This window comes from Pongo abelii, chromosome 11 (assembly GCF_028885655.2).
Source record: "Pongo abelii isolate AG06213 chromosome 11, NHGRI_mPonAbe1-v2.0_pri, whole genome shotgun sequence".
NCBI lineage: Eukaryota > Metazoa > Chordata > Mammalia > Primates > Hominidae > Pongo > Pongo abelii.
Window position 1 is genome coordinate 86,773,101 of NC_071996.2, and position 72,089 is coordinate 86,845,189.

Here is a 72,089-nt window from a genome sequence, read left to right on the forward strand (position 1 = left end):
GGACAATCATTTTTTGCTGCAGGCGGAAAAGTTTAAAGAACAAAACAGCTCTCTTCTCTTTGAAACAGATATCTGATCTGAGGCAAAATCTTCTGAATCTCCTTCTGAATCTATAGCTGATACTGTTGTGGCAATATTTGAACATTGCATAATAGCATTTGGAACATAGCTGATGACTTTCCTTTAGCCTCTTTGTGCTCTGAAATTTCTACCTCATTGCTTATCTTAAAACAAAATCAAGCCAAGTTTACTGAAGCTACTCCTGACTTTCAGCCAGAACCTAGTATACTGAATTTCTGCCTATACTTTATTGTTAGAGTTCTGAAAATATTGAGTACCTTTTTTTTTAGTTACTTAACTTCTATCTCCTTATGATACACACTTTCGCATATTTGGTCCTATTCTTCTCTCTGGAGCAACAGAAGAAATGAATACAATGTTTTTCACATAAGTCTATTTCGGGGAAACTATATATGTCCTGGCTATCTCCAAGTCCTTTCCTTTGCTATATTGCTATTCCCTTGTTCTTTAATCAGTCCTCACCATTTTTTAGTACTATGTTGTTGAAACACCAGGAAATACCCTAAATGTAGATTAACATATAGACATCAAGTTAAATCTGTCCTTTAAATGCAAATAAAACATTCAAAACATGGGAGCATTTTTATCTTTTCTATTAGAAAGGCTTTCACTTTTTTCTATCTATATCAAAGGGAAAAATGCACCTGAATGTCTTTGCACCTGTATGAGTGATCGATTGCCACAATAATGCTGAGTGACAAGCCACTACAAAACCTTATCATAATAGAACAATAAGCATTGATTGCTTACACTTCTGGACTCAGCTGGGGATTGGTAAGTTGCTTCAGTTGATGAAGCTTAAATTTAATCAAAATTTTAGAGGTTGGCTGGCTATTGGCTAATCTAAGTTGCCTTTGGCTGGAGTGACTGGATGGTGAGCTTTACTCCCTAATTTAGTTTCTTTTGAAATAAGCCAGGACTTGCTTTGGCTGTTTATGCATGTGCACAAAAGTGTGGCAAACACTGAAGAGCATAAAAGGTAGAGTGCAAATGTGTAAGCATCTTCAAGCCTCTGCTTGCACATTTAGCATCCCATTGCCTAAAGAAGTTCATATAGATAAGCCCAGAATCAATATGGCAGAGTACTACAAAGTTACCTAGCAAAATGAGAGGATGAAAGGAAGGATGAAAATTTGGGGCCAGTTTTACAATCTACCTAGAAATGCTTAATTGAGCAAGTATTTAAAAAGAGTCTGTGAATTCAACTCTGTGCCAGGAGGTCTGAAGGTTTTAAAAGAATAAACATGTTTTCTAATTCTATGGTAAATTAGCTCACATTTATTGTTTACAGTGATGATAACATTTTGAAAATGATTATCGACTTTGCATAAGCTGACACACTACAAGCCTGTTAATAGTTGAGCTAAATTACAGCTTGTTAAAATTGTGCAATAAATCATCATGGGGAAAAAAAGGAGAATCCAAAACTACCAGTTGATCAGTTATTTAGAAATAAAAAACTGAACTTATACCTGAAAAGCTTTACCCCAGATTTAATGAACCTGAAATTATCTTCCATATCTTTAAAGTGGTTCTGAATCTGTTCCTGGTTTTTTAGGCTAAATGTGTAAGGATCTTCCTGAGATTTGAATAAATATAGAATCATGACAAACTGTCCTCCTTTCTTCCCTCTTCCACTCCACTGTTCCCCTCCCTCCCTCCCCTCTCTTCTCTTCCTTTCTCTCTTTCTCCCTCTTTTTCCTCCCTCTTACTTCCTTTTTTATACTAAATAAAGTCTGATTTTAAAAGTTTTAAGTGATGAAAATGTCTGAATATGGTTTATCACAAGCAATAAATAATCCAAAACTCTTTAAAAGAAGTACATATAATGATTTTCTTTAGGTGATAAAAATGACATTTGATAGTAATGATCCATTTCACTTCATTTCCAGCATGCAACAGAATCATCATAATGCTTCATGTGATAATTGAACCGTTAACATTTATGTGACAGACATGAAAATACTAGAAAATATAAAATATATTAATCCTTTTGCCATGTATTTTGTATAACATATTTTCTACCAGATTAGGTTTCATTATGAGATTATACAATTCCAGCCTCACTTTTGACTACCCTTTTTTTTATATTTTACTTCAACCCTGGTATATTTCTTTCCATTCCTCAAATATACTTTCTCTGAATACAGATTGTCTTTTTCTTATAAGCTTGTTTTTTTGAACTCTTAAATCAAGAGAGACCTTAACCTCCATGAGATCATGGTTAATGTCTGAGTCACTCATTATTTTGTCCCTGGGTGTCTAGTAGAAGATTCAATGTAAAATAGGCTACAATAAATATTATTAAGAGAATAAATAATGTTTATTTTATACATGAATAAATTCTGTTTCTCTGCCTCATTGTTTCCATTTGATTCCTTGAATAAACTCCTTTTTGATTCTCATTTTGTCCCTAGGTGATAATTCCAAACAGAGTTAGCTCTGCTGATTAAAACCCATAAAACCCGTAGGAATTTCTGCCCCACTCCCATGCTCAGTTCAGACCCTCCAGGATTGTTCAGCACTTACAGTTCCTGCTTGTCTAGAGTATGCCTTACTGCTAAGAATGTGGATGAGCATATGGGCTCTACAATATTGAAGTAAGGATAATGCTTGTTATTAATCAAGAAATTTTTATTTTTAAATCAAAAAGTATGACAAATTATGCATTATATGTTTGAGTATATTATTTATTGAAAAATTTCTTAAATATTTTAATGTTATTATTTGTGAACCCTTAAGAAAGATTTACTGTTTGATGATCATCTCAGACTTACTTTATTATTGAACCTTGTGTGTTTATGAATCATCCACAATATTATCTGTGCTATACTTTGAAAGCACTACAGGCAAATTAAGAATATAATCATAAGATTAATTCAAATTTTTGCAATGTGACATTTGAGACCATTATGTTAAGTGAAGTAAGCCAGGCACAGAAAGATAAACATCACATTTTCTTACTTATTTGTAGAATCTAAAAATCAAAACAATTGAGCTCGTGAACATAGAGAGTAAAAGAATACTTACCAGAGGCTGGGAAGGGTAGTGAGGACCTGGGGGAGAGGTGGGGATGGTTAATTGGTACAAAAATAATAGAAAGAATGAATAAGACCTATTATCTGATAGCACAACAGGGTAACTATAGTCAATAATAATTGTACATTTTAAAATGTACAATTGGATTGTTTGTAACTCAAAGAATAAATGCTTGAAGGGATGGATAACCCATTCTCCATGATGTGCTTATTTCACATGCCATGCTGGTATCAAAATACCTCATGCACCCCACAAATATATACACCTATTGTGTACTCACAAAATTAAAACAGTGATTTTAAAGAAAAAAAGCTAAAATTGAAATGAAATAGCTAGGTTTCACCAAATGCAAATGGAAGACATTATTGGTATTTTCATCAGATGCCAAAGAGTGTAACTTTTATATAGAAATAAACAAACGCTGTCTCATTAGGACATTGAATCTCTGCAATCTATAAATTATTTGTCATGACTTATATGACCTTTATTAATTGATATCGGGGATACCTTAGTCAAATGATCTGGCAGCATTTGGATAACCCTACACTCTACTTTATGAACAATGTCCTCATTCATTAACTCATTTTTTAATTAAAAATTTATTAAATGGTAGATACTGAGTTGGGCACTAGCACAACAAGGATAAGTAAAATATATGCAGACATCTTAAACTCCACAAGAGAAGAACCACTCCTTTAACTTAAAATGTAGTCACCCTTAGAAGGCAGCACTTTAGTTTTACCAATAATTAATACATACATCAGTAGATTTAAATTCTTGTTTACAAGCCTGAGAACCTCAGAGTACAAAAAGTTAAAGGGTAGGAAGTTGGGACACAACAGAGCAGGAAAAAGCAGTGGGTGAAAAATGAAGAAAACTAATATTAATTTACTCCCTTCTATATGTGCTAAGTTCTCTACTAAAAGGAATCTAACACAAACTCTCTACATATTTTCAGACATAAATGTTATGTGCTAAAATTTGCAATGATTTTGATGAGTACACTTAATTAGTACAAAATAATTTTGAATAAGCAAAGAATGGGTATTATTATATAAGCAACCAAATGACTAGTTCACATATAGTAGTAGTTAATAAATTAATACTTGTTACACTGAGTTGAATTAAAGCTTTTGGTTTCAATAAACAACAGTGCTTTATATATTGAAAACTTTTAGAATTACAGCCTTGTTTTAAAGCAGAGGAAATAGAAGAGTTTCTTTGTTTGTTTGCTATATTAAAAATCTTGTATTTGCTAGAGGCAGATTTTAACTCCTCAAAAACATAATATAATTACCCATTCTATTCCAACAGCAGTACCATCTGATGATTTATGGTATCAGAGTTATAGGCACATCGAACTTGTAGAATAAACATGACTGAGTTTTCCTTGTGGACCGGGGAGGAAGAATCAGTAACTATTCAGCAAAGGCAATGGAAAAATTGGTCCCTAAGCCAAAATACACGTTGTACTCCAGGGTTCTAGGAACTTTGGTGATAACTGTTTTCAGTGGAATCTCCGAAGGCTGAGGTACTCATATAATGTTCATTATTAGTCTCAAATTAAAAGTAAACCATACCTCATTTTTGTTTTCACATTAATGCCAAACAATACATAATGTTTCAAATGTTTAATTGGAAAGGGAATTATATCTATGTAAAGCTAGAACCAATTTTAGTTGTCTCCCCAGAGGACTATATTTTCCTAAAGAATGTGAGAGACGTATACATTCTTAAACTCATTTGACCATAACCTCAAAATACGGAAAATATAAAAATGTACTTTGAAAACGGTAGTTTAAAGAGGGTAGATCTAAGAAAAATGTCAATAGTTGTCAAATATTAAAATATAGTTATAAATTAAAGTCCTTTGAAATAATGTCTTTGGATGATTTTTTAAAATATATCATTTTTATTTGGTTTGAACTTTAATTTTGTCTTATCTCTCACAGATGATTTGAAAATGCCCTGCTCTTGATATCTACTTATAATATATGATGGATAAGAGTTTAAAAAAAAACTATTTCCAGCTTTTTAAAGTACTATATTTGTTGATTAATATGCTGACCACTCCAGATCAATTTGGTTTAAGTTTTATATAACAAACTTGAGAGTTGGTTTTCATTGCCATGGATCCTAAGGTAATGAGCATACCCAGATGAATTAAGTGTGCAACTGCATGGAGAACCTAAGTGCTTGGACTGAATTAAGAAGTAGATACTGCATGGCAGGATCCAGGACCCTGGCATAGCCCCATGAAAGGATCCAGTCAGATCATGCCTCCTGGCATCACCTCATTGCAAGATCCAATCACATCACACTTCACTACCCTATGCTTACAAAGCCCAATTCAAATGTCAGCTCATGGAGACAGATCTGAGTGTTTTCTCCTGTCTCCTTGTCAATTAACTCACCATAAAGCCTTTCTTTTCTCAAAAGATCGTGCCATGGCATTGGCCTCTATGCACATTGGGCAGCAAGCTCACTAATTACTTGGTAAAAATTTGTTTTAAATAATAAAATTAAGTAAAAACCAAATAATAAATATCAACAATAGTGGTCACTAGAGCAGATCCAAATTTACAGTCAAAACTTTTTACCTAAATATTTTATATTTATATATAATTTGGATATAAGAATGTGCTCAAATTTTAAGTGTATAGATTGAGAAACTTTTACAAATATAGGCATTCATAAAACTGTCACCTAAATCAGGCTATAAGATATTGACATGACCCCAGAAAGTTTATTCATGCCCACTTACAATTCCCCACCCTAAGAAACAACTGATTTCTATTACAAAAGCTTAGAAATTTGATATATGTATGCATTCTTTTGTGTTTTGCTTCTTTCAATCAATATAATGTTTTTGAGATTAATTTAGCTTTTTTCTTATATCAGTAGTTCTTTGTATTATGGAGTAATATTCCCAAGTATAAATATATCAGAATTTGTTAACATTCATATTATAACATGGATTTTTCCAGTTACAGATAAAACTGCTATTAACATTATTGTACTAGTTTTATGTGTACATATGTTTTCACTTCTCTTGGCTGAATAAAAAGGAGAGAGAGGAAATTGCATGTCTGAGTTATAAGAAATTGTCAAATAATTTTCTAATTTGATTATATACTTTCATATCTCCAACAGGAAAATGTGTTTGTTCTAATGTTTTAGTCAATTTGGGCTGCTATAACAAAGTACCATTGACTGCATGGCTTATAAACAACAAAAGTGTATTTATCCTCATTCTGGAGGCTGGAAGGTTTAGATTAGGGTGCCAGTGTTCTCCAAGTCAGGGGAGAGCCCTCTTCTAGCTTGCAGACTTCTGACTTCTCATTATAACCCCCCACATGGAGAAAAGAAGATGAGCTAGCCATCTGGCTTTTTGTAATAAGGACACTAATTCCATACATGAGGGCTCTACCATCATGATCTAATACCTCCTAAAGGCCCCATTTCCAAATATCTTCACATTGAGGATTAGATATCAACAAATTAATTTTGGGAAAAAAATACATTCAGTTCACAACATCCTATTATTACACATCTTCTCCAAACCTTGGCTTCGTCAATTTAAAAAAACTAGTGGATACAAAGTGGTATATCATTATGATTTTATTATGATTTTAATTTGAATTTTTGTGATAACTAAAGAGATATTTGTATATTTTTGGTGCAACTACTTTTCCAGATATATGCATTGTGACTATTTTACTCTAGACTATTTTGCCTTTTTATTTTCTTAACAATGGCTTTTGAAAAATAGATATTTTTCATTTTGAAGAAGATAAAGATGTCCATTTTTTTTCATTTAATAGTTAATTATTTTTGAGTCTTAAAGACTCAAAGAGTCTTTTTACTTACCATTACTTTTCAAATATTACTTTTCTGGTTTTTTTCCTAGAAATTTTATTATTTTTATCTTTTATGTTTTGGTCTATCTCTTTGAGATAGTTTTTGCGTTTTTATGTTTGGTGAGAATTAAATGTTAAAGTTCCTTTTTTTTTTAACATTTTTTACATGGAAATCTAGTAGCTCTAGCACTTTTATGAAAACACATCTTTTTTCCTGGTTAACTTACCTTGGTTCTTTGTCAAAAATTAATTGGCCAAATACGTGTGAGTCTATATTTGGATAATCTATTCTGTTCTACTATTTATTTGTCTTTATGGAAATAATAGTCTTGACTCATGTTGTTTTAAAGTAAATCTTAAAAAAATGTAATATAAACCTTTCAAATATGTTCTTTACTGAAAGTTTTGGCTATTTTAGTTCCTTTGCATTTTTATATAAATTTAAAACTCAGTTTATCAACATTTCCATAATAAATGATTAGGATTTACCCTTCCAGAGTACAGGTAATAGCAGGCCACAGTTTCATTCTCCTAAATGAGATGACCAAAGAATGAACAAAGTATATGAAATGATAATTAGGCAAACTCTGGCTATAAGAGAATGAAGAATAGTGATCCTGAAGAGATGAGAAACAGATAAGGGTGCACCAGGTTGTGGCCTTGAAAAATTTTCTAGGCCATGATACAGGGAGGTGAACACAGGTGGAAACCAGTGAGGTCCCTGAATTGAGGATGTAGAGCTAAGATTTTGTGAAGAATACAATGACTAGAGTTCACAGGACAGAATATCAGAGAAGAGAGATCTATGTTGAGAGAAAATTCTGGAAATCTGCAGATAGATAGTCCTCCTTGAGTACTAAGCTCAGTACTGATTAGGGAGTGCATTTGTATGAGAAAACTACCTACCCCTGGGGAAAGTACTATTGAAAAGGATTAGAGATTACAGTACTCAGCATTCACATAGGACAGAGAATGGTGCTTCTTCCCACCAGACAGACTGGAAAACAAGTCTGGTGAGGATTTGGGTAGAGTACACAAAAGGCTAACCTCAATAGTGGAGAATAATTAGCTCTAGACTAAGTGCTATTTCACTCCCACCTACAAAAGGTAAAGGAAATGCATACAATAAACAAACAGTTTCTAACTAAATTAATTCTGTGCGAGAACAACACTCAAGACTATTTTTTTTTTGGAAACCAAAATTTCCAGTACTCTGTATGGTAAAATTGACAACATCTGACATCTGATCAACATTGACTAAGCACATAAAGAAACAGGAAAAATGTGCTCCATAATGGGAGCACGCGTAGAACTGATACCTGTTTTAAAGTAATAAATAAAATCATTTTTATGAATAGATTCTGTTAAAAAATATGTTGAGATAAATAAGATATAAAGAAGGACCAAATCAAACTTCCAGAGATAAAATCTTCAAGTGTGTGATGAAAAGTACACTGGATGATATTTAAGACAGATTAGACATTACGGAAAAATATTACTGAATTTGAAGTCATAGAAACAGAAATTATCTACAATGATAAAGTTTAAAAAATATTTTTAAAAGGTAACACACAATGAATGACATATCAGTGAACAAGGGGAGAACTTCAGGCAGCCTAATATATGTGCAAATGAAGTATCTTAAAGAAAAAAAGCGAGGAAGAAACAGAAAGAAATATGTATAAAATTATGGTGAAAATTTGCCAAATTTGATGAAGCATGAAAAAATTATACCAAGGCATATCCTAATTAAATTGCTTAATACCAGTGATAAAAAGGGAGTTATAAAATTAACCAGAAGAAAAGGCATGTTGTAAACCAAGGAGCAAAGACAAATATAACAGTTGATAAAAACAAACAGACAAACAAACAAAAAAACTGCAAGTGGGAAGTGTATGGTATTTAACATATTCAAAGTACTAAAACATGGTGTCAACCTATAATTTTATAGAAAACACAGACGTCTTTTCAAGAAGAAGGCAAAATACTCATTTGGACAAACAGAAGCTAAAAATATCACAGCATACCCACACTTTAAGAATATTTAAAGAAATATTGTTAAAGGATGATTGGCAATTTAAACAAAAATAATAATAAATTTGGGATTTATAATGTGTAAAAATACAATGAACGAAAATAGGACACAAATTAGGAATGGAAAATATGAACTGTACTGTTTTAATGTTCTTGTACATGAAGTTGCATAATATCACTTGACGGTAGACTGTGATACATTAGAGATATAAAATATTGGCTCTAAAGCAATGAATACAATAACATACACAGAAACACCTCATAAACCTAAGTTAATTATGGAGATAAATAAAAACGAAAACATCAAAATTTATGTAAAAGAAACCAGGAAGAAAAGGAAAAATGGAACAAAAACAGGTGAGATAAATAAATATATAGCAAATTGTTAGATATAGACCTAGCTGTATCAATAATTAAATTAAATGGAAATGGTCTAAATATAAAAATAAAAAAGTAGAGATTGCCAGATTGAATATACAATATAGGCTGCCTAATAGAAATAAATTTCAAATTAAAATATACAAATGGGTTAATAGTAAAAGGATAGAAAATAACATAGCATATTAAAACACTTAAAAATATATTTATATTAGTATCAGAGAAAGTAGATTACAGAGAAAAGCATATTAACAGGAATAATTTCATTTCATAAGGATGCAGGAGTCAAGTCATCAAATGGACATAAGAATCCTAAACATTTACTCACCTAACAAGAGAGATTCAAAATACATGACACACAAATTGTTAGAATTGCAGGAAAATATAGAAAAATCCACGAATATATGTTCAAATTTCAATACTACTCTTTCAATGGTTGACAGAACAAGTAGGTGGAAAATTAGTTAAATATAAAAATAATTTGAACATTAGCAGCCAAATTTACACAGTTAGCAAATTAACCAAATAACCAAATTAACTTAATAGTACTTGCCACCCAATAGTAGCAAAATATACATTTAAAAATGTACCTATGAAACACTTCTCAAATGAGACAATGCTTGGGTCCATAGAACAAATGTTAACTTATAAAGATTCAAGTCATGCAAAGTATTTTTCTGATCACAATGGATTAAAATAGAAATCAATAACGGTAAGTAAATCTTTGGAAAACCTTCAAATATTAGGAAATTAAACAACACTCTTCTAGGTAACCAAGAAGCCAAAGGTAAAATGAAAAAGAAAATCATTATTTTGAAGTAAAAGAAAGTAAAAACACAATATATCAATATTTGTTTGACAGCATTAAAACAGTATTTAGGGATAGATTTGTACCAATAAATATTTATACTAGGAAATATGAAAGGGTTAAAATCAATTACCTCAGCTTCTACATTAATAAATTAAAAAGAAGAGCAAATTAAATCCAACAAAATCAGAATAAATAAATAATAAATGAACATGTAAATAAATTTCTGAGTAGAAGTCAATTAAAAAAAGGAGAAAAATAATTGAGAAAATTAATTAAATCTAAAGCTTTACAAAGAAATCATTGTCTCCAGCTTTGCAAACTATGATTCTGACAAAGGTCTTATATCGAGCATCTATAAGGAGCTCAAATACATAAAAAAGCAAAGAACAACCCTATTAAAAAATGGACAAAGAAGCCAGATGTTGTGGCTCATGCTTGTAATCCCAGCACTTTGGAGGCTGAGACAGTCGGATCACTTGAGGTCAGGAGTTGGAGACCAGCCTGGCCAACATGGTGAAAGCACCTCTTTACTAAATATACAAAAATTAGCCACGCATGGCAGTGCACGTCTGTAATCCCTGCTCCTCAGGAGGCTGAGGCAAGAGAATCGCTTGAACTCAGGAGGTGGCGGTTGCAGTAAGTCGAAATCATGCCACTGCTCTCCAGCCTGAGTGACAGAGTAAGACTCTGTCTCAAAAAAAAAAAAAAAAGGCAAAAGACATGAACAGGCACTTCTCAAAAGAAGACATACATGCATACACGCAGCTATGCAGCTAAACAAATAACAAGCATATAAAAAAATGCTCAATATATATTTCCCTAATAAATAGGGAAATGCAAATCAAAACTACAATGAGATACCATCCCACGGCAGTCAGAATGGCTATTATTAAAAAGCCAAAAAAAAAAAAAATACAGATCCTGGTGGGGTTGCAGAAAGAAAAGGGAATGTTTATAAACTGCTTGGAGGAATTTAAATTAGTTCAGCAACTGTGGAAGGCAATCTGGAGATTTCTCAAATAACTTAAAATACAACTACCATTCCACCCAGCAATTCCGTTACTGGGTGTCTACTCAAAAGAATATAAGTTATTTTACTATAAAGACACATGTAGTCATATGTTCATGGCAGTACTATTGACAACAGCAAAGACACGGAATCATCCTAAAGGCCCCTCATCAAATTAAAAAAAAGTGGTACATACACACCATGGAACATTATGCAGCCATAAAAAAAGAATAAGGTCTTGTCCTTTGCCACAAGGTAGGTGGAGCTGGAGGCCACCAATCTAAGTGTACTAACACAGAAACAGAAAACTAAATACCACATATTCTTGCTTATAAGTGGGAGCTAAACACTGAGTACATATGGAGACAAAGAAGGAAACGAGAGATACTGGGGCCTACTTGAAGATGGAGGGTGGGAGGAGGGTGCGGATGGAAAAACTACCATTGGGTCCTATGCTGATTACCTGAATGATAAAATAATCCATACACCAAATCCTCATGACATAAAATCTATCTATATAACAAACCTGCACATGTACCCCTCAACCTAAAATAAAGTTTTAAAAAAAATTGAAATTGATGGATGTCTAAAAATGCTGATTAGAGAAAAATATAATGAAATTATAAATTACCAATATTGATCCTGAGCAAAATGACAGCAGTAAAAATTCTACAGATATTAAAAGTTTAATAAATAAATTAGACATTGTGTGGCAATACATTCGACAACTCAGATAAAATGGACAAATTCCTTGAAATAAATAAACTGTTAAAGCTGGCTAAAGAACAAATAGATTACTTGACTAACACTGTATGTATTGATATAAACACATATCCACAAATTAAGAGTAGAAGAGAATTTCCTCAAAGCGATTGATAAAGGGCATCTATGTAAAATCTAGTATAAATCAAATACACAGGAGAAAATCTTTGTGACCTTGGGTTAGGCAAAGATTTCTTAGACACAATACCAAAGATAAAATGGATAAATAGGACACTATCAAAATTTAACATTTCTATTTTTCGTAAAGTATTATAAGGAGAATGAAAAGACAAATCAAAGACTGGGAGAAAATATTTGCAAATCCTGTATCTTATAAAGGACTGTAATTACTAGTTTTCTGAGGTGTTTTTTTTTTTTTTTTTGCTTTTAATTATGAATGTGCATTAAATTTTTTAAAAAATATTTTTCCTGCATATATTGAGATGACTACTTTGTTTTGTTAATGTCATGAATTAATTAGATTCATTCTTGAGTGTTGAACTAACCTTGCATTATTTTTATTAATATCACCTCATCATTATATAATAACCTTTTATAGCTTGCTTGATTCAATTTGCTAATGTTTTCTTGAGAATTTTTGGATCTTAGTTCATGAGGGATTTTGGTGTTTTCTGGTAACATCCCTGTCAGGTTTTGCTCTTTCTTCTTTGATCTGTGGGTTACTTGGAAATGGTTTGTTGTTTTTTTTTTTTTTACCAGATAATTGGGATTTTTCTATGTATTTTAATGTTATTGATTTCCAATCTGTTGTAAAGAGAATGTACTTTGTATGACTTCTTTCCTTTGGAATTTGTCAAAACCTTGTTTTATGGTCCCAGCATAAAGTCTCTCTTAGGGTTGGCAAAGTATGCTCTGTAGACTGGCAGTTATTGTGTGTGTGTGTGCATGTGTGTGTGTTACTGAATGTACTATGCACATTTCAAGAGATGTATACAGTTAGCCCTCCATATCTGCAGGTTATACATTTGTGAATTCAACCACTGTGGATTGAAAAAATGTTTTAAATACAACAGTGTAAGTAAGCAAATAAAAATACAGTATAACAACTGTTTATATAGCATTTACACTGTATTTGGTATTATAAGTAATCTAGAGATGATTTAACATAAATGGGAGGATGTACATAGGTTATATGCAAATACCACACCATTTTATGTAAAGGACTAGAGCATCCATAGATTTGGAATTTGCAGGGATTCCTGGAAACAATCTCCTGCAGATACTCAAAGGAGACTTAATTTTCTTTCATAGGTGTTGTATTTATAGCTACCAGTTACCATGAATTGGTTTATAGTGTTATTTGATCTTCTGTATCTTTATTGACTGATGGCCATTTTTTATCAATTATTGAAAGGGGAGTGTTAAAATATCCAACTAGGATTGTGGGGTTTTTATTTTTCCTTCAATTCTGTGAATTTTAAAATATTTTAAAAGAGTTAATTCATTTATGATTTTGAAATAAGTTTTTGTATTTTTGTATCACTCTTGAAATATAGCATATCAACATCTTTGTTATTTGTTTTTCATGATATATCTTTTCCTATATTTTACTTTTAATTTGTGTATCTTTTATATGTTAAATATCTCTCTTGAAACTAGACAGCATGTAGTTGGTGATTTCTGTTTTATCCAATCTGACAATCTTTGACTCTTTGATTTTTAATTGGAGTTTTGGTTTATTAGCAACAAATATATTAATAATTATAATCTAGTTATTAATAGGGTGGACTCTATCTGCACTAACATGCTATTAGTTTTTTCTTTGTTTCCTCTGTTCTTTGTTCCTTATGTCCCTCCTTCTGTGTTTTCCACAGGAAAATTGTGTAATTTTGATATTTTTTCATCTATATTTATTTGCTTTTAATTAGCAGTACCTATTTGATTTGTAGTTGTCTTATATATGTTATATACAATTTATTCACATTATACCTTGATTTTGTATTATACTACTTCCCATATAAGGTAACACCTTAAAACAATATAATTTCACTTACATTTCTTCTGTTACAAACACCCCAATCCCTTGTTATATTTTGCTTTAAATAGCTAATAGACATATACTTTTAAAGAAAAGAAGGAAAGTTTTATATGTACTCCATATTTTCCATTTGTAATGTTCATTTTCCCCTGTGGACCCAAATTTCCATCTTATACTATTTCTTGTTGGACGTAAAGAAGTTTTCCTTGCAGTTTTTGTAGAGCATGTTAGTTTTTGTTTGCCAGTAAATATCATTTCTCTAATTTTAAAGGATTCACTGTGCATAGAATTCTAGGTTGACAGTTTTCTTCTTTTAGCATTCTAAAAATGATCGAGACCATCCTGGCTAACACGGTGAAACCCCGTCTCCACTAAAAAATACAAAAATATTAGCCGGGCCTGGTGGCCGGGGCCTGTAGTCCCAGCTACTCAGGAGGCTGAGGCAGGAGAATGGCGTGAACCCGGGAGGCGGAGCTTGCAGTGAGCCGAGATCGTGCCACTGCACTTTAGCCTGGGCGACAGAGCGAGACTTCGTCTCAAAAAAAAAAAAAAAAAAGTTTTATCGTCTTCTGGCCTCTATTGTTTCTGAGAAGTCAGCTTTCATTTCATTCTTATTCCTTGTATGTAGTATCTCCCTTTCCCGCACGCCCCCATAAACTCCCATTTCCACTCTCACATTCCAAGCAAAAGCTATCTTTCTTTGGCAGGCTTGCCCTTTGGACATTTTGTCCCCTAGTCGCAGCAACTGGCACAGATTTAAAAGTATCTTCTGTTTCTTGCTCACTTAAGGAATACTTGTCTTACAGGAGTTTGTTAGATTCTTTTATGCTCACAGTTCTTTGATGGATTTAAGGCAAAGAATAACATTTTTGTGTATCATTAACTTCTTGTTTCAGTGGTTGTGACAGAATTTTATGTTTTTCTACATCCTAACTAAAAGTAGATCATTATACATATAAATTTTAAAGGCAATAAAATGATAGAGATTGATGTTTTTGTCTTTTAAAAAATTTATGCATATTTACTTATTTAATACGTGGGTGTGGGTGTAACAAACTCCTGTAAGACAAGTATGTGTGCTGTCTCTCTCTCTATATATATACACATTTATCTGTAAATAAATAAATGTGCATATATAGATATCTTTATTTACCTTTTCCAAGGTATATACCTTTATTTATATATATACCTTTATTTACTTTTTCCAAGGAATAAATTTACCTTTTTCCAAGGAATAAACAACTTTAAGAGAGATTTGATGACAAGATTTGGTCATAATTTAGAGTTTCGTATTGACATGCATAAACTACTTATTAATTTGATATGGACTTACTATTTATTAATTTGATATGTACTTACTAAATGTCTACTAGGTCTTAAAATTATGCTAAGTGTTGTAGAGACATTGTATTTGGAGATATAGTTATGTTATCTCAGAAGAAACCACATCTTAACACACATCATTTGATTGTTAAAGAACAAAATGATTGCTAAAGCCATTTTTATTTTAGAAGTTTACAGAAAGAATACCAATTAATCTTGGCTGGAATGAACAGAGACGAATTTTTATTCAAACTGTTGGGACTGATAGGAGAAAAAGTGGAGAGTATCAGATAAACAGCCATTTTGAAGAGAGCATAAAAAAATGCTGGTGAATATACGACTTATTTAAAGGAAAGAACAAGGATTACAACAACCTATTAAAAATGAGAGCAGTTTTAATCACCTGTTCATATTTATTTGAATATTAATAAAGTGAAGGGCATATAATTTTACATGTGAGGGTCAATTAACTTATACAAATACACTCATCCATGCCACCACCATACAAATTAAGATATAAAAGACTAGTAGAGTCCTAGAAGACTTCCTCACATCCCCTCCCAGCTATTCTCTCTCCTGAGGGTAACCATTATTGTGACTTTCAGTTTCAAAGAATAAAGCTTCCTGTTTTTGAATTTTTCACAAATGGAGTCATATCATATATGACACTCTGCTATGTCTGGCTCCTTTCAGTCAATGTCAAAACAATTGTTCTCTATTACAAGGAATTCCTTAGAAGAATAGAAATAAAAGAAGGAAAAAATGTAATAATTATAGCCACTAGGCTGAGCCTGAAACAAAGGTCAGTATGACATGGACAATATTCCTCAAATCTGAGACGTAAGGTACATTTTGAGTTCTTTGTATGAAGTCAGGTAATTTAATCATGTTCAATAAATTACTTGATTATTGATCTCAATGGTTTTTGATGTAAGAGATACAAACTCATAAGACAGAAGTAACATAATTATTTCATGTGTTTCTAATGATACAAAGTCTTTGAGGGGTGACAAGTTTGCAGAAGTTGGTAGGGTAAAGTGTGAATTAAATGAGAAAAAATAGTAAATAAAGGGTTAGAGGAAACTGAAATAATAAAAAAAGATTACAGAAAAGCTATTTTTTTACTTTTAAAGACATTATTACATTACTATACAATACTTAATTTTATATAAAATTTAGCGATGTAAAATAGTCAATTTGAATTTAAATAAGTCAATTTAAATGAGTATTTAATTTTATATAAATTTTTATATAAAACATTTTATATAAAAAATTTTATATAAAATTTAGCAATGTAAAATAGTCAATTTGAATTTAAATAAGTCAATTTGAATAGGTATCTTTGAAGAAAACTGAGTTTCATAGCTGTCTTCTTTAGATCTTTCAAAGAAAAAAGAAAGGTTGAAAGTATACATGTTTTACTCTCTTTGCTCATTAATTTTTAAAGTCTCATCTTTGAAATGTCTGTCGTACAATGATGTTTCACCTGATTGGTTATGGCATACACATTACTGTCATGTCACAAAACATGCTGCTTTAGAGAGTTGATTAATTTTGAATACTTGGTTAGAGATGAGAAAACATTGGTAGGTTGATTTTAGAATAAAGAATCTATGTGGAATTAATAATGCAATCTACAAGTTCAGGTAAAAATTGCCTATGTGCAGCATTTATGTTAATCATAGAATCACTGAGGTGATTTGCCCAAAAGGCATATTGATAAGGTAGCTAAATTTTTTCAGACATCAGGGACATAATAATTATTGTTTCATTTATTTTCATCATGCTGAAAAATGTACTTGTAAGCCAATATTTGGACATTATAGAAAACTTATTACTTTAGATATAGGTGTTTCATAATTTTAGTTTAAACAATAATCTCTTTTTCAACAAAGATGATAAAAAATGTAATAATGATTTATAACTTTCAATATCCTTACAAGTACACAGTTTGCCTGCATAATAATGATATCACCTCATGACCTTTACTCCATTTGTGTCTTAAAATAGGGCTTTCTTTTGTTAAATATATGTTAAATATATGTTATGATAGAACACCAAATTTATTAGCAGAAACTAGAAAGTTGCTTTAGATCACAATATTAAAACTCCATATTGTCTGAAAAAGAAAAGTGAGAAAGGAAAAGGGAATGGAGGTAAGAGTAAACATAAGCATTAAATTTAAAGTGAACAGGAGATGAAGGGGGAAAAAGTATGATTTGTTGTGTTAGTCTTTTCTACTCCAAAGTTTTCTTTTCTTTCTTTCTTTTTTCTCCATTCATGACTACTCTCTATATTAATCTTCATTTTACAGACTTCAGAGGCTAGTATTCTGAGCTGCATCTCTCCAGTCAGTGTACTAGATGTAGAAATCCTTTGGCTCCAGCTTTAAGGTTTAAACACACTTCTATTGGGTCAAATTCCCCTAAACTTCGGACAGAAAAGATTAGCTCTATTCACTGGGACATTTGCCTTCGTTGACAATAAGCAAATAGAAAATGCACTTTTTTTTTTTTTTTTTTTTACTTTGCAATTTAACAAAAGGTAATAGGTCTTTACTGAGAATAATATACTAAGTTAGCCTATGAAGCCTTAACCCAATAAGGGCTATTACCGAACATCAGTGAGATAGGCTTCATGAAATAGTGCAAATATATGCCAAAACCTGTGTCACGTGTTCTTAAAAACGACGATTTGAAAGAAGACAGCTAGCTTGGACAGTATGTCCAATCCAGAAGCTCTACCAAGCTGAAACATGGTTTCCATATGCCCACAATATCATCTTCTATTTGTTGTCAATGCTTTCCAGCCAAAGACTATAAGAAATACATCTGTAGGTGAGCAAGTTGGATTTATTAATCATTGCAGTGAGAAAAAATGCACATGGGGGGCACCTATGAGGTGTCTCAGTAAGAGGGTGTTAGAAAGGACTTAGAGAACTTACGCTTTCGTTGGGTGATTTGGGGCACAGTCCAGTGAAGCAGGGGTTCACTCTGAATTAAGAGCTTTCAGAAAGCAGAACCAAGTTTATGGTGGTACATCTCAGTAAATCTTATCCATAGAGTGGGGACACTAGAGCAAAACTAAAACTGTAATTGATAAGTAGTTAGCAGTCACTCAATTAGCCTGAGATGAGGATGTTAGAAACTTTTTGAGATTTGGATAATGTTTTGTATGTGTTCAGACATGATTATGGAGTGGTTTTGTTTTTGTCTTGATACCCCGTGATCACAGAATGGCCTTATCTGTGGATAATCTTTTCTGAAGTTGTTCATCTTCAGCAGAACACCAATACCTTATGGTGATGCTGTTAGAGCCTGGATACCAGGTCTGTTTTTTGTTACGCAGTGGTCCAGGATGTAGGGTACAATTACTTCTCCTCCCTAACAATGACAAAGACATGTTTTATTTCTTATCTCTTCTTTATCATAACGTAAAATTCAGCTGCATGATAGCCACTAAATAAATAATAGGTGAATGAGACTGAATAAATGAATAAGTATTGAAATAGGCACATACACCAGAGGTTAGGCTAAAAAATGAGCTGAGCAGGCAAAATGATCACTTAACCAGATATCCATTGGCACTGACTTAAGCAAATTTTATTGAAACCAGGATGATTATAATAACAATAATAATGATAAATATTTGTTAATCTATGATAGTCTAGTCACTCTGCTGCATAATCGGTTCAATTCTCAAATGAGTCTTTAAGAATCATTTTAACTTTAAAACTACAGTCTGGAGAGGATCAGTTATTATCTCAAGGTCATTCAGATGGTAAGGGTGGAGTTGATACTCAAACCTCAAATCTCAGGTGTCCCACTCTCAAACTGCCACTTCCTCTTTATCCTTGAAACTATTATATTTTTATCCTGTTCCCTGCAACCAAAGCTGAATATACTGCAAATAGCCACCCAATTGCCATATTCAATAGCCTCTTTTCAAAGATAGTATTACTTAACTCCTCTATAGGTTTCAAACAGTACTGGATTCTTTTTTATATATTAATACATGGTTTATTGATCATTATTTTTAAGAGGTAATATTTTGTTTGACAAAAATTATTGTCATTTCCCATTTTGTGTTATTTATAGTTCTAATGATTGAATTTTTAGATCAGATTTTAAAAGATCAATTACAAGAAGATTGAGGTAGTTTGGGGCATTTCACATTTTAAAAAATCTCTAAAGATTTAAAGGTAGTACAGTTTTGCACCACGTAATGACATTTTGCCCAATAACAGACCGCACATACAATGATGGTCCCATAAGATTATAATGGAGCTGAAAAATTGCTATTGCCTAGTGATGTTGCAGTTGTCCTAACGTCATAGCGCAACACATTCTTCACTTGTTTGTTGTGATGCTGGTTTGAACAAACCTACTGTGCTGTCTGTCAATTAAAGGTACAGCACATACAATTATGTACATAAAACTTGATAATGGTAATAAATGGCTGTTACTGGTATATGTATTATCTATACTATATTTTAATAGTTATTTTATTTTTTAAAAATTTCAATAGGTTTTGGGGGAACAGGTGGTATTTGTTTACATGAATAACATTTTTAGGGGTGATTTCAGAGTTTTGGTGCACCCATCATCCAACCAGTGTACACCAGTGTACACTATAACCTGTGTGTAGTGTTTTTTTTTTTTTTTTTTGAGATGGAGTCTTGCTCTGTCACCCAGGCTGGAGTGCAGTGACACGATCTTGGCTCACTACAACCTCTGCCACCTGGGTTCAAGTGATTTTTCTTCCTCAGCATCCTGAGGAGATGGGATTACAGGCACGTGCCACCACGCCTGGCAAATTTTTGTATTTTTAGTAGACATGCGGTTTCATCATGTTGGTCTCGAACTCTTGAACTCAAGTGATCCGCCTGCCTCGGCTTCCCAAAGTGCTGGAGTTACAGGCGTGAGCCACCACACCCGGACCACTGTGTGTAGTCTTTTATCCATCAACCCCCAAACCCTTTCCCCAGAGTTCCCAAAGTCCATTGTATAATTCTTATGCCTTTGCATCCTCATAACTTGGCTCCCATTTATGAGTGAGAAAATAAGAGGTTTGGTTTTCCATTCCTGAGCTACTTCACTTAGAATAACGGTCTCTAATTCTATCCAGGTTGCTACAAATGCAATTATTTTGTTCCTTTTTATGGCTTAGTATGCCATAGTATACATAAATACACACATACATATATATATATCACGTAGTATATATATACACATACACGTATACGTGTATGTATACATATATATACACATACACGTGTATGTATACATATATATACACATACACGTATACGTGTATGTATACATATATACACATACACGTATACGTGTATGTATACATATATACACATACACGTATACGTGTATGTATACATATATACACATACACGTATACGTGTATGTATACATATATACACATACACGTGTATGTATACATATATACACATACACGTGTATGTATACATATATACACATACACGTATACGTGTATGTATATATATATACTATGTGATATATACACATATGTATATGTGTATATGTGTGTATATATATGTATATATCACATTTCTTTATCCACTCATTAATTGATGGGCATTTGGGCTGGTTCCATATTTTTGCAATGGCAAATTGTCCTGCTAGAAACGTGTGTGCAAGTATATTTTTCGTATAATGACTTCTTTTCCTCTGGGTAGATACCCAGGACTGGGATTGCTGGATCAAATAGTAGATCTGCTTTTAGTTCTTTAAGGAATCTCCACACTGTTTTCCATAGTGTTTGTACTAATTTACATTCCCACCCACAGTGTAAAATATTCCCTTTTCACCACATCCTTGCCAACATCCATTATTTTTTGATTATGGCCATTCTTGCAGGAGTAGAGGTGGTATCGCATTAAGATTTTGCTTTGCATTTCCTGATTATTAATGATGTTGAGCATTTTTCATATATTTGTTGGTCATTTGTATATCTTCCTTACAAAATACTCTATTCATGTCTTTAGCCCACTTTTTGATGAGATTGTAAGTTTTGTTCTTGCTGATGGTTTGACCTTATAAATTCCAGATATTAGCCCTTTGTCAGATGTATGGATTGTGAAGATTTTCTCCCACTCTGTGGGTTGTCTGTTTGCTCTGCTTATTATTTCTTTTGATGTGCATAAGCTTTTTAGCATAATTGAGTCCCATTTATTAAATTTTGTTTTTGTTGCATTTGCTTTTGGGTTCTTGGTCATGAAGCCTTTGCCTAACCCATTGTCTACAGAGGTTTTTCTAATGTTGTGTTCTAGAATGTTTATTGTTTTAGGTCTGAGATTTAAGTCTTTGATCCATCTTGAGTTGATTTTTGTATAAGGTGAGAGGTGAGGATCCAGTTTCCTTCTTCTATATATGGCTTGCCAATTATCCCAGCACCCTTTATTGACTAGGGTGTTCCTTTCCCCACTTTATAGTTTTGTTTGCTTTCTCAAAGATCAGTTGACTGTGAGGATTTGACTTCATTTCTGGTTTCTCTATTCTGTCCATTGTACTATATGCCTGTTTTAATATGAATACTGTGTTGTTTTGATGACTATGGACTTACAGTATATTTCATAGTTTGCAGCAGGTAATGTGATGCCAGATTTGTCCTTTTTGCTTAGTCTTGCTTTGGCTATGCAGGCTTATTTTTGGTTCCATATGAATTTTAGGATTTTTTTTCTAGTTTTGTGAAGAATGATGGTGGTTTTTTGATAGAAATTACGTTTAATTCATAGATTTCTTTTGGCAGTATGGTCATTTTCACAATATTGATTTTATCCATCTGTAAGCATGGGATGTGTTTCCATTTGTTTATATCCTCTATGATTTCTTTCAGCAGTGTTTTGTAGTTTTCTTTGTAGCAGTCTTCCATCTCAGTTAAGTATATTCCTAAGTATTTTATTTAATTTTTGTAGCTATTGTAAAAAGGATTGAGTTCTTGATTTGATTCTCAGCTTGGTCCTATTGATGTATAGCAGAGCTACTAGTTTGTGTACATGAATTTTTTATCCTGATACTTTGCTGAATTTATTTACCAAGTGTAAGAGCTTTTTGGATGAGTTTTTAGGGTTTTCTAGGTACAAGATAATGTCATGAGTAAACAGCCACAGTTTGACTTCCTCTTCACTAATATGGATGCCCTTTATTTCTTTCTCTTGTCTGATTGCTCTGGCTAGGACTTCCAGTACAATGCTGAATAGAAATGGTGAGAGTGGGCATCCTTCCTTGTTTCAGTTATCAGGGGGAATGCTTTCATCTTTCTCCCGTTCAGTCTAAAGTTGCCTGTGGATTTGTCATAGATGGCTTTTATTGCCTTAAACTATGTCCCTTCTATGCAAATTTTACTGAGAGTTTCAATCATAAAGGGATACTGGGTTTTGTCAAATGTTTTTTTTTGCATCTATTGGTATGATCATGTGATTTTTGCTTTTAATTCTGTTCATGTGGTTCATCACATGTACTGACATGTGGATGTTAAACCATCCCTTCACCCCAGGTATGAAACCCACTTGAACATGGTGGATTATCTTTTTGATATGCTGTTGGATTCGGTTTGCTAGCATTTTGTTGAGAATTTTTGCATCTATGTTCATCAGGGATATTGGCCTGTAGTTTTCTTATTTTTTTGTTTTGTCATTTCCTGGTTCTGGTATTAGGGTGATACTGGCTTCATAGAATGATTTAGGGAGGATTCCCTCTTTATCTTTTTGTATAGTGTCTATAGGATTGTTATCAATTCATCTTTGAATGTCTGATAGAATTCAGCTGTGAATCCATCCAGTCCTGGACTTCTTTTTTTTTTTTTTTTTGTAACTTTTTAATTACCATTTCAATCTTGTTGCTTGTTATTGGTCAGTTCAGAGTTTCTATTTCTTCCTGGTTTAATCTAGGAGGGTTGTATATTTCCAGGAATTTATCCACCTCCTCTAGTTTATGCACATGAAGCTGTGCACAGTAACCTTTAATGATCTTTTGTATTTCTTTGGTATTGGTTGTAATATCTCCTGTTTTATTTCTAATTGAGCTCATTTGTATCTTCTCTCTTCTTTTCTTGGTTAATCTTGCTAATTGTCTATCAATTTTATTTATCTTTTCAAAGAGCCAGATTTTTGTTTTATCTTTTGTATTTTTTTGTTTCAGTTTTATTTAGTTGTGCTCTGATATTGCGTATTTCTTTTTTTCTGCTGGGTGGGGGTTTGGTTTGTTCTTTTTTCTCTAGCTCCTTGAGGTATGACCTTATATTGTTTGTTTGTACTCTTTCAGACTTTTTGATGTAGTCATTTAATGCTACGAACTTTCTTCTTAGCAGTGCCTTTGCTGTATCCCAGAGGTTTGGATAGGTTGTGTGACTATTATCATTCAGTTCAAATAATTTTGTAATTTACATCTTGAATTCATTGTTGGCCCAATGATCATTCAGGGACAAGTTATTTAATTTCCATGTAATTGCATCATTTTAAGGTTCCTTTTCAAGTTGATTTCCAATTTTATTCCACTGTGGCCTGAGAGAGGACTTGCTATAATTTGGTTTTCTTAAATTTATTGAGACTTGTTTTGTGGCCTATGATATTGTTCGTCTTGGAGAATGTTTCATATGCTGATGAATAGAATGTATATTCTGCAGTTGTTGGGTAGAATGTTCTGTAAATATCTGTTAAGTCCATTTATTCTAGGGTATGGTTTAAGCCAATTGTTTCTTTGTTGATTTTCTTTCTTGATGACCTGTCTAGTGCTGTCAGTGGAATATTGAAGTCCCTGCTATTAGTATGTTGCTATCTATCTCATGTCTCATGTCTAGTAGTATCTGTTTTATAAATATGGGAGGTCGAGTGTTAGATGCATATATATTTAGAATTGTGATATTTTCCTATTTGACTAGTCCTTTTATCATTATATAATGTCCCTGTGTCTTTTTTAACACTGCTGTTGCTTTAAAGTTTGTTTTGTCTAATATAAGAATAGCTAATCCTGCTCATTTTTGGTGTCCATTTGCATGGAATATCTTTTTCCACCCCTTTACCTTAAGTTTATGTGAGTCCTTATGTATCAGGTGAGTCTCTTGAAGATGGTAGATAACTGGTTGGTGAATTCTTATCCAGTCTGCCATTCCATATCTTTTAAGTGAAGTATTTAGGCCATTTACATTCAATGCTAGTATTAAGATGTGAGGTACTATTCTATTCGTCTTGCTATTTGTTGTCTGAATACCTTTTTTTCATTGTTTTGTTGTTTTATAGGTCCTGTGAGACTTATGCTTTAAGAAGATTCTATTTTTGTACATTTTTGATAGAGACAGGAGACAGCCAAATGCTACCCAGGCCATTGTGAACAGGGGGTTGGCCTAAACATGGCCACAGTGAAAAATTCCACCCCTTAACACATGCACAGTAAGGAAAATAAATCAATGTGGAGTGGCTCATATTAAGGGCCTGCCTGGGCATGGGGAGAATGGGGTGCAGCCACCAGGAATTTATGTTTTATGCGGGGGAGGGGATCCTGGCCTCTTCAGCTCCTGTGTGGTGGCCTGGTATTCAGTATGTGAAGTGGGAGACTGTTGGCAAGAGCCCCACCACCCACCCCCCTGGCTTTTTTTTTTTTTCTCTGAGAGCTTTCTCTTAATGAATTCCATTCTCCTCACCTTTCAATGTGTCAATATGCCTAATTTTTCCTGGTCTTGAGACTAGAACATGGATTTTAGCTGAACTAAGGAGCAAAAAATCCTGCAATATTTTGAGGATTTGTTTCAAGATTTAGAGCAGCTCTTGTAGTGCTGGCTTGGTAATGGCGAATTCTCTCAGCATTTGTTTGTCTGAAAAAGACAATCTTTCCTTCATTTATGAAGCTTAGTTTCACTGGATACAAAATTTTTGGCTGATATTTTTTTGTTTAAGGAGGCTAAAGATAGGATGCTAATCCCTTGTAGCTTGTAAGGCTTCTGCTGACAAATCTGCTGTTAATCTGATTGGCTTTCCTTTGTAGGTTACTTGGTACTTTTGTCTCACAGCTCTTAAGATTCTTTCCTTCATATTGATTTTACTTAACCTGGTGACTATGTGCCTAAGTGATGATCTTTTTGCAATTAATTTCCAAGGTGTTCTTTGAGCTTCTTGTATTTGGATGTCTAGATCTCTAGCAAGGCTGGAGAAATTTTCCTTGATTATTCCCTCAAATATGCTTTCCAGACTTTTAGATTTCTCTTCTTCCTTGGAAACACCAATTATTCTTAGGTTTGGTCATTTAATGTAATTCCAAACTTTTTGGAGGCTTTGTTTATTTTTTAAAATTATTTTTTCTATGTCTTTGTTGGATTGGGTTAATTGAAAAGCCTTGTCTTTGAGCTCTGCAGTTCTTTCTTCTACTTATTTGATTCTATCACTGAGGCTTTTCAGTGAATTTTGCAATTCTCTATTCATTTCCAGAAGCTGTGATTATTTTTTATTTATGCTATTTATTTCACTGGAGGTTTTTCCATTCATATCTTGTATCTTTTTTGTTAATTTCTTTAAGTGGGACTTTACCTTTCTCTGATGTCACCTTGAACTACTTAAGAGTCGATTTTCAGAATTCTTTTTCTGGAAATTAAGAGATTTCATCTTGGTTTGGATCCATTGCTGGTGAGCTAGTGTGATCTTTTGGGGGTGTTAAACAAACTCGTTTTGTCATATTACCAAAATTGGTTTTCTGGTTCCTTCTCATTTGAGGAGACTATGTCAGAGGGAAGCTCTGGGACTCAAGGGCTGCTGATCAGATTCTTTTGACCCACAGGGTGCTCCCTTGATGTGGTTCTCTCTTCCCTCTCCTAGGAATGGGGCTTCCAGAGGGCCAAACTGCAGTGGTTGTTATTTCTCTTCTGGATCTAGGCACCCAGGGGAGATGCCAGGCTCTGGGTTGGCACTGGAAAGTGTCTGCAAGGAGTCTTGTGATGTGATCTGTCTTCGGGTCTCTCAACTGTGGATACCAGCACCTGATCCGGTGAAGATAACAGGGGAGGGAAGTGTACTCTGTGAGGGTCCTTGTTTGTATTTTTTTAAACGTGCTGGTTTTGTGTTGCTTGGCCTCCAGCCAGGAGGTGGCGCTTTCAAGAATGCATCAGCTGCAGTAGTATAGGGAGGATCAGGCAGTGGGTGGGGCCATAAAGCTCCCAAGAGATTATGTTCTTTTCCTTCAGAGTTCCTCAGCTGTACCATGGAGTCTACAGCAGCAATCCACCCCCTTCAAAAGGCCATGGATTCTCTTGGCTTTTCAGGTACGTTCCAATGGTAGTTCTTGGAACAAAAGTTCACAGTGTAGATCTCCACACACTGCTCAGGCAGTGGGTGCTGAAAGCTAGTCCTGTCTCCTAACTGCCGTTTTCCTTCAATAATCTCCAGTATTGGATCTTAAACCCCTCATCTCCACTGGCTTTCATGGCTTCCATGTCATCCAAGTTGCTCCTCTGGCTCTCCTCCTGTATCTTTATTTCCTTCTTGTTTCATTTTTTTAAAATCACAGTTTCCTCAAGTTTTACCCTTCATTCTGAGTCTTCTCCTTTATTCTTTCTCCCTGTATAATTTCACTCCTGCAATTTCATTTGCTCCCCATCTTTCCAATTTTATATCATCACATCTGAGGGTGCATCTGAGCTCCAGTTCTGCATTTTCAGGAGCCAATTACACAATTCCACATGCATTCCATGCAGGCTTTTTTTTTCTTCATACATAGGTAGATAAATAGGTAATATTAGTATGGACATTTGTCCCCTCCAAATCTCATGTTGAAATGTGTTCAGATGGTGCCTGGTGGGAGGTGTTTGGGTCATGGGGACTTGGAGCCCTCCTCGAGGTAATGAGTGAGTATCACTCTATTAGTTCACATAGGAGCTGATTGTTTTAAGTGTGGCACGCCCCTCCTTGCCACATGACACACTGGCTCCCCTTGCCTTCTGCCATGAAGGAAAGATCACCATGAAGTTGAGCAGATACCAGTGCAGTAGTATACTTCTTGTGTTTTTTTGTTGTTGTTATTTGTTTGATTGTTTTTGTTTGTTTTTGTTTTTGGAGACGGAATCACGATCTGTCATCCAGGCTGGAGTGCAGTGTCCTGATCTCGGCTCACTGCAACCTCTACCTCCCTGGTTCAAGCAATTATCCTGCCACAGCCTCCCAAGTAGGTGGGACTACAGGTGCGCACCACCACACCCAGCTAATTTTTCTATTTTTAGTAGAGACAGGGTTTCACCATGTTGGCCAGGCTGGTCTTGAACTCCTGACCTCAGGTGATCCACCCACCTCGGCCTCCCAAAGTGCTGGGATTACAGGTGTGAGCAACTGTGCCCAGCTGCATACTTCTGCAGAACCATGAGCCAAATAAATTTCTTTTCTTTATAAATTATCTAGTCTCGGTTATTCCTTTATAGCAACACAAAATGGACTAACACAGATAGATAGATAGATAGATAGATAGATAGATAGATAGATAGAGATAAAGCTCTCTCTCTCTCTGTATATATGTATATATATAAATATGTAGTTATATATACATATGTTAGAAACATTTGTGTGTCTATATTTATAAATAACACCTTTCACTAAATGTTTTTATTTTATCTTTCTCCAACTCACTTAAATGAGTCCACAGAGTTGCCTGAACACAAACTTTAGAGGCAAGAGCAATCCTGATTCTATCTTATTTCTCATATTCAATTGGTGATAAAAACCTATCATTTCAATCTCTCACATAACTCCCATCATTCAGGGTACTTACAAGTGCCTCCATACAGATATTCATCTCTTCAGTAAAAATTAACTCTTCTTACTGTATTTAAAGCACAGATCTGATTCGGTTTTTTTCCCCACTAAATTCTTACCCTTTTCTAGGCTTATAAGATATTTAACCATTTAACCCTAACCTGACATTCCAAATTTATTGTCATTGCTCTTCCTCCAATTCTGATCTCTACCAAAGTACATGCTTGACCTAACTAAGCCCTATCATTTTCTTTTTACCATTTCTTCCATGTGGATTCCTCTGTCTTTACTTGGCCTCTTGGAAAATTCCTACTCACGTTAAAACACAAGATTTATGAAATGCTCCTAATTTCCTAACATTCTATAAAGCCCTTTACATAAATTTTCTTATTTAATCTTCAAAACTACCCTATGGCAAAAACATTTTTGCATTTCCATTTTACAGAGGAGGGAACTACAGACTAATGTGGATAAAAACCTTCTTCATGGGCATACCATTATCACATAGTAAAGTTTGTATTTGAACTCATACTTTTTACTGTAAGCTATATTAGTCACTTCCAGTGCCAACTCATACAGTTTTTCCTCTGTACATTCATTTGTATTTCACCTCTTCTCTTGCCATAATAATTATTACATCCCCTTGACCACAGAACATACTTCTGAGCTTCTACTGTAGAATTTGTATATTTACATGTAATTGCTGTGTCTAGTAATTAAAATTGAGTATCTTGATACTCAATTGTATCTTATTTGTATTTAAATAAGCCATTGTATCTTATTTGTATTTAAATCCAACATTAGTGCTTGGTAGATTGTAAGTTTTGTTGAATGAAAACTAAATAAAGAGATGACCCACAATAAAAGAAAGTATAATATTTTGGTCATTAAGTGATTATGTGTTTATTTTCTAGTTTGAAAACAATGCTAAAATACAAAGAAAAAATTTTATTTATTTTCATATAAAAGATTTTATATGAACTGTATGAATCCTCTTACCCCTTTTCTCCAACATTCTAAACCCCATCCCTGAAACCTGCCTAAAAATAAAATTCATGTAAAATGAAGAAGAGGAAATAGTGCCTTAAAAATTTCTAGCATTGATTCATATTACTCTTTTGAATTATTTTTAAAGTGTTCAGTTAAACCACTGTTTTGGAATTTTTTTAGCATATGAATTTTCTTGACAAATCATGTTGTGACATTTATAGAAAATATTATACCAGAAATCCAGAGTTGCAGTGTCAAAAGTTGTTTTAAAATGTCCATGAGTAGGTAGACAGCCAATTACATTCTTGTAGTTTTCATCTACTGACCAGTGTACATTATTATATGGGGAGAGGATTATCCATGACATAGAAATATTACTCTTTTCAGTAACTCTTCTCAAAGCCTGAGACATGTCAGACTCTATTCACCTGGAAAGTGAAACACCAATTTTTCTCTAAGTTGACAGGAAAATAACTTCTGTAACAGGTGCAAGGATCAATACAGAAGTTATATAGTATACAAAGTTTGCCTCTTTTTACCTCAAAAACTTCATTGTGGCCTATATGCTACTGGATAGTAAAAACTAAACTAAATAAACTAAAAAGCAAAGAAACCAGTGTTGTAGGTGGGCCGGTTCAGGTTCTTGACTTTGCCACACAAAAGAATTTGTGAGTCCAAAGTAAGAGTAAGAAAAGAAGTTTATTGCAAAGCAAAAGTAACACTCCGAGAGGCAGAGCATCTTATATGTCTGTAAAGATTCTAAAACACAACTTCTAATATCTGGCTTCCACCAAATTATCAAAAAATACATATTCTATGTCTTCTTCCTGAACCTAACGAATCAGGATTATTAAAGAGTGTACCCAGATATTGTATGTAGTTTTATTCCACCTCAGTATTTCAAACTCTTATGCATGAATGTCCTTTGAGTACTGCTGCTTTACTGTAACCCATTTAGGATGGAAAACAAATGAGAAATCAAAAGAACTGTTACACTAATAGCCAAGTACACTGTACTTCCTACTATGAAGATTACTTTGATATATTGAAAGAAATAAGAATTAAGCCTATTTAATGATTTTAAATTATTAGTCACAAAAATGAATTTATCCTATTCTCCATCTATGACTGGGACTGTCACTATTTGTGCTCAACCTGTTTCATCAACTCCTATCTGAACTAGTTAAAGGAACAGGCTAAGTGGGCATTTGTCTGGAGTAGTCAAATATCACTCAATTGTAAAGAAATGGAGAAAATTGATGAGACTTCCTCTCAGAAGAGTTCTGAGTATGTTTGGTAGTAATAATTTGATAAACTGCTTGCTGGTTATATGGGGCGGCAGTGAAGAGAAATGGACTGATGACACAGAACACCTAAGGGTAAAGGACAGATTTTTGTACACTTATTTGATAACCATCCCTCTGACACATCCCAACTCTGGATTTCTGGTATAATACTTTTTATAAATGTCACAACATGATTTGTCAAGAAAATTTATGTGCTAAAAAAATTCCAAAACAGTGGTTTAACTGAACACTTTAAAAGTAATTCAAAAGAGTAATATGAATCAATGCTAGAAATTTTTAAGGCACTATTTCCTCTTCTTCATTTTACACGAATTTTATTTTTAGGTAGGTTTCAGGGATGGGGTTTAGAGTGTTGGAGAAAAGGGATAAGAGGATTCATACAGTTCATATAAAATCTTTTATGTGAAAATAAATAATATTTTTTCTTTTGTATTTTACCATTGCTTTCAAACTAGAAAATAAACACATAATCACTTAATGACCAAAATATTATACTTTCTTTTATTGTGGGTCATCTCTTTATTTAGTTTTCATTCAACAAAACTTACTATCTACCAAGCACTAATGTTGGATTTAAATACAAATCCAAACTATTATATCTGGAATAATAGTTTGATATGCAATTTTTAATTAATCAAAGCTCCTCCTATGTTGGAATTTAGAATAATTAAGAAAAAGTCTATGGAATATTACTTTATACTATTCGGAGTATAAATATTTCAAATAGCTAAAGTTTTTTTAAATGATAATCATTCATGAATCTTGTGTGCTTATTTTCTTTAATCAAATTTATTTTGTATATATAAAATAATGTGTGTCATTTTGTTGGGGTATTAAAATTGTTCGAGAAGACAACTTTTCCAAAAATCTGTAAGCATAATGAACCCTTAAAATTAACGGTACTAGCTACTTACAAATAATTTCTATCCATTCATTAGGATAAGCTATTTCAAACTTATGTTAGGAGGCATTTCTAGAGCCCATATTTGAGCTAATCTTCATATTTGGAAGTTAAAAAGCTTAAGATGTAAAGTATCTTGCAAATATGTACTGAACAGCTTGCTATTTTTAATGTCCGAATATCAACTGTTTATCTTTATATTTTCTAATATAAAATGCTTATTTTTTATTTTTAATATAAGTACTAATTTGATATGTTTAGGTTATATTTTGTGATTTATTTTATATATGTATATTTTTAATTTCACTATTTTGCTGAAGGTAAGAAAACTCATGGTACCAAGATAAGAAATATACCCAGCCTCATCTTGGTATTGTTTCAGAAAGAAGTCAGATGGTTTGTGATTATTTCTTGCTATGATGTTTGCTTGCAATATTTCATTGCTCTCTCCTGTGACATTGGAGGACACCATCTTGATGTCAGTAAACTTGTCTATGTTTCTGCAAATCAGACTAGCTCTCTCTTACCCTAGGACCCCAAGGATCCTATAACTAGTAAGTAGATATTTTTAAATTTATATTAATGTTGAATTGTTCAAAATGTTATTGATTATTCTACTTCTTTGTGGTTGCTGCTTGGGTAAAATTATATCCAAATTAACAGAAATAAATATTGAACATTCTTCCCAAATATTTTTTAAACATTGTTTTATTAATATCCAAATTTCTCTATTAGATCGGTAAAAAGATAGTTACTACTCTTTGTCCTTAAATACCCCTTTTTATATAATATGTGAATTATTGCCTCAGGAATATAATATTCTAGCATGTACTATTCTGTACCTTTCAAGGTACAGGACACAATGACACTTTGACTTTTATGGTCATTTAAAGTATTGACTATTTTATGAGACAGAGAAAACGAGACAGCATTTCTTTACAGACATTTATTTTTTGTTTGCTGATTTCACTCTTATCCTATTTGATCAGAGAATTGTTATCTTTCCTGACATCACATTTTATATTCACAGATAATTATTTTTTAAGGTGTCATCACTGAAATTTTTTAAATGGACTTTACAGTTATATGTAAACACAATCTGGTTCTCCATAGTCACTGTAAATGTTTTGCTTCACTATTTAACTGAATACAATTTTTGTAAAATTTTATTTACCTTCTCTTAAATTTGGATTGTGTAAGTTTTACATTTCAGATATCTTCTATGAAAATAAAAATAATTTTACATAATATGGCAACAAATGACTTCAACAAAGTGCTGTGGTTCATAATGTATTTTTACTAAAGGTTAGAAAACAGCAGAGGGTAGTTGGGAAAATGAAAAAGGAGCAGCTTTTAACTGAACACCAGATAACTTTCAAAAAATTTATTGGTCTTTATTCTTTATAGAGAACCTTGTACAAACTATGAAGCCCCAAGTTCCATAACTGTGATTATCTTCCTTAGCCCTGCTTTCTCCTTCAAGGCCTTTCTTTTATATTTCCCCTTATTTAAGTTCTTCTCTTGGCTCTACAGTTAATAGGATAAAAATTGAAACCTCTCTCCTCTTATTATCGACCAATACTGGATTATTTTTCCCAATACAAACCTCCTTCTTCTACATTATGTAAATGGGGCCATTTGTTTTATCACCCCAAACACATGTTTTTATGACTTGCAAACTAAGAAGACATCTACCATGAATAGCAATACATTTACAACTACAAAAACTCGATAATTGATTGGATATAGAATTAGAGAGAGGAAGCATTAAGAATAATTTTTAGATTTCTGGAACTGAGCACCTTGGCGTTCTTTATTGAAGTAGATAGTATAGCCAAAAGCAATTTTGGGGAGAAGATGATGAAATCAGTGTTGGACGCATCAATTTTTGAAGTATTGAATGGATTACTGTAGGGCTGGGATTTTACCTGGCTGGGGCTACAGATGATAATGGGGCAAAGGATTTGAGAGTGTTGGCAAAAGAATAGTTGGGTGGAGCAAAGGATTTGAGAGTATTGGCCAAAGAATAGTTGGTAAACAATGTGACACAAGGTCTGAACTATTTAGGGAAGCAGGTGAAAACTAAATGGAATTAATAGGAAAAGGTAAAGGGGTAAAGGAACTAAAGGTTTCAGTATGCTTAAAGAACAAATAGATAATGTGAGAGTTGGAAGAATGAATGCTGGTTTAAGGATTTCATAAGTAATTCTGGGAGATGACTGAATGGGCATGGTGAGTAAAATATAACCAATGTTGTTAGTGTTACAAAAGTAAACAGAGTAAATAGCTGAAAATCTGGACATATTATTTTGCATTATCAAAGGACACCAGAATGATGGCAAGATTTAAGTTAGAAAAGTATTTGAATAATGAGAAGCCATGCAATTGACAGATGAAAATGATAATAAGAGAACAATCTCATTTATTAGATTGAGCTTAATTTCAAAGGAGGTTTTATCTAGTGTTGTTGCAGCACCAGTGATCTGGAAGTCGCACTGAGTATTCAGGGGCATGCTAAGACCACTTCAAGCCCCAAATTAATGGAGTATAGAAGAATGAGTGAAGTCCAATGTAGAGGGTGGATAGGAAAGTAATCCCTCAGAAAAAAAATCTAGAATTCATTTATGAGAAGAAGAAACAGTATATGCATAATCTAGTGGTCTACACAATGTATTTTTGAAGATAGTAGTATCAGAGGACAAAGAAGAAAGGTTGGGAAGGAGGCAGACAGTGGAAATCTGGCTTAGATACAAGAAATCACAGACCATATATAGATGAATGCATGGGGAGATGGACATGTCAGTGTTCGGGGGAATTACTTTAGGAAAATGGCCAAGGATGGTGTTGACATGAGGTTTGCTCCAGTGATCTGGATTTACAAGTAAAGTACTTCTTCATCATTCTCTAAAGAGATGGGATAAATTTTACCTTTGCTGAGAAAATGTCCCTCACCCTGGTAGCAGCAATAATGGGGCTAATTATTTTACAGGATCCTCACCATAATTAGCAAATAGCACATACCTAGGAAATTTTTATTATATTCATTAAATCATTATGAATATTTATTAAATACTTCTATTCCAGACACCATTGTAGAAATTACAGTTACAATAATTAGCAAGGCAAACAAGGCCCTGGCTTCCAAGGAGCTAAGCCTATGGAGTGCATACTGATGTGAAAGTGCCCCTCTCTCTGGCAGGAAGTTGGGAATGAACTGTTGGCCAAATTCCTTGAGTAACAAGCGACTTGAGTTTCTTGAGAAAAACTCCCTAGGCCCACTGAGGAGGAAGGATTAGCTAAACTGGGCCGGGCACGGTGGCTCACACCTGTAATCCCAGCACTTTGGGAGGCCAAGATGGGTGGATCATGAGCTCAAGAGATCGAGACCATCCTGGCCAACATGGTGAAACCCTGTCTCTACTAAAAATACAAAAATTAGCAGGGCATGGTGGCATATGCCTGTAGTCCCAGCTACTTGGGAGGCTGAGGCAGGAGAATGGCTTGAGCCCGAGAGACAGAGGTTGCAGTGAGCCAAGATCACACCATTGCACTCCAGCCTGGATGACAGGGCGAAACTCTGTATCAAAAAAAAAAAAAAAAAAGAACTTAACCTCAAGGATCTAGAACTAGAAATACCATTTGACCCAGCCATCCCATTACTGGGTATATACTCAAAGGATTATAAATCATGCTGCTGTAAAGACACATGCACACATATGTTCATTGCAGCACTATTCACAATAGCAAAGACTTGGAACCAACCCAAATGTCCATCAATGATAGACTGGATTAAGAAAATGTGGCACATATATACCATGGAACACTATGCAGCCATAAAAAAGGATGAGTTCATGTCCTTTGTAGGGACATGGATGAAGCTGGAAACCATCATTCTCAGCAAACTATCACAAGGACAAAAAACCAAACACCACATGTTCTCACTCATAGGTGAGAATTGAACAATTAATACACTTGGACACAGGAAGGGGAACATCACACACCAGGGCCTATCGTGGGGTGGGGGGAGTGGGGGGGATAGCATTAGGAGATATAGCTAATGTAAATGACAAGTTAATGGGTGCAATACACCAACATGGCACATGTATACATATGTAACAAATCTGCACGCTGTGCACATGTACCCTAGAACTTAAAGTACAATTAAAAAGAAAAGAAAAAAAAAGAAATTAACTACTTTCAGAGAATGACAATTCTGCTTCTTAATTTTTAAAAAAGTGTATACAATGCATTAATGCCATGGATATAAGGCTAATTGTTTATGGTTCCTATAGCAGTCTGAATTTTAATAAGGGGTGGGAACAGAATTATTTTTTTCTTTGTTTTGGAAGCTGCAAGAACTTGACTCTATATTTTAGAGACATTGTTAATAGTAGTGGTGGAAAAGTTAAAGGTCTGCATCTCTTTACACTGTTACTTGGGCAAGCATATTGAGTCTTGTGAAAGATATTCCAGTGAATCTTAAATATGAGATAGAACATATGCTAATGTTTTCATTTGTAGGTATTTAGACACTTGTATGGCTTAGTTAATTTTTTTCTTGCATATTTGTTTTCTTACATTGACACTCATAAAATTTTTGAGTAGAATGATAAGAAACATTTTTCCATGTCATTTTCATGCCATTCATTTAATATTTCTTTCATGATATAAATTAGCTGATTGGAAGTTTTCTGGGTAAAAATTATTTATTTATTTAATGGGTAACAAAATATTGTATTAAACAAAGTACTGGTTGGTTATTTTAATACTTTGTTTTGGAGATAATGAAGTCAGCTTTATCTTTCCATTCTACTCCCACTTTTTCTTGTACTCTTCTCTCCCTTTTTCTTAATCTCTACCTGTGTATACGAGGAGTGAGCAGAGAAGGGGCAGAAAATACATTGCCACCCTCCCATCTTATGGCATATAGTCAGATTTTTTTTGTGAAATTTCTCCGGCATTGAGAAGTATTTGATCTCTACTTGAAAATCAAGGTGCAACTTGAAATGGTCATAATGTGAATAATGACTTAGATTAATACACAGAGTTTTTATTCTTTCTAAAGTGGTGGATCTCATATTCCTGTTGTCTTCTGCTATACGTGATACTTTAGAGGGATTTGAAAAATTTCCAAGGGAAAAAGTATTTTTTTCTAAGAAACCCAGAATACACTCAATTTCCCTTTTATTATATTACATTGTTGCATGTTTTATTAATTGAATAATAAAATTATTAAATATCTGTATACATGGATATCTATATATAAGAAAATGGAGAGATTATGTGAACATTCCTAAATTATCTGATATACCTGTGTTCCTGATTTCTTATTAAAATGCAGTTTCATAAAATGGTCATTTATTTTTCTCCTAAGTACTCGTGTTAAAGAAATAACTCCATGCTCTTTAAAAGACTGTGTGCTTATCATCAGTATAGTGGCACTGGCTTTATTAATTTCTAATATTTTTTAGAAATTAATAAAGCTTAATTAATTTCAAAAATTTTAAATTTTAATCCTGATAAAACAAAAATTTAAAAACTTTAGCAACCACTTAGGAAAGCCAGGATAATAGACTTAAATATTATATTTGTAAGTGTTATTACTTAGGGTATTTGGATGGAAATACTTCTTCTAATCTTAAAAATGCTAAATTCCCCTTGTTTCCAACCTGAACAAATGTTATTCATGTGAAATGTCACTTTAATAAACGTGTCTATGTTTATTATCTCTGTTACTGAGACTCTGTAGACTAAAAATTTTTTGAAAAAATAAATCTATTCTTGAATTTAACTCTCAAGGACAGGGTTCATGGTATTGAAATGGCATAACTATCACATGATAGGTATAATGAAATATATTGATAATATGTTAAAATTTTCAAATAATTATATAAAATTATTCCCAGGTTCACACGATCCTTTGTGGGCAATAAATAATGTGTCACAAATATGAATGAGATGGCCAGGTAAAAATGATGTGCACCAGGGCAGGTGCGGTGGCTCACGCCTGTAATCCCAGCATTTTTGGAGGCAGAGAGGGTGGATCACCTGAGGTCAGAAGTTCAAGAGCAGCCTGGCCAACATGGTGAAACCCCGTCTGTACTAAAAATACAAAAATTAGCTGGGCATGATAGCAGGCACCTGTAATCCCAGCTAATCGGGAGTCTGAGGCAGGAGAATCGTTTGAACCTGGGAGGCAGAGGTTGTATTGAGCTGAGATTGTGCCACTGCCCTCCAGCCTAGGTAACACAGAAAGACTCTGTTAAAAAAAAAAAAAAAAAAAAAAAAAAAAAAGATGTGCACCCATAGTCCCAGCTGCTCAGGAGGCTGAGATGGGAGAATAACTCAAGCCCAGGAGTTCCAGGCCATCCTGGGCAACATACTGAGACTGTCTAAAAAAAATTATTTTTAATGATAGAGAGTGATAATACTTATGCCCAAGTGAAGGACACGTGTCTCCTCCTAAATGCATTGGAATTAGAATTTTAAAAGAGAAATATTCTGCTAGTCATCTATACACTGTTCCCATCACTTTGCTAATTCTACATCATTCTTTACTACCATTTTGAAAGTTTCTTTGTGAAGTGGCAAATTTTGGGACTAAACACATGTTTCTATTTGAAAAAAGTCTTATTTTTTGACTCAAAATACAAAGGCATACACTTGTATGTGATTCTTGTGAATATACAATCTTCTGTCTCTACTCGATGTGACTTTTCTAGAAGGGCTTTGAGGCATGAATATGAATCAGGCCATTTTTGCTTCCCAGTATTCTTCTTCCTTACACCTTGGTCAGAATACATCATCATCACTATGCTTCAGCCAACTCTTCAAATAGAACATATTGTTATAATAATTACCAAGCCCTAGCCTCATATTTGAGCTGCTCTTCTAAGTAGGAATTTGATTCATAACATATTGTAGGAATCTATGCATTTTAATTGTCCTTCTCTGTAACCTGACTGTGAAGCACTCCAATGTCAAGGATGTTGAATAATTCATCTTTGTCTTCTAGCACTTACTGCAGTTCCTTGCATATGATAATTCTACTTACAATTTATTGAGTATCTTCTCTATGCTAGGTACTTTGGTAATTACTCAATGTAGCCTTAACTAATTAACAAGTTAATGAATGAAAGTTGAGTTAATACTTCATGTTTGATGGCTAGAAGAAAAAGAAAAAGACCCATTTGTTCCATTCTGAGGGTGAAAGGACTGGTGTAATTGGAAATGGGTGCAGATAGTAGCAGACTCACAGTGTCTGGCTGGACTTAGTATCTGCTAGTCTGATGCCCATAAAGGAGAAAAACACTGCAAGAGAAGGAACTCTTGGAAAAATACCACTTGTGGGAAAATGAATTACTGCGGTTTTAAATAAGTTTATGGAATTTAACAGATAAATATTACTATAGAACAACATATTTCAAAATTGAAATAAAATATAATAGCATTAGACTGTTGGGCAATAATTTTCATGGATAACTATTATTTGTGCACATCTTAAGAATGAGGCACTTTTGGAAAAGGCAGTCTCATGCATACAATCTTTGACCGGCATTAGGCCACAAACATTTGCTTTATATAAAATATTTATTATATAAAACTCCCATTATAAAACTTTTGTGTTTTCTAAGTTCAAGGTCCCTAGGAACTTCTGTAAAGCAACTCACTGTGTATATCATTTAATCCTCTTCATAGTACCCTTTATAAATTGTGGAAAGGGGACTAGTACAAAAGAATAATGACATACTAGCTACTGATATTGATCTGTGTAATAAAGTATTTTCTGTCTCTGACTGAGGAGTCCTGTGTCTCTACCATCATCTATGAAACTGTGGCAATCTCACATGACAACTTGCAAGTAGAGTAAAATCTCAGTCCCTTCAGAGCTCTTGACATAGACCTGCCTGGAATTTGGTATTTATTAACATTAGCCATGTTTGACAATACCTTACCATCTTTTCTTAGTATCTTTTTCTAGCTCTGAGAATTTTAAAATAAATGGGTAAATGTAACAAATACTAATTAATATTTCTCAATGATGGCATAATTGCCAGTAAAATCATCCACTTCGGTATCACTGTATAACTTTTATAGAGGAAAATAAGACATGAAAGTAGGCTGGTGTAGAAAATTCACCATGGATTTAGATATTGAGCTATATTCATATTTTTAAGGACATAAGTAAGGCAAGTAATAACTGTAATAATCTACATAAGTAATGGAAAGACTGTTTTGATACTTGCATAAAGATATTTGAAATATAATTATTAAAATATAAAGAAGGTTTTTAATCAATACGTATATGTGGTACATTTTTAAAATCTGTGAATTGCGGGCTTAGGATAATTTTATTTAATTTTCCTTACTGAAATAAAAAAGATCTACTAAGAATGAGTCTTCCTGTGAAATGAGAAAAATGTTTTTAAAGAGTTTCTATACTGAATATTTTAAATATCCACACGTTACTGCAATCTGTAGACCACAGAGCATAGCAGATTCTCATGTTGGAATTGTGACGCTAAATACTGTTGAGTTACTGCAATGGAGCATATGTTTGTGACTTAGTCTCTCACCTCTAATAATAGTTTTGTTATAATTGCACCACAAAAAGTGTTGGTTTTAAAACATCAGATTATTAGGGAAAAATGTAATAAAATATTCTAAAATATTTTAATAGTTAAACAAACACTTAAAAACCATAAAGTAGGCTTTAAAACAACTGTCTTTTAATTCCTTTTTAAATGTTCTTTTTAAAATTTTTTCTCTGCTTTCTCAATGCAATACTTAATATATTTAAGCAGCAACTTTAAAGAAATACTTTTCCGGTTATTTCTGTTTGAAGGGACTTGAACAATACAACATAGTGTATACACTACAATTCTTTAAAGAAACTCAGAAGATAATAGTGTATATATAGAGCCAGTCCAAGTCCCAAAACTGAAGAACTTGGAGTCCAGTGTTCGAGGGCGGGAAGCATCCAGCACGGACGAAAGATGTAGGCTAGGAGGCTGTGCCAGTCTGGTCTTTTCACATTTTTCTGCCTATTTTATATTCCAGCTGCACTGGCAGCTGATTAGATGGTGCCCACCCAGATTAAGGGTGGGTCTGCCTTTCCCAACCCACTGACTCAATCTCCTTTGGCAACACTCTCACAGACACACCCAAGATCAATACTTTGCATCCTTCAATCCAATCAAGTTGACCCTCAGTATTAACCATCACACTATGTGAGGTCAATCATGTAATGGTAAATAAAATCTGTGTTGGGGCTCCCTCACTTGCATTCAAGTATCATTTTTCATTAGAATATAATAGCACGTGGGCAGAGTCTAATGTGTATGGAATGCAGTGTTCCAAACAATGTCTATTCATTTTCATACATAATTTTACCTTGTAGCATGATGTGTCAGGGATCCCCAAAGCCACCCTCAGGCTTGATCATTTACTAGGACAGGCAGTACTCAGAAGCTGCTGTATTCATGTTTATGGTTATCACAGTGAAATAATACAGATCAAAATCAGCAAAAACAAAAAGTGCATGGGGTGAAGTCCAGGAGAAACCAAGAGTAAGCTTTCAGGTGTTTCCTCCCAGTGAAGTCAAACATGGATGTACTTACTCTCCCAGAAATAAAAGTTGACAACATGTGTAAGGTGTTGCCAACCTGGGAAGTTCACATGAGTCTTTCTTCAGGATTACTACTGGAAGTTAGTCACCTAAGCATGACTGACCTCAGCTATCAGATTCCAGCACCATTACCTCCTTCCCTCTCACTATGTCCTCAGCAAAAGCAGGCATTCACTTTAAATCATAGTGTAAAGATAAAACACTGACACTGCCCATAGATCTAGATATATTGCCAGAGGAACTCAGTGAAAACAAACTTACTGGAACAAATGAGGAAAATAGTTGTGATGAAAAGGATCAAGAAGTCTCAGAAGGAATGATGCTGGCAAAAAAAAAAAAAAAAGGGAAAAAAAAGAAAAAAAATACACTAAAGGAACTCTAGGAGATATTTCCCAACATTGAAAGTGAAAAGAATAACATGTTGTTAGATGATTCAAACCTAAAGAGCTGTATGACAAATCATCATGGCATAGAAAAGACTATTGTTCCATACTGCAAGTTACAGTGAGTAGGAAGTACTGTTTAAACTACTCTTGTTCATTTTTAATTTGTTTTACAAAAACACAACTTAATGTTTAATGTTCGATGGTTTAAGTTGGTGCACTAAGTAAATGTTAGTTTTATTAGTTTTTCATTTCCCAATACATTTATAACTGAAACAGAGTTTTTAATGTTTTGACAAAAAAATTTTTTAAAGTCATGGGACAATTGTACTTTTTCCTATTAATTATTTAAAAGTATTTTTTGTTTTTAATTGTGGTAAGAAACACATAACATAAATTGTACCATGTTAATGATTTTTAAGTGCATAGTTCAACAGTGTTAATTATATTTACATTGTTGAGCCACAGATTTTCAGAACATTTTCATCTTGCAAAACTAAAACTTAGTACCCATTAATCAACAACTCCCCATTTTCTCTTCCCCCGGCTCCTGTTAACCATCGTTCTGCTTTCTGTTTTTATGAATCTGACTACTTTAGATATCTCATATAAGTGAAATCAGTACTATTTGTCTTTTTGTGATTGGCCTATTTGACTTAGCATGATGTTATTAGGATTTGTCCATGTTGTAAAATGTGACAGAATTTCCTTCTTTTTTTAAGACTAAATAATGCATCATACACATATGCCATCTTTTGTTTATCCGTTCGTCTGTAGATGGACACTTAGTCCCTGTCTCCAGAGAAATATACTTGGAAAATAAATTGTATTAAGTGTTCACATAGCCTTAAAGAAAAATGTTCACATTCAGACACATTCATACTTATGCTCAGATGATAATACACTCATGTATATCTATAGATGTTCCTTTCACTGATTTATTAATACTTTATGTTAATTTCAAAGACTCTTACAATCATTATCAGAATGCAGATTTATTTATAGTCCTTCATGTTTCTAGGATTAATATTTTCATCTGCTATTTTGAACATGCATTCATCCAACAGATGTTTACTTGACTTCTGCTACATTCCAGAAGCTGTGCTGGGTGCTTGGAATACATAAATTGATAAGGTCTCTGTCATATTAGAAAGTATATTTTCACATGGGGAGAAAGTAAACAAGTATGTATCATAAACAAGAAAATTGAGTGGTATGTTAGACGGTAGGTATTCTGGAAAAAAATAAAAAATATAGAGCAAGATGAAGCAGGTTGAATGTAAAGAGGAGAGAGTAGGCAAGTTGTAGTGCTTAACAGGCTGGTCAGGGAAGTCTTTAGTGAACAAAATTTACATGTGGTGAAGGCTTTGTCCTTGTGGATATAGGGTGAAGAAGATAATCTAAGTGGCGCAAACAGCCAGTGAAAAGCTCCTAAGGCAAGAGCAAACCTCTTATGTTCAAAGGAAGTAGAATCCAGTGTAGATTGAGCAGAGGCAACAAGGGTAAGAAAGGTAGTGGATGAGATCAGAGAGGGGCTCTGATCATTGAGAGGACTCTGGCTTTCACTGTGAGGAAATGGGAATGAAGCCATAGCAGGGTTTTGAGTAGAGGACTAAGCGAATGGACTCTCTTTGTTAAATGGCTCACTCCAGCTACAATGTTCAGAAAAGTCCATGGGGCTAGGGGACAAAAATGGAAATGAAGAAATCACACCAGAGATACTGCAGTTATCCAGACAAAACATTATGTTGGTAGCAGTGAAAATGGTGAGGACTCACTGGGTTCTAGATATATTTAAAAAGTAGAGAGTATTGGGTTTCCTAAAGTGATGGATTTGGAGTGTAAATGCTGACAAGCTTTGGCCTGATTATTTGAATGTACGGAACTGTTAATCATCTGAGATGAGGAAAGCTATTGGAGAAACAAATCTCTGGGAAAAAATCCATTAAGTTTGACAACTTGATTTTGAGAATTTAATATTATTAAAAGGGGAATGCTATAAAGTCAGTATGTTAAAGAAGTTTTGAGTTACGGAGATAGGTATGAGCTGTAGATTTGTATTTGGAAGTTGGAGAAATCAACAGCTTTGAAAGCAGGGCCAACTACATAATAGGTGGGATCCAGGGCAATAAAATGTGAAATACCCTGTTCAAAAGACAGAAAAGCCATTTTTTAATTCAGCACTCTCTCTTTCAACGAGTGAGTTTACATCCTCACACTCAGGTCCCCACCTGGCAACAAAGGGCACAGGCCCCCAATTTTAACCCTTCTTACACCCGCACCCAGGCCCCTTGCAGGTGCAGAAGGTGGCAGTGATGGCTGGGTGTGGGCAATAAAGTAGGAGGCAGAGAACCTATCTTGGAGAGGTGGAGGGGTGGTGGGAGGAGAGAATGCATGTACCTACCTTGAAATGTAAGCCCTATAGCTTTAAATGACTTTGAATTTCTTTGTGGAATGGTATAAGACAGATTATATTACTCAATGATTTAAGCACATGGGTGTATTTTCTTTTTGTTTCTTTGTTCTTGTTGTCTGTTTGTTTTGAGACGGAATTTTGCCCTGTCGCTGTCACCCAAGCTGGAGTGCAATGGCATGATCTCAGCTTACTGCGACCTCCGCCTCCCGGGTTCGTGCGATTCTCCTGCCTCAGCCTCCCGAGTAGCTGGGATTACAGGCGCTCGCCACCAGGCCCGGTTACTTTTTGTATTTTTAGTAGAGATGGGGTTTCACCATGTTGACCAGGCTGGTCTCAAACTCCTGACCTCTGGTGATCTGCCCATCTCGGCCTCCCAAAGCGCTGGGATTACAGACATGAGCCACTGGGTCCAGCCACACATGGGTGTATTTGTTTAACATTTGGGCAGCCTCTGTTTTTAAAGAAATCCTTTGGACAAAACCAAGGTGGTCAAATCATTAATCGACTAATTTTTTTCCACAAATATTTCTTGATCATTTACTATAGTCTTTAAATCCCTAGGATAAATTTTTTTAAAGATTAAGTAAAATTATATTATTAATATTTATTTTAAAATTGTGTCTCTTATTTGAATACTCTTAAGACATTTATGTAAATAGCAACCCTTTTTATACATAAATACACATTACAAAATATCAGTTGACTATTTTAAATCACTTAATTTTTGATGTTTATTTTAAAATCATCTTATTACAATATTAGCATTTCTAATTTTGTTTTACCACCCACATAACAGTTTTTTAACGTGTAAAACCTGGGTTAGAATAAACTTAACACGTAGCACATTTATGCAATGAAAATTATAACAAGATTGTACTAAAAGGTTTCATTTCTAACCTTGATTCATCACTGTTGACTTTAAAATGGAAGATGTACCTTTCTTTAAAAATTATGGAGATGCAAGATTAAAAGCACAAAATAGCAAAAATGCATGCTAAAATAAATATAAAATAAAAAGAAATAGTGGAGTTGTGGAAAGAATAGTTATAAGGATAAATGCTTTTTCAGGAAGTAGATTATATACCAAAGCAATTCCAAAATTAAGTGTAATTCTTTTTAACAGTTGTAGTTAATTCTTCTGAGATATACATATAGTTCTGTATTTTAAATATTTTCCATGCTGTTTTATGTTGGAAGTGACTTGTCATGGACATTAAATTTATGCAAAGTCAATTGTACTATACATTTATTATGTTTAATGTAAATAATGATTCATATTTTAAAGATAAGATTGTTTATATACAGAATAATGCTTTGATAGAAATAGTGATATTACAGTCAATAGTGAAAATATATCAGGAATATTCCTACCTCATATTCTAGTATCAAATTAGTGTATGGTAAAATCTAGTTCTGGTTTTTACAGAAGCTGACTTATTAAACTTATTTAACCCATTTTAAAACATGCTTATTATAAGGTCCTTCACTTTTCCCTATTTTATTCCTTGTCCCAACAGAAAAATACGAGTTTCTTGGCTGCTCTGTGACCCAGCCAGCTGCATGTTTTCCTCTGCAGGCTCAACCTAATAACGATGTTCAGGTTCTTGCCCAAAACACTGACAGAAACTTGCCCTGGCCCTGAGCCAAGTTCCTTAAAGTTTCTTATAAACTCCATGCACCTTAGCCCCTCTTTGTAAATATACTGAGATAGAATATCCCTTGTATCACTTTCCTTTGGAGGATACACTGCAGCCCCACCGCTCCCAATATAAGTAATTTCCTCTGATAAATACTTTGAATTGCTCACCCTGGCATTTAGTGCTTCTTTCTTTGGAACCAGAACCAACCTCTCTCAAGACGGTTTGGGACACCTCCTCTTGGGAATACCTCTGCCACCACTTTTGGGGTGACTACAGGCTCAGGTTCAGCAGGACAGAAACTGTGCTTGATTAAAAAAAGCCATTTTAATTAAAAGTAAGAAAATAACCAGGCTGTTTGCCATTTTGCTCACCTTCTTTCATTGTTTCCTTTTTCCCTTTTCCCCATTATTATTTTGGAATATCGAATTCATCTGTGAGATTTACTTGCAGATTGATCTTTTCAGGCACTTGCACTTCTTTTGGTGGCACATAAAATATAGCATTAAATGTTCAATTGTGTATTCTTTCCAGTTGTTGAGGTTTTTTCTTCAATTGTAATTTGAGATAGTCTATAAGAGGCAAAACTTCTCATTTTAATTTTGTATAAAACTCCAAAAATTATTGACTACAATGTCAGAATGGTTATCATGGATTGTTTTTGTGTAATGGAGGGAAGATACCTATTAGAACGTCGACCATTTGACATTCTTACTCCTCACATTAAAGAAATGATAAATATTCTGTATGTATATAATTAATAATGTAATCAAATTATTCATTTTGAAAAATTTAGTTGAAATTTATAAGATAATTTATATAATCGCAAGTTGCTTAGTGTCTCTAGGTAAGCCCATAATTGCATTATAAATGCCCCTGTAATCAGCACTGATAGCAATCTCAGATGTGTTCTACTTGTTCCCATGGAGAGAGGTGCTCAAGCATTCTGTTTGAATGAAAACTCACATTAACATGCATGGATCTACTATGTTACATATCTTCATATAAATTTTACATCTTTTAAACTTCAGGAAATATGTATATGAATATGAGCAATCAATCAATGAATAGGTTTTAATTATCTTTAACTTCTCCATGTTATTGGAATTTAGAATTTCTCTGACACAGCAAGCTTGACACTTCTATATGTAACTAAATATTCAAGATTCATGAAACTTATAATTTAGGCTCATTTTCTTCATTTTTTTAATTGAAAGCATTCAACTCTGTATATAAAACTCTTTTCCTTCCTAAGAAATAAAATCAAATTCATGCCTGTCTAAAAGCAGAAAATTAAGTTATATTGTGAATGTGACCCATTTAAAGCAGCTCTATTTTATGCCTTACAGTTTTAAATGGACCAACTTATTTAAGTAACTGAACATAGGCTTAGAAGGGAAAATCTAACAACTGGAACAGTGTGATGATGATATCTTGTAAATTTCCCTCCTCTGTGATCCATTGGCTTGTCTAAGCTTTATTTTTGTTTCTTTTTTTCTCTTCTGTAGGTTATTTCCTGTAGAGACACTAGGAAAAAATGAGGGTTATTTTTCTGTTCTTGCTATTGAAAAATAAATCTCTGTTTTACATTCAGTGTTTCGTTCTGCTCTAAGTATCTTAGGTAATATGCATATCTACTTTATAGGTATTGCCTAAAGCATAAAATAATGTAACACAAAATTAATGAAATGGGTTCTCTTATTTCTCTTTTGAAGAGAGTGTCAATGTTTATGAAAATAATAAATTGACCAGTAGCTAGGCAAGTTCAAGTTGTTCTTTTTTTTAAATAGAATTGTTGCTGGATAAACATTTTGATCAGAGGCATGCTCACTGGAGGTCTTTCTAAGGACAGCTTGCTAGTGATGTCAAATTAAGAAGTGCAGGCTAATGTTCTGGGACCTTCTGTATACTAAAGCCAACAGAATAGGCTTAGATAAAGTGCCCTGTTCCTGTCAATGTTAGATGGGTTGTATAAGCTCTATCTGGCAGCTTGTGAAATTATCTTTCCAAGAGAGACAAGAAGGGTGGAGATGTTATTTAAATAAGCATCAAAAGTACCCTCTGCTTAGTTATTCAGGGCCAAAAAATTAGCATAAAAATCCCAGTTCTGTAAAAATGTACATTTTCTCAAACAACATTAGGCAAACCACAAGCTTTAGAAAAACAACTGGCACATTGCTTCTGACATGAAAAATGAACCCCAACCACATGGAAAGCACATTTTAGCTATAATACTTGTCTTCTCATCATGGATCATAGCTTTGGCCTGCAGTCTTCCATTCCTCTTTGCTGAAGTAACAGCAGTGAGAGAAGCCAGTATCTTGGGGATTTCCGTTGTGTCCAGGTCTTAATCATGGCCCTATATAGGCAAAAACGTGTCAAAGTGGTTGGCAATATAATGACCCAGAAGTGTTAGCCCTTTTGGCAAAATGCAGGCCAGCATAAGGTTGCTCCATATGTGCTTCCAATGAAGTACTGATTTGCCAGATCTCTCAAACAGCCTAGCCATGAGCACTGCGAGCATTGGAAATTTACCATAATGGTAAATGAAACAGCAAAATAGGCTTTCATTAACTTCACATCTGAACTAAGGACAGAATTCTAGGTCGTTAGAATGTCTTATTTTTGAAATCCAGTCAAAATCATTTATGATGTACAATGACTGAGTTTTAGGACAAGAGGAAGCAAGACATAAATTTACTTCAAGTTTCTCATATTTGGATGAGAAAACAGAAATCTAGGGAAATTAAATATAATGTCCATAAAATAAAAAAATTGAAAATGTAATCTAGGTTTTCAAACCCTGGGTTATGAAATCTTGTAACTGCACAAAAGTGACTTTACCTTGCAGAGAGTTAAACTAGTAGTTTGTTCATTTATTTGGCAGATATGTTTTGAGACTAATGGTACGTCAAGTACTACCTAGGAACTAAAGATAAAGAGGTAAGTCAGACAAGGGGGTTTATGGAGCTTAAATTCTAGGGTGGGGAGACAAAGAATAAGTAAGTAAAAAAAAAATAATAATAATTTCAGATAAAGAAAAGTATTGCTAAATTATTCAGTCAATCAAATAGCCAATCAATCAAATAGCCAGTGTGAAGAGAGGATGGGGAAGGTTACTTTAGATTTAGTGGTAAAAGAAAGAATTCCTGAGAAAATGATATTTGCACTGATATCTTAATAGTAAAAATAAATCATCCCATTACATGGTCTTGGGGAGAACATTTCAGGCAGAAGGAACACAAAGTGTTATGGCCTTAAAATGAAAATGATCCTCACGTGTAAAGGAATAAAAGGAAAACCATGGTGCCAACAGTAGATTTGACAAGGAGGAGAGTCTTTTGGAATGAGGTAGCCAGTGTCCAGATTATGAAAAGTTTAGTAAACCAGAGTAAAATAGTTGCTATTTTGTTCCAAATATAATGAAATAATTTTCTAGGGTATTAAAGAGGGTAGTGACATCATCCTATTTGTATTTTGGAAAGATAACCCTGGCAGGAAAGGTAAGGGGGAGTAAGACTATATTTATGGAGACTGCTTTGGAGTCCAGACAAGCTAAATGGTGGCTTGGACTAGAATTTTAATATTGGAAATAGAACATAATATTGGACATATTTTGGAGACAAAGTTGAAGAATTTGTTGATGGATAAATTTTAGGGACGAGAGGAAAGGGAGTGTCAAAAATAACTTCTGAGATTTGGCTTGAGTAATTTGTTAAATAGAAATGGACTTTATTTAGGTAGAGAAGGAATCAAAAAGAAGTAGAAATTTTTGTTGGGTGGAGGAAGATAATCCAGAGTTCTATTTTGGCCATAAAAGAAGTTTGAGACAGTCATCTAAAATTCCTGGGAAAGTGTCAAGAAGTTTGTAGTGTATAAAACAATGCAAGTCAGAGGAGCAATCAGAGCTATACATGTAGCTTTCTCAGTTGGCATTGGGTCAGCATGTCTTGAAGTGTACCTCTAGGTATATGGAACATCTAGGGGGAGAGTTGTTTTGCCGCTTCAGAGTTCTCTTTCTCCATCATCCTTAAACATCTCCAAGTTAGAGCACATATTATTAGACTATACTACTGGTCCTCAATGTACCCCTCTACAGATTCTCAAGTTTTTCTTATTCCCTGAAAATTTTAGGATACAATTTGCATGCTTTCTTTCCAATACTACTCTTGTCATAGTCTTAATTCTGAATATCCATATGGGAAATCATTCTCATACCCCAGCTTCAGAGTTTCATGATCTGTAATAATCTTCTTCCCCAACATACCTACTTACTTAGTCACTTACCATCTAGATCTTGCCACTGCCTCCACAGACTCAAATTTGAGCATCCTATTTCCTAACAGCCATCTTCTGCCTTTCTCATGGTCCCTCTTGTACTTAGATTCCAGCTATTCTCTCACTAATATTTGATTGATTTTTTTCCTCTTTTTTCCTCCAAGCCTCTTATAATGATCCATCATTGTAATCACTTCCTTCCATCTGTTCTTTATATGTTTGCCCTCTTAACCCTCTATGTTTCCTGCCAGTCAAACTCTAAACACAAGTTAAATCCAACCTTTTTCCCATTCTATGCCTAACTCTGGGCAATTAAATGTGGCTAGGAATAAGCAATCATGCATATGTATTTCCATTTAAATTTGATATTCACTAAGTTCAGATGGCCCTTAAGTAACTTGTTGAATTTCCATTGCCAGTTCACTTTTTGACAGTTCCTGACAATTCTTTAACACTGTCTATGTCTTCCAACTTTTAACACCTTTGTTTTTGCTTCAGTCTTGGGCTGATAACTTTGCTTTATATTTCACTGGAGGGCAAAAATATATATATAAAGTTAGAAGAAAATAATCTAGAGATCTCCACTCTCAAATCTGTCAACCTCTGTCCATATGCCCTACCATCTTTCCTATTATTATGGAATATTCTCCATGCTCACGACAAAGCCATCTTATCCATTTGTGCAATGAATCCCGTCCCCCAGGAATTCAATGACATTGCCCCAGGAATTGTCCCCTCTCTCTTCTCCATCAATATTTTCCCCTCATCCTAAATAATCCTCATTAGCCTATTGACCTGTGGTTACACCTGATATTAATCAAATTCTTCCTCTTTGAGCCTACATTCTCCTTCAGGTATCACCTCATATTTCTGGCAATGCATTCAGCAAAATAATTTGCAACAGCTATCTGGAGCCTACCAGCCATTCCTGCCTCCTCCCTCTATTTATTTCACACTCTTGCAGCACTTTATTGCTTCTACCTTCAGAAAATATATCAAGTTCATTGACTACTCTTCATCTCCACTAACACCAACCTGGATCAAGCCATTATTTTCTTTTGCTCAGCCTGTAATTGACACCATTTGGTTTCCCTATATGAATTTCCTGCTTTACTAGAGGAGTTACTGACATTCTTAAAATATAAGTCTGATTATGTTATTTTTCTTGCTAAACCCCCTTCACAATAACTTCCCATTGCATTGTAAAAAGTAAATGTAATCGTTTTACATTTCTCATCTTTCCATCTTCACCGTAAGGCTTTCTCTCTGTTGCTGCAGTCCCACTACTCTCTTTCCTCTCATACCCAGCCTTTATCCACTATAGGGCCTTTGCATGCACTGTTTCTCTTGGCATCACTGGTTCCTTTCATTTCTCAAGGCTTAGAAAGGACTTTCCTAACTCCTCCTAAATAGAACTTGTTATTATAATATCATACTTTCTTCCTTCATAGCATTTTTTCAATTTATAAATACATACTTACTTTTTATCTGTTTTATCTTTTTATTTAGACTATTAATTTCATGAAAGTAGAAACTGTGTTTCATTAATTACTGTTCCAATACTTGGTGGTATGCTGCTTGCTACATAGTAAATGTTCAACAAATAGTTGTTAAAAAGAAAAACAGCAACAACAAACACAGCTCTCTGTACTCCCTGGCTTCACTTACACTCTTCCATTTCTCTCTTGAATCAACTCCAATCAGATTTCTTATTCCATCTAGCTAGAGAAACAATTCTTATTAGAGTCACCTGAGACTTCAGTGTGATCAAACTCAACTCAACCAGTAATTGATTATTTTCTTTCTTAGCTTCTGGGATTATCACCTTATTGAGAATTTCCTAAATCACTGGTGCTTCTTTTCTGTTTCCTCTGCTAGTTCCACTTAATTTACACTTACAAATTTGGAGTATATTGGGGGTCAGTCTTTATCTTAGACAGCTTCTCTTATTTATCCACACTATTTTCTCATACCCTCAGTACACTATAAACCATAAATTTCTACTTCAAGTCTGGGCATCTTTCTAGAGCTCTAAATATGAACATGTAACTACATACTCAACATCTTTATTTTGATAACTAATAAAAATCTTAATATGTTAAAAATCAAATCTCTGATTTTCTGCACTTCAGAAAATATCAACATTATTCCTTTAATGCTTCTGGTTAAGAACTTTAGAGTTACTTTGTTCTCTCTTTTTTTTTTCATATCCCAAATCCAAATTATCTGCAAATCTCTCTTCCATTTATGCTGAGAGTATTACCAGTTCTCACTCTACTACCACCTTTGTCCAAACTATTAAATTTTTTGTCTATGGTATCTTTCAGTAGTCTTTTCTGGCCATTAATTTCAGGTGTCAACTTGATTTGATTAACGAATACCTAGAGAACTGGGAAAGCATTATTTTGGGGTATATCTGTGAGGGTATTTCCAGAGGAGATTTCATGTGAGTCTGTGTGGACTAAGTGGGGAAGGTCTTCCTTCAATGTGGTTGGGCACAGTCTAATTGGCTGGGGCCCCAGATAGAACAAAAACTGAAGAAAAGTGAATTAGTCTAGCTGTGTTGTGCAGCTGGGATACATTCTGCTTCTCCTGCCCTTGGACCTCAGAATTTCAGGAATTCTGGCCTTTGGACTCCAAAACATACAGCATTGGCCATTCAGGTTCTCAGGTTTTTTGACTTGAAATGAGTCATGCTACTGGCATCACAGGGTCTTTGGTTTGCAGACCACCTGTTGTGGAACTTGGCCTCCATAATCATGTGGGCCAATTCCCTTAATAAATCTCCTCTCATCTATTTATCTACGTATCTATCTATCTATGTATCTATCTATGTATCTATGTATCTATCTATCTATCTATCTATCCATCTATCCATCTATCTGTCTATCTATCTATCTATCTATCTATCTATCTATCTATCTATTTATCTATCATCTATCTATTTCCTATTGGTTTCATCTGTCTGGAGAGCCCTGACTAATACCTCTTCTAAATGGTCTGTCTTATTTCTACTCTCACCCTTCTATTGTTCATTCTTCTCCTTTTTTTTTTTTTTTTTTTTCAGTTAACAAAATTGTGTTAGGGAATTCTGTTCAGTAGATTTTCTTTCCTTTTCTTAATTATACTTTAAGTTCTGGGGTACATGTGCAGAATGTGCAGTTTTGTTACATAGGTATACATGTGCCACGGTGGTTTGCTGCACCCATCAACTCATCACCTACATTAGGTATTTCTCCTAATGTTATCCCTCCCCTAACCCCCACTCCAAGACAGGCCCCGGTGTGTGATGTTCTCCTCCCTGTGTCCATGTGTTCTCATTGTTCAACTCCCACTTATGAGTGAGAACACGTGGTGTTTGATTTTCTGTTCTTTTGTTAGTTTGCTGAGAATCATGGTTTCCAGCTTCATCCATGTCCCTGCAAAGGACATGAACTCATCCTTTTTTATGGCTGCATAGTGTTTATTCCATGGTGTATATGTGCCACATTTTCTTTATCCAGTCTATCACTGATGGACATTTATGTTGGTTCCAAGTCTTTGCTATTGTGAATAGTGCTGCAAGTAGTAGACTTGCAGGCTATCTGTCTTTTAAAAGTTAACTCAGATAATATCACTTCTCTTTACATAATCCTATGGTAAAACAAAAGCCCTTAGAATGATGCAGCAATGTCTCTGTGATCTCTTTGCTCCCTCTTCAGGGTCACGGTGTGTCATCATGCCTCTTGCTCACTTTGTTCCAATCATCTGGTTCTCCTTGATGTTCCTTGGGCACGCAAAACACACTCCCACCCCACAGCATTTGCACGCTCTCTGGTCCCTATTCTTCAAATTCCTGTGTGGTTCAGTTTTTCACTTCTACATTGTCTTCTCTTTTAGTCTGTTTGTGTTGCTATGCAAGAATACCTGAGGCTGGGCAATTTAAAAAGAAAAGAGGTTTATTTGGCTCATGGTTCTGCAGGCTATACAAGAAGCACGATGCCAGCATTTGCTTCCTGTGAAGGCTTCAGGCTGCTTCCACTCATGGTGGAAGGCAAAGCAGAGCCAACATGTACAGAGATCACATGGAAAGAGAAGGAAGCAAGAAAGAGAAAGGGAAGGTGCCAGGCTCTTTTTAAAACTAGCTCTTGGAGGTATCTTTCACAAGACTTAATAGAGTCAAAATTCACTCATTCCTCCAAGAATGGCACCAAGCCTTTCTCTCCTGAAGGATCTGCCACCATGACCCAAACACCTCCCATTAGGCCTAACCTACAACATTGGGGAATCACATTTCAACATGAAGTTTGGAGTGTCAAATATCCAAATTATAGCATCTTCCTTAAGCACCTTTTCTACAATGACTAACTTCATTCAACCCCATCCCACATTGTCCTATTCTCCTTATAATACTTATTGGTACTTATAGCTTTTATATTATCTGAAATATTATATTTAAAATTTTTTTTTACCATTTCATCTCTAAATTATATTATTAATTCCATGAAGGAAGTTGTGTTTTTTTCACTGCCATATTCTAGTGCCTAGAAGGCTGGCTAGAACTTACTGAGCATTTCATAAATCTTTGTTGAAACAGTGAATATAGGTGCATTTTAAATTCAGGAAATTGTTAAGGTGGTGTTTTTCAACCTTGATATATCTTAAATATTATGTGATGCTATTTATTAGATATTCTAATTAAGTAGTTTTTAAATGCAGCTAGAATTCTGTATTTATAATGAAATAATTATAAGTTCTCATGCATGAAGAATTGAACAGAGAAAAAGAACTTAGCCAGGGAAATTGCAATTGGTTCTATTTTGTGACATTATCAAATAGCGAATAGCATTTGTTATATTCTCTGTTACTTTTAAAATTTACACAACTTGGATTTGTAAAAAATTTGTAACAAGCTGGATTCTCCAACCTGAGATTTAGTTTCTAATATAATGACCATAGTGTTTCTTCATATTTAATATAATTGTCATTTTGCTTTTGTTATTGCACTAAGAAATTAAGACAAGTGAATAATACCTACAAATTTATACAAATTAATATCTTAATAATATACTGAATACATTGCAGTTTTATTTTAACTAATAACTACATTCAAATGAAACATTAAAATTTTTATCTAAATTCGAATAGCACAGAACTATTTACCTTTCATATGTTTTTAAATATCTTTATTGTTATATGTTGTTAGTTGGTTTTATTTAGAGAGTATTGTCTAGACATAAAAAAAAATCCAGCACTCCAAATATCTATGAAGTTTAATGCACCATTTACCTTACTAGAAAGTAAGGCATCTTACCTAAAGAAAGGAAGAGTAACTTACCCAGTGTCACAAAATGGCCTTTTATGAATGACTCCTCCATTGTCCACCCATCTGATACTCACTGTCTGGATTTCTTGGTTATGGTAAATCTAGATCTATCTATCTATCTGTCTGTCTATCTATCTATCTATCTATCTATCTATCTATCTATCATCTATCTATCTATTTCTCTCTATCAGCTTTTTTTACTTGTTCTTAATTGTTCAATTTATATATTATGAGAAAACAGTTATAATTTCCTGAGAGCTGAATTACCATAGTAGGCAAAAGAGTTGCAGCAGCAAGGACAACATTGCACTTCTAGATATTCCACAATGTTTCCCCTTTCCCATAAATTACAATTTAAGTAGTTCTCTCTTTGTTACCACAGCCCAACTGCTGATTACATGTCAACTCAGAAAATATATTCTAGGCAATTTGAAAGTAGTTCACTCACAGCTGCTAATCTTTTGTGATATGCAGGTGATTCAAAAAATCTTGATTTTGCAAAGGACTTTAAAGTATCTTCCGGAGGAATGATGATGCATTAATTTTTACCTGGATTTCTTGTTTTTATTATTTCTAAAAACTTAATAGTCTTATCAGTATTTTTATTTACATTTGTGTTTCTTTAAATTTCTTTTAAAATACTAAGCTCACATACCTGCATCCACCAAGAATAATTTGTGGCAGCTCTATTTGGTTAAATGTTCCTTGTATAGAATGTGATTATGTTATTAATTTGGACCAATTTATATATTAAGCTAGGGGGCCTACAAAATAATTCCTAGCCAGATAGATATCACTAATGATAATTGATTTGGCAAGATCTTTACATATTAAATTGAACTTTAAAAGCATAGCTGAATTTTTATTTTAATTTACTATTTATGGATTATATGCTTCATATGACTTCATATAATGCATTAATATTGATTTAATTGTAGAATGGCATTTGTAAAATGAACTTTCATTTCCTCATATTCATTATATAGTATTTTTTCTATCTATGTCACATATTGTTATGTAGTACTCCAAGGTATTCCTAAGTGTACTTTTAGTCACTTACTTATATTAAGTAAATTAATTTATATTAATGCAATCATTTTTATTATTCTTTTCAATTTCATTCTTTGCAAGATGCATCTTTTTTGTAAGCTCATAGTTACAGATATCCACACATAAAAGCTTTGAATTCCCTCTTCTAGATATGGACTTATGTAAAAAAAAGTTGAATTTATTGAAAATGACAGTATTGCAATATAAGCAATTCATTTAAATGAACAAAACAATTTTGAAACTTTAAGAAAAATATGGTATATACACAAGGGTATACATTTATTAGAATGACAACTATATATATACGTACACATAGGTATGTGTACGTATATATACACACACACACACACAGAGAGAGAGAGAGACAGAGAGAGAGGGAGAGAGTGTGTAGCAGGCACTATTGCAACCACTCATGTACTCTCAGGTCCATTTCCCATTTTCATGTACTTGCCACGAAGCATTAGCTCTCCCAGAAGCAACAACTGCCCCCACTCTAACACGATTCTTCACCCTACACTTCATACTACCTTTCATCATTACAGCCCTAACAACTCTACACCTCTTATTCCTACACGAGACAGGATCAAATAACCCCCTAGGAATCCCCTCCCACTCCGACAAAATCACCTTCCACCCCTACTACACAATCAAAGATATCCTAGGCCTGCTCCTTTTTCTCCTCGCCCTAATAACACGCCCTCCTCTTTGTCAGAGGGCTGTCCCCTGGCTGCCACAGTCTGTTTTGCCTACATGCAAAAGGAGTTGCCCACAGATAAATGGAAGCATCCTGATATTTACAGGTTCATGTTGGCTGCTAACCAGTGACTGGTGCAGAACTGACTAGTGCTCAGAGTTGCCATGCAAGTGTGAGGCAAAGTTATCTACCCTTCAAAAGATTTTGCTTTAAATTGCACCTAGTCATAATATTCTGCTAGGGTAGCTTTGAAAATCCTGAAATGAAAAGAAGTCCAGTTTTTAATGGTCCACGATTGACAGAAGCCAAGTTTTTTAATGACGCACATTGTTGCAAGAACTTTGTTGTAAGAATGTTGAGGAAGCTTATCAAAAGGCTAACAGAAATATACATGTGAGAAGAGACCTATTATATACAAACTGTGAAGCTCTTGTTGGCCAACCAGTGAAAGTGTGAGTGGTATGCTGTTGGCTCTGTTCTGCCGTGAGCCCGGTTGCCCCCTGAATCTGCTGGCCATCAACTCCACCTTCCCCTGAAGTAGCCCAAAGTCACCCTGGACTAAGCACTGTTCATGCCCACCTTCAGGAGAAGTTGCTGCTTTGTAGGACTCTCCACCCAGAAGTTTGCCCAGTCCATCGAGGACGTGTTCAACTGATTGAATTGAGGACAAGGCAGATATGAGTTCATTATCAGCTTGCAGTGTTTCTTCAAAACACACATGAGTGAGGCCTATGGCTATACCAAATTCTCAGTGGCGGTGCTGATGAAAACTCCACTACTGATTCCTGTTCAGTACTTTCAAGGATGCACTAGAGCTGCTCTGGTGACAGTCTCTAAGGCTAGGGCCCCCATGGCCAAACTGTCCGGGTTCTGTTCTCTGTTCTGTCCATATCCCTCTGTCCCTAACAGCACTATCCCCCAACCCCTAATGATATAATTTTTATATCTGTGGATTTAATAAAACTTTAACCAGTTAAACAAACAAACAAAGATGGCCCCTGAGGAGATTTCCTTCACCAAGATAAGCAATGTATCTGTACAGTTTGCACCATCATACTAAGGAGCTCACTAATTGCTATCCTGTTGGGCCATGATTGACAGTCCAGAGATTTTTATGGAATTTGCTTTCTTAGTCTCAATAAAGATGATCGAATCCAGAATGCCCGGGGCCAGGAGCACAGTACTTAATAGAGTAAGGTGGAGAGAATTATGGTAATGAACAGCAAAGATGGAACAATGAAAAGGGGGCTCTGAGCTGCAGAGGATTATAATAGACCATGGTTTTCTAAGGATGGCCAACAAAGATATTGCCTCATATATAATAATGTAACTGTAGATACATAGCGTGTATTATATGTTACATACACACACACAGATACATAAAGACCAATAGTGCACGAGCAGAAGGCTTATGTCAACCATCCAAAGGCTATTTCCTTATTAGTTTCCAGATGGAGGCCTATTCTCTGACCCAGAGCCACTTACTAGCAGTAGTGGAGGCTGGGTCGCTTGAAAGAGGTCCCTGCAATGCCACAGAAAGTATATACAGTAGTGATTCCTCCAATCATTTCCCAAAGGGAATCGATGGTCATTCATATGAATAATTTTACACTGGGGCAAAGGGGGTTACTCAAATATCCAAAGAGATCAGATACAGTATATGAGAAGATTTGATCTGAATCTGAAATGCTGTCATGACATCCCTGTTCAGGTGGGAGTGCAAATAAAGTACAAAGGGTACACAGTCCCATCTGCAGTTCATTTCTCCCTCTCTCTGAGTATATAATTGAGATAGATACACTTAGCAGTTGGAGAACTTTGAGGTTGGCTACTTGCCCTGTATGAACCATCATAAAAACCATGATAATAGTGAAGACCACAGAGAAGAGCCTGAAACTACATGCAGATAAATTCAAACACTATTCTCAAAACTGTTATCAGAGAATTAAAGGATATAGGATTCATGTGTTTCAGAATAATCCCATTAATTTACCTGTCTGGCCCCTGAGAAAAGCAGATGTACTGTTCAACTGACAGTGGCAGTAAGATGGCAGTGGTGATGGAGTGTCACAATCCCTTGCCAGGTGTCTGTATTTGAGCAAGTTTTAGAACTGAACTTTGTTGCCTGAGGAAGAGACTTCTTCACTGCAAACTAATGAGCAATATCAAGTTATTCTTATCTGGAAAAGCCCATAGTATTTAGTCAAGTAATTTGTCTACAGCAGATGCTCAATTCTGATACGTAAATATGTGAATGTTTTATGCTAAAATATCTTGGCCTTTGCTTATTATTTCATAAGTCTTTCATAATATGTGGATTTTGCTAAATAATACTTATTATAATATTTTATATGTAATATATGTGTTATAATACAAATTTTCTATTAAAAATTTAAGTATTACTAAAGAATTTTGTGAATTACAAGAGCATACACATCTTTATATTTTCATATAATGTATCTAATATTTTTATTTATTTATTTTAACTTTTATTTTAGGTTCAGAGGTATTTGTGCAGGTTTCCTAGACAGGTAAACTCATTTCACTGGGGTTTGATGTACAGAGTATTTCATCACCCAGTTATTAAGCCTAGTTCCCATTAGTTATTTTTCCTGATCCTCTTCTATCTCCCAACCTCCATCTGCTGCTAGACTATGGTGTCTGTTGCTCCCATTTGTGTGCCCATGTGTTCTCACCATTCAGCTCCCACCTATAAGTGAGAACGTGTAGTATTTGTTTTCCTGTTTCAACATTAGTTTTCTAAGGATAATGACCTCCAGCTCCATCCATGCTCCTACAAAGGACATGATCTCATTCCTTTTTTATGGCAGCCTAGTATTCCATAGTGTATATATACCACATTTTTTTAATCACGTCTACCATTGATGAGCATTTAGGTTGATTCCATGTAATTGCTATTGTGGATAGTGCTGCAATGAACATACATGTGCATGTGTCTTTATGATAGAATGATTTATATTCATTTGGGTATATACTTAATGATGGGATTGCTGGGAGTTTAGCTCTTTGAGGAATCACCACTTTCCCCAGTGGTTGAACTAATTTACACTCCCAATAGTGCATAATTGTTTCTTTCTTTCGACAATCTCTCCCGCATCTGTTTTTGGTTTTTTGTTTTTGTTTTTGTTTTTGTTTTTTACTTTTTAATAATAAGCATTATAACTGGCCGGGCGCAGTAGCTCATGCCTGTAATCCCAGCACTTTGGGAGGCTGAGGCAGGCGGATCACAAGGTCAGGAGATCGAGACCCTGGTGAAACCCCGTCTCTACTAAAAATGCAAAATTTAGCCAGGCACAGTGGCAGGCACTTGTAGTCCCAGCTACTGGGGAGGCTGAGGCAGGAGAATGGCGTGAACCCGGGAGGCGACGCTCGCAGTGAGCTGAGATCGCGCCACTGCACTCCAGCCTGGGTGACAGAGTGAGACTCAGCCTCAAAAATAAAATAAAATAGAATAAAATAAAATAAAATAAAACCATTATAATTGGTGTGAGATGGTATCTCATTGTGGTCTTGGTCTTGATTTGCATTTCTCCGATAATCAGTGATGTTGAGCTTTTTCTTCATATGCTTCTTGGCAGTATGTAGGTCATCTTTTGAACAGTGTCTATTTATGTCCTTGGATGAATTGTTTTGTGTGTAAATTTAAGTTTTTTATAGATACCAGATTAATATCTAATGACCTTTGTCATTAGACCTTTGTCTAATGACCTTTGTCAGATGAATAGTTTGCAAAATTATCCCATTGTGTACATTGTCTGTTAACACTGTTGATAGTTTCTTTGGTTTTGCAGAAGCTCTTTAGTTTAATTAGATTCCATTTGTCAACTTTTGCTTTCATTGCAATTGCTTTTGGTGTTTTTGTCGTGAAATCTTTGCCAGTTTCTATGAAATCAATACAATTTCTAGAATGGTATTGCTTAGATGTCTTCCAGAGTTTTTATAGTTTTGGGGTTTACATTTAAGTCTTTAATCCATCTTGAGTTGATTTTTGTGTATGGTGTAAGGAAGGGGTCCAGTATCAAACTTTTGCATATTTCTAGCCAGTTATTCCAGCATTATTTATTGAATAGGGAGTTTATATGGTTTGGGTCTGTGTCCCCACCCAAATCACATCTTGAATTGTAATCCCCATAATCCACACATGTCAAGGGAGGCAACTGGTGGAAGGTGATTGGATAATGGGGGCAGTTTCCCCCGTGCTGTTCTTGTGATAGTGAGAGTTCTCACAAGATCTGATGGTTTTATAAGGGGCTTTTCCTGCCAGGTGTGGTGGCTTATGCCTGTAATCCCAGAACTTTGGGAGGCTGAGGCTGGCAGATCACCTGAGGTCAGGAGTTTGAGACCAGCCTGGCCAACATGGTGAAACCCCGTCTCTACTAAAAATACACACAAAAAAGTGAGCTGGATGTAGTGGAGTGCATCTGTAATCCCAGATACATGGGAGGCTGAGTCAGGGGAATTGCTTGAACCTTGGAGGTGGAGGTTGCAGTGAGCCAGGATCATGCCACTGCTCTCCAGCCTGGGTGAGAGAGCAAGACTCCATCTCAAAATAAATAAATACATAAATAAATAAAAAGTTAAAAAAAGTATAAGGGGCTTTCCCCCCTTGGCTCTCTCTCTTTCCTGCTACCTTGTGAAGAAGGTACTTGCTTCTCCTTTGCCTTCTACCATGATTATAAGTTTCAGGAGGCCTCCCCAGCCATGTGGAACTGTGAGTCAGTTAAACTTCTTTCCTTTATAAATTACCCAGTCTCCGTCAGTTCTTTATAGCAGTGTGAAAACAGACTAATACAGGAGTTCTTTCCCCATTGCTTGTTTTTGTCAGCTTTGTCAAACATCAGATGTTCATAAATGTGTGGCCTTATTTCTAGACTCTCTATTCTGTTCCTTTGGTCTATATGACTATTTTTGTACCAGTATCATGCTGTTTTGGTTAGTGTAGCCCTATAGGATAGTTTGAAGACCGGTAATGTGATGCCTCCAGGTTTGTTCTTTCTGCTTAGCATTGCCTTGGCTATTTAGGCTTCTTGAAATGTTTTTATACGAATTTTAAAGTAGAGTTTTTTTTTTGTTTTTGTTTTTGTTTTTTTTTTTTAGTTCTGTGAAGAATGTCATTAGTAGTTTGATAAGAATAGCATTGAATCTATAAATTGCTTTGGGCAGTATAGCCATTTTTACCATATTTGTGTTTCCTATCTATGAGTATGGAATATTTTTCCATTTGTTTGTGTCATTTATGGTTTCTTTGAATACTGTTTTGTAGTTCTCATTGTACAGATCTTTCATCTCCCTGGTTTGTTGTATTCCTAGGCATTTTATTCTTTTTGTTGCAACTATGAATAGAATTGTGTTCCTAATTTGGCTCTTGGCATGACTTTTGTTGGTATATAGGAATGCTCATAATTTTTATTCATTGATTTTGTAATCTAGGACTTTGGTGAAGTTGGTTTTCAGCTTAAGGAGCTTCTGGGGCAAGACTATGGGTTTTATTAGATGTAGAGTCATGTTGTCTGCAAACACGGATATTTTGACTTTCTCTCTTCCTATTTAGATGCCCTTTATTTCTTTCTCTTTGATTTCTTCAGCCAGGACCTCCAATTTTATGTTGAATTGGAGTGGTGAGAGAGAGAATTTTTGTCTTGTTCCAGTTTTCAGGTGGAATGCTTGCAGCTTTTCTCCATCGTGTATAATGTTGGCTGTGGGATTTTTATAAATGGGTCTTATTATTTTGAGGTATGTTCCTTCAATACCTAGTTTTTTGAGAGTTTTTTAACATAAAGTGGTGATGAGTTTTATCAAAATACTTTTTCTGCATCTACTGAGATACTCATGTGTTTTTTTGCTTTTAGTTCTGTTTACGTGATGAATCATATTTATTGATTTGCATATGTTTAACCAACCTCGCATCCCACGGATAAAGCCTACTTGATTGTGGTGGATAAACTTTTTGATGTGCTATTGGATTCAGTTTGCAAGTATTTTCTTGTGGATTTTTGCATCAATGTTCATCAAGGCTATTGGTCTGAAGTTTTCTTTCTTTGTTGTATCTCTGACAGATTTTGCTTTCAGGATGATGCTGGCCTCTTAGAATACTGATAGAATAACTCATAGAATACTCAGAATAACTCATTCTGAGCTAGGGAGGAGGTCTTCTCAATTTTTTGTAATAGTTTTGGTAGGAAAGGTACCGATTATTCTTTGTACATCTGGTAGAATTCAGCTGTGAATCTGTCTGGTACTGGGATTTTTTTTTTATTGGTGGACTGTTTATTACTGTTTTAATTTCAGAGTTCATTATTGGTATGCTCAGCAATTCAATTTCCTCCTGGTTCATTCTAGGGAGTGTGTATGTCCAGGAATTTATCCATTTTCCAGTTTGTGTGAATAGAGGTATTTACAATATTTTGTTATTGTTATTTGTATTTCTGAGGACTCAGTGATAATATCCCTTTGTTATTTCTAATTGTGTTAATTTGGATCTTCTCTCTTTTCTTTTATACTACTCTAGCTAGCAGTCTATCTAGTTTATTAAATTTTCCAAACAAAAAACAACTTCTGGGTTTGTTGATCTTTTGAATGGTTTTTGTGTCTCAATCTCCTTCAGTTCAGCCCTTATTTTGCTTATTTCTTATCTTCCGCTAGCGTTCAGGATGATTTACTCTTGGTTCTCTTGTTCTTCTAGTTTGAGATGTTAGGTTGTTATGTTGAGATCTTTCTAAATTTTTGAGGTGGGAATTTAGTGCTATAAATTTCCCTCCTAACACTGCTTTAGCTGTGTCTCAGAGATTCTGATATGTTGTATCTTTTTTTCCCATTACTTTCAAAGGGCTTCTTGATTTCTGCCTTAATTTCATTATTTTCCCAAAAGTCATTAAGGAGCAAGTTGTTTAATTTTCATGTAACTGTATGGTTTTGAGTGATTTTCTTAGCCTTGATTTGTAATTTTATTTTGCTGTGGTTCAATATCACTTTTTTTTTGCATTTTCTGAGGACTGTTATGTACGATTGTGTGGTGGATTTTAGAGCATATGCCATGTGGCAATGAGAAAAACATATATTTGTTGTTTTCAGGTGGAGATTTCTGTAGATATGTATTATGTTTATTTGATCCAGCACTGAGTTCTGGTTCTGAATGTCTTTGTTAATTTTCTGCCTTGATGATCTGTCTAATACTGTGAGAGTGGGATATTGAAGTCTCCCATTACCATTGGGTGGGAGTCTAAGTCTCATTGAAAGCCTCTACAAACTTGCTTTATTAATCTGCGTGCTCATGTATTGCATGTGTATATATTTAGCATGGTTAGATTTTCTTGTTGAATTGAACCCTTTACCATTATGTAATGTCCTTCTTTGTCTTTTTTGATCTTTTTGATCTTGGTTTGAAGTCTGTTTTGTCTGAAAGGATTGCAACCCCCTGCTTTCTTCTGTTTCCCATTTTCCTGGTAGATTTTGTGTTATTATGCTGACTTGTTTGTGTTGTTGCTTTATAGTGTCTCCAGTATATGTGTTTAAGTGTGTTTTTGTAGTGGCTGGTAACAGTCTTTCCTTTCTAGATTTAGTGCTTCCTTTAGGAGCTCTTCTAAGGCACATTTGGTCATAACAAATTCCCTCAGCATTTGCTTGTCTGAAAGGATTTCATTTTTCCTTTGCTTATGAAGCTTAGTTTGGCTGGATATAAAATTTTTGTTTGGGATTTCTTTTCTTTCAGGATGTTGAATATTTCCTCTCAATCTCTTCTGGCTTGCAGTGTTTCTGCTGACAAGTCCACTGTTAGTCTGATGGGCTTCCCTTTGTACGTGACCTGACCTTTCTGTCTGGCTACCTGTAACATTTTTTCTTTCATTTCCACCTTGGAGAATCTGATGATTATACATATTGGGGATGATCTTCTCGTGAAGTATCTTATGAAGGTTCTCTGCATTTCCTGAATTTGAATATTGGCCTCTCTAACTAGGCTGAGGAAGTTCTCATAAGTGATATCCTGAAATATATTTTCCAAGTTGCTTTCATACTTCTCATCTCTTTTAGGGACATCAATGAGTTGCAGATTTGGTCTCTTTACATAATCCCATATTTCTCAGTGTTTTTTTTTCTTTTTCATTCCTTTTCATTCTTTTTTCTCTATTCTTCTCTGTCTTATTTCAGGAAGCCAGTCATCAAGCCCTGAGATTCTTTCTCTAGCTTGGTCTATTTTGCTATTAATACTTGTGATTGTATTATGAAATTCTTGTAGTTTGTTTTTTAGCTCTATCAGGTCAGTTTTATTCTTTTCTATACTGGCTATTTTGCCTGTCAGCTCCTGTATCATTTTATTGTGATTCTTAGCTTTCTTGGATTGGATTTCACTGTTCTTCTGCATCTCGATGATCTTCATTGCTATCCGTATCCTGAATTCTGTTTCTGTAATTTCAGCCATTTCAGCCTGGTTTAGAACGCTTGCTGGAGAGCTAGTGTCCTCATTTAGAGGAAAGAAGGTGCTCTGGCTTTTTGAGTTGTCAAGAGTTCTTGTGCTGGTTTCTTTCTCATCTTTGTGTGCTGATGTTCTTTCAATCTTTGAAGTAGCTGTCCTTTGGATGGATTTTGGGGTTTTTTTAATCCTATTTGATAGGATAAATCAAACCCTTGAGGGTTTGAATTTGGTATATAAGGTGAGTTCAGTCAACTGGTTTTATTTCTGGAAGATTTTAGGGGGCCAAGTCTCAGCTCACAACTTCTAGACTGCATATTCTAACTCTGGGGCACTGGTATCAGCCCCTGAGTTTGTTCTCTGGCTTCTCAAAGTTAGGAACTCCCTAAGCTGGGGAGCAGGGGGTGGCCCTGAGATGTTCTGTAACCACTGGTCCCAGCACTCTGAAGGGTGGCACCAGCCAAAGCATTTCACAGGGCAGTGGCAGCAGGATCCATCATCATTTGCATGTGTCAGCAGCAGCTGCAGTGCAGCAGGGTCTGCTATTGTCTGTACCTAGTTTCACTCTGGCAGCAGTGCTGGCACAGGGGTGGGCCACTGCTGGGAGTGGGGCTTACGGGCTCTGTGTCCACCAAGACTCTGACTACAATGGCAGTATGGTGGGGGTATTGGGGGTGGGGAGAGCTTAGAGTGCACTCCCACCAGCAGCAATGGCAGGGCAGCGTGCATGCATACATGTGCACTGGCGGGGCAGGGAAACTAAGATCTGCCTGCCCACATACACACTCTCAAAGTGATGTGGAGGGTGGCCGTGAGCCCCAGAGAAGTTGAAGGTCGGGGAGGGAGCTGGTGGGCTGGCACATGGCTGTGGGGCCTGCCCCACTGAAACTCTTTGTCAGTCAGGTGTTGTCCCCAGGATAGTAGCTATGATACAGGTCCCCAGGTCACCTGACGCTGCACTACAAGTAGGTGTGGCCAGGATGGGGCCCCTGGAGAGGTCAGGTTGAACTATCTCCATCTAAAGGGCAAGATCACCCTGCAGAGTTCAGGTCCAACAGTTCCCCTAGAGCTAAAGTCTCCTATGGGAGCAAGTGGAGCAAGAGCAGAGGGTTGGGTGTCCCTGGCCATACTCCACAACAGATGCTCCTGCATCAAACCCTCTGGGCTCCACACCAGCTGGTGTGTGGTCCCTACCACCTCTCTAAGCAGCTCTCCCTGCCAGTTCAAGTCTCTATGGTGGTCAAGGGGTCTTCTCCTGTCGGGATTCCAGAGGGCCATGGTGAGAGCAGGTTGTTCCTTGCCAGTTCAACTCATCCATTCCCCCGGAGTCACTGGGGTCCAGGAAGGAGTCCCACTGTGCTGTAGCCCATGTAAGGTTCTGAGCTTCCTCCTCCTTTAGCCCAGCTTCTGTGTCTTCCCTCTGGGCACTCTCAGTGCTTTCCCTCTGAAGATCTTTTAGGAGTGCACTAGTCATCTAGGTTCCTTGGTGGCAGCTGTTCCACCTTGCTGCATCTAGTTGGCCTTCTTGCCCAGCCCCATTCTAATATATTTAATTTACCTTTTTTATAGGTAAACACGACTTCTCCCAAACCCCATTTTTCTTTACAAGTTTTACTTTTTCTCTCAAAATAGAATGAGTGTTTTAAAAGACTGTCTAAATTTGTACACTGCCTATTACATACTATCGTTTTGAGGTTACGATTTTGAGAATGGCTTTTCAGGTGAGTTCCTTGGGATAGTAACACTACTTTTTAATCAATAAAGAGTATATAATCACAGGGCTTTTAGGGTTGCACTTTTCTCTCAGCCAGATGTTCATTGTAAAATCATCCACTAACACTGAATAAACTTACTTTTATTTTCATTACTGTGTTTATACATATCTATGAGATAGAGATTTTTGACTTGGCTATCCAAATCTTTAAATAAAAAATATATTCGCAGAACTGAAGACATGAGGTTTTTAAATTCAATTATCTGGTTTATTATAAAGACTTTATTTTCGTGTGAAAAAAAAAGAATCTCATGAATATCTCAAAGTATCTCATGAGTATCTCAAAGTATGAAAGTTGATATCATGTAAATGAACAGGCATTATTTCTCCAAATCTATAGTTCATGTGTAAATTTTTCCTGTATATCTTTGAATTACTTTTCTCCCATTACATTTCTTACTAAGAGAGTGTAACACCTTCTGCATTGACAGAAAATTTGTTATTTATACTTTCCACTTATATTTGATGCTTTTCATCATTCAAAAATTTTAGGTTGCCTAAAAATATAACCTATATGCTGTTTCAGCTTAGTGGCATTAGAAAACCATGCATTTGAAGTGGCTAAAACTATGTGCCTAAAATTAGGTTCAGATATTTATTGTATCTTTTGTAAGACATTTACAAATAAAGTAATTCTTTTTAATTCCAGGTAAAATTTCCAGTTTTTTTTTTTTAATGATCATGGCTTTGAGTTGATGAAATACTCCTTTGGAAACTGAAGTCTATAGCTGAGATTAATAAAGTTCTCTGTGCTTTTAGTGTCAAAATTGCAGATCTGAAATGTTGAACCAAAATGGAACATCTTTCAAAAGCTGAAGAATGAAATCCTTTAAAATTATATGTGTGTCTTTAAAGCTCCATAAATCATTCTTTTAAAATAAATAATTCAGTCCTAATTTTATTCACTTATGAAAGAGAATAAACTCAAAGCATTATTAGAGTAATTACTTTTTTTAATGAACTGAGTTCAGAATATCTATAATTTCTTTTTTTCTAGTGAAATTTAAAGGTATGCATAATTAATATTAACTGAATAGATACTTTAGATATTAGTGGTTGAACTGTACTCTTGAAAAAGGAAATTTGTGCAACCAGCGTAGCAGGTAGTAGAAATGGTTATTGTCAAACTTTAAATTAGCAATCTTTTGATAAAAAAGCAAATAAAAGACATTAAATATTCAAGCCTAAAATAGGAAAATTGAGAAAAAAATATAATTTTAATAAATGTGTTTTTCCCCAGTTCAATATTGGCACCCCAATAATGTTTTTCTCCTATTAAAAGTAACCAATTCATTCGTTAAAACTCTGTAGTACTTAATAGTTTACCTTATTCTTTGCTCTCTCTGATTTCACATCTATCAATCAAAACTACTGCAGTAAATGCTAGCCTAGTGCCCAGTTTCAATAATCAAGAGGAAGTCACAGTGAATCATGATGAAATTTGAATTTAACAGGAGTAACTGGAATGAGAAAAAATATTAGGATTCCATAGGAATAGTAAGTGGTCGATTACAAGAACAAATTATAACCCATATTCTCTATCTAAAATGGTGTCTGAAACCAATCAATATATAAAGAGTTTCTATATGGGACTAGAGTTTAGAACAGGTTAAATGTAATACCATGGTCCTGGGCTGGGAAGTGGATTCACAGTAACACTTTGGGAAGAGGATGAGAATCTATATATAAGTGGATTGGAAACATACTCCCAGTGAAATGGTCTAAAAGGAACAAATGCGAGTGGAATTGTTCCAGGTCACTGAATTGGTGTTCAATGTAGTATGCAAGCTCTGGAGAAATTAAAATGCTAGAAATGGGAAAATTAGGCCAATTGACAGTTAAAATGAACAAACTCGACGTGTGAGATATGGGCAAGCTTGGTTAGAACACAGGTGGCAAGTAATTGCCTCTGGCAAACAATGTAATAGATTTACAAATAAATACAAATACAAATCTTAATATACTTTCTAGGGAGGTCTAAGTATTAAATCTGTTCTGTCCAATAAGATAGCCACTAGTCACATATAGTTATTTGCATTAAATTTAAATTAATTAAAATTAAAATGTAATTCTGACTCTGCAGGAGACATTCTCAAGTTCTCAGTAGTCTTTTGCGGCTTTTGGCTACCATATTGTTCATCATGAATATAAACATTTCCATTACTGAAGGAATTTTAATTGCTACTGTTTTAGGTGGACACACTGACTCACTTTTGGACAGTCTAGGGCTATGAGGTGCAATTTTTATGATTAAAAAACTCATGCCAATAGAGAATATAACCTATTTAGGGCCTTAAAATAAATACAGATGAGGTAATGAAAGTTATGAATAACTGCAAACAGAGCTGTTCATATTTCCAGGAAAATCTGTAAAATATAAGCAATTGTTCTCTCAAAATCCAGTAAACAGAACAAAATGAAATAAAATAAAAAGACACTTTCATCTATGCTGGAACCATACATTTTAAAAAAATATATTAAAATTATAACAAAACAAGAAAGAATGCTGAGAGCCAATATATCCAAACTAGAAATTAAATAATCTACAATGCTGTTTAGAATGTCATAACTGAAAGTTTCACTTTTGTGTAAGATGTAGAAATTTACAACACGCAGCTGTTCCTTTGCTAATAACTGGAGAATAACAAAGAAACTTAAAAACAGCAACAACAGCAATAACAACAACAAACTACATATGTATTTCATAAACACAAAATCAATCTATAAAAAGATATGTGAAGCAAATAAGTTAAGAATGAGCCCTTCCTAAATGAGCACTGATTAAATCACCAGAAGCATTTGTTGGATCGTGGAACTGAAGGATTGGATCTGCCACAGAAAAGGAGACTGCTGTGAGCAAGCAAAATCAGTAGAGGTTTTGAAGCTATGTGGGCTGGCCTGGTGGACTGGTTTCTTGTGTTCGAAGAAGGCTATTTTACCTACCTGCCAAGACTTCTCATGGGACTTTTGCTGAATATAGTGATGGTAGTAGCATGACAGGCTGGGATCTGTTCTACAAATGGGAGGGAGGGAGGGACAGAGGGGGAGAGGGAGAGACAGAGAGAGAGAGAGAGAGAGAAACTCCATGTTATTACAATTCTTATATATAAGAATTATGCTAGAGGAAGACTTCTGTAATATACATAGTGCATAACTTTACCCCAAGAATTTTAAAGCAGAGGTAAACTTAAACTAATTTAATTGCAACATAGTTCAATCTAGCAGAATTCCCAATTAAATTTAAATGATTAGCATCTTTTACTATCTGATGAACAAAGAAAGGGACTTCTTTCCTCTGAAGAAAATAATATTTATCTGAATCTCTTTGATTCTTTAATCAAAAATAGTCACCGTGAAATATAAATCAGATATGTGAAGAATAATTAAAATTGGCCATAATCAAGAGAAAAATAGTCATAAGAAGTAGATACAGATTTTGGAAATTGCATCTGGCCTTTAAAATAACAGTTATAAATATATTAAAGAAATTAGAAGAAAAAATGGACAAAATGATGAAAAGTACAAAGATTTTAACAAATAAATAGAATTTCTAATAAAGACACAAAATAACATTCTAGAACTGAAAAATATGGTATCAGAAATTGATTTAATAAAATACAGGACAGAGAAAAAAAGAAACAGTGAACGTAAGACAGGTAATAGAAATTACCAAAGTAAAAAATAGGGGAAACATCAAACAACAGAAAAGACTGGTGAAGAAATTATGGACCATATCAAAATCCTAACAAAAATATAAACTGGAGTTATAAAAGTTGAGAAAGATTTAATGAGGTAACATAATGAGTTGATAAAGAGAAGAGGGAGAATTTCCTGTAATTTGAGAAATTAAGAAAACTTAAAAATAAAATCAAATAAGAATATGTTATTGACATAATGCTAAAAACTAGGGGGAAAAGAAAAAAATTAGAGAAAAACAAAGACACATTACATTCAGAAGAAAAATAACAGTGATTTATGCCAGACATCATAAAATTGGAAAAATATAAAATAATGCCTTAAAAAAACGGACAGAATATAAAACAGTTTACCTAGAATTTTATGCACAACATAACTCTTTTAAAAATAAAGAAATCTTTTTTTTTAATTTCTAAAAATGAAAGGCTGACAATTCTTCACCAGTGGGAGCACATTACAAAAAACACTAAGAAATTTCAAAGAAATCTTTCAAAATAAATTAAAAGGATCCCAGATCAAAACATGGATCTACAGGAGAGAATGAAAGAGAAAAGAAATGATGGATATATAAGCATATGTAAAAAACTGTATTTTTAAATTTAAGAAACCATTTGAAAAGACTGTTGATATACTAAAAGTCTACAAAAGCAATCGCAAGTAAAACAAGAATTAACCTAATTAGGCTAAAGAGCTTCTACAGAGCAAACATAGCTATCAACAGAGTAAAGAGACAACCTACAGAATGGGAAAAATATTCGCAATCTATGCATTCAACAAACGTCTAATATCCAGAATCTGTAAGGCTCTTAAATAATTCCACAAGCGAAAAACAAATAACCCTATTAAAAAGTAGACAGAGGACATGAACAGATACTTCTCAAAAGAAAATATACAAGCAATCAACAAACATATGAAAAAAAAATGCTCAGCATTCCTAATTTGCATTTCCAGAGAAATGCAAATCAAGACAACAATAAGAAACCATACCACGTAAGTTAGAGTGGCTATTATTAAAAAGTCAAAAATTAACAGATGCTGGCTAGGTTGTGGAGAAAAGGAAACCCTTATACACTATTGTTGTGAATGCAAATTATTTCAGCCAATGCGAAAAGCAGTTTGGAGATTTCTGTAAGAATTTAAAACGGAACTATCATTTGATCCAGCAATCCAATTACTGGGTAAATACCTAAAGGAAAATAAATTGCTCTATCAAAAGTACATAAGCACTTGTATGTTCACTGCAGCACTATATGTTCACCGCAGCACTATACACCATAGCAGAGATGTAGGCTCAACCTAGGCTTCCATCGACAGTGGATTGCATGAAGAAAATGTGGTACACATACACCATGGAATATTTTACAACCATAAAAAAGAATGAAATTTCATCCTTTGCAGAACATGGATGCAACAGAAGGCCATTATCTAAAGTGAATTAGTGCAGGAATAGAAAACCAAATACTGCATTTTCTTACTTATACGTGGAAGCTAAACATTGGGTACATGTGGACAGAAAGATGGAACAATAGATACTGGGGACTACTAT